This window comes from Coregonus clupeaformis, chromosome 2 (assembly GCF_020615455.1).
Source record: "Coregonus clupeaformis isolate EN_2021a chromosome 2, ASM2061545v1, whole genome shotgun sequence".
Lineage (NCBI taxonomy): Eukaryota > Metazoa > Chordata > Actinopteri > Salmoniformes > Salmonidae > Coregonus > Coregonus clupeaformis.
The window spans coordinates 12529879-12601967 of NC_059193.1; the positions used below are offsets into that span (position 1 = coordinate 12529879).

Here is a 72089-nt window from a genome sequence, read left to right on the forward strand (position 1 = left end):
GTCACGCTTGGCCCTCAGTGGTTTCCTTCCTCTCCTGTAACTGAGTTAGGAAGAACACCTGTATTGATGCAGCATCCAAAATGTAATTCATAACTTCACCATGCTCAAAGGGATATTCAATGTCTGCTTTTTTATTTTTACCCATCTACCAATAGGTGCCCTTCTTTGCAAGGCATTGGAAAATCTCCCTGGTCTTTGTGGTTGAATCTGTGTTTGAAATTCACTGCTCGACTGAGGGACCTTACAGACAATTGTATGTGTGTGGTACAGAGATGAGGTAGTCGTTCAAAAATCGTGTTAAACACTATTATTGCACACAGGGTGAGTTCATGAAACTTATTATGTGAATTGTTAGGCACATTTGTACTCCTGAACATATGTAGGCTTGCCATAACAAAGGGGTTGAATACTTATTGACTCAGCTTTTGATTGAATTTGTAAAAAATTCAAAAAATATAATTCCATGTTGACATTATGGGGTGTTGTGTTTACGCCAGTGACACAAAATCAAAATGTAATCCATTTTAAATTCAGGGTGTAACACAACAAAATGTGGAATAAGTCAAGGGGCGTGAATACTTTCTGAAGGCGCTGTACGTCCCCTGTTTGATGTGTTTGGTAGAGTGGAGTATGTGTTACTGTAGATATCTTGCCCTGTTCATTACTGTACAGGTAGTCTTTGTTGTGGTTCCTCTGAAAGGTGAATATCTCTGATTCAAGAGAACTCATGTCTTTATTGTCTTTGGTCAAATAATCAGATATGATGAAACACTAGAAAACAAAAAGAAAAGCATCGCGTGACTTCAGGTGGAAAAGAAGCCGTTGGGAAACGATTCCAAGACCATCTTTCAGCGTGGAATGTTTGTTCTGATTTGTGTAATATATATATATATATTTTTCTAATTCTTCTGGTGTAAGGATGTGTCTTAAATCGCACCCTATTCCCTATGTAGTGCACTACTTTCGACAGGTAGTCTTTCCCTCTGTGAAAGAAAGGCTGGAGGGATCATTTAGTCCCCAGCTTCTGTCCAAACTCCTTGATGGTGTCGGTTGCCTTGTCTGCTGCCGTTCCGATGACCGCCTCTGTCTGTCGGCTGGCCTCTGTGGCAGCTAGAGAGAGAGAGCGAGCGAGAGAGAGAGAGAGAGAGAGAGAGAGAGAGAGAGAGAGAGAGAGAGAGAGAGAGAGAGAGAGAGAGAGAGAGAGAGAGAGAGAGAGAGAGAGAGAGAGAGAGAGAGAGAGAGAGAGAAAAAACACCTTGGTTAAATAATACAGGATACTAAAAACCTATAATAACATCTTCCTATTGTTAGAGAGGTAAACAGATCTCTCATCAGTGCCTCAACGGGTTTTTCAAACTCAGAAAATGTTAAAATGTTCTGATATCATGATCTTTGTGTCCTCCGTGTGTGTGTGTGTGTGTGTGTGTGTGTGTGTGTGTGTGTGTGTGTGTGTGTGTGTGTGTGTGTATACTGTACCTATGTTAGCTGTTTCCTTGGAGGACTCTGCCACCTGCTGCACAGCCTCCTGAGCTGCCTGGACTGAACACAACACATGAACATGGTAGTAGTCCCTCTCATGACACATACCGGTGTTATGGCAATGTTATGACAGGTTATGACAAGTTCTATCAGCTGTCATGACATGGTTATGACTGTGTTATAAGCAGTTATGACGTTATGCTTCAAATCGTGTTACCCAACATTCTCCTTCAACAAGACTGAAGATTAGCTAGGGGTTCAGTGAAATCTTCTTTGTTCTTTACACTCAGAATAGATTTTCACCGACTGCTGTATCAATTTGGATTTTCACAGACTGCTGTATCAATTTGGATTTTCACCGACTGCTGTATCAATTTGGATTTTCACAGAATGCTGTATCGATTAGGATTTTCTGGCTCAGGAGGAATGATATACAAAATAAATACTCTAATTTAACAGATTAAAAGATAGATGATTTCAAGACTTTATAAGGCAATTATAACTAATGTTTGTATTCACTGACTTGAGACACAGGTAATGAATATTATCCAGACAACCGGTTGAACTTTAGAGTTAGGGTTACGGTGTGAGCATTATTTCCAGGGTGTGGACCATGTGTTTTTGTTTTTCAATTATCCTCCAGTTTTGAAACATCAACTAAAAACATCAAGCAAATACATCAAGTTAACGAGGTGGGTGTGCAATGATAATTATCTAATTGCCTGCACAGCAGAAGGAGATAGTTGACATCCCTTCTACATGGATACTACTAAAGTTATGTTTTCTGACACCATATACCGTAGGTCTAACGAACCCAACAGCTTCAGTTCCACACCATACCTGCATGCTCTGTGACTCCCTTGGCTGCTGATTGCGTGGAGCCCTTCAGCCCTTCAAAAGATTTCTTAAAAGAGGCCATGGTGTTTTTCTATCTCTGTCCCTGCTGGTCCTCTATCCTTCGTCTCTTTGGAGGCTCTGGTGCTCTGGTTCTGGTCCGGACAGCAGCAGTGGTTAGAGTGGGTTAGAGAGGGGCAGTACAGAGAGCAGTGGTGCAGAGAGGGGGAGTTTAATACCCTCTGTTAGTTGCAGACCACCACGCCTGGGGCTACTGGACAGTCCAGCTGGATTAACCAGACAAAACCTCAGCACACAGCCTAGATTCCACAGGCATCCCAGCTATGACAGGGTCCACCTCAGCAGATTCTAAACACTCTGTTGGTCTGTCTGCTCTGTTTGTTATCACAGAGGCACAGACACCCAGGGTGACACCATACAGAGAGAGAGAAAGGGATGGAGAGAGAAAGAGAGAGAGACTGTGTATGAGAGAGGTCTGACTGACACTACAGACAGACAGGGAGACAGACAGACAGACAGGGAGGCAGACAGACAGACAGGGAGACAGGCAGACAGACAGACAGACAGACAGACAGACAGACAGACAGACAGACAGACAGACAGACAGACAGACAGAAGAAGGACCGACAGACAGACAGGGAGACAGACAGGGAGACATACAGACAGACAGACAGACAGACAGACAGACAGACAGACAGACAGACAGACAGACAGACAGACAGACAGACAGACAGACAGACGGGGAGACAGACAGACGGGGAGACAGACAGACAGACGGGAAGACAGACAGACCGACAGGGAGACAGACGGGAAGACAGACAGACCGACAGGGAGACAGACAGACAGACAGGGAGACAGACAGACATACAGACAGGGAGACAGACAGGGAGACAGACAGGGAGACAGACAGGGAGACAGACAGGGAGACAGACAGGGAGACAGACAGACAGACAGACCGACAGACCGACCACCGACCGACGGAGGGTGCGTGTGTTTCAGAGGCCTGTAGTAAACCTCCTGGTTTGAACATTGACATTCTAATAAACAACCAACACTTGGTTTCTTTTTTCTAACTTTTTTATTTACAGAGGGTGTGTTAGTTTGTCTGGTTTGACACATAAACCTTTATATTGACACGTCCTGCATTTGAAAGCACATATTGATCTGACAACCATTATGATTTCAAGACGTAATATACTGACTTTAACTTGTTAAAATCTTCAGTACACACAAACACACACACACAAACATGTAGTTTATCAATTTCTAAACAGATAGTTCCACCGGAATGATTTCACAAGCAACTATAAAGATACAATGTATAAAACTCTTACTTGAAAAACATGAAATAAATAACTTGCTCCAAAAGTAAATTTAAAAGAGAACCCACAAACAGGCATTGTACATACTTATGGAATATTATTGGTAGTAGTCATATCGGTTTGCAACCGGATTTATTATTTTCTTCCGCTCCCAACGCCGTTGTTGGAAGACGCGAATAACACATCTATTATTATCGCACATTTATAAATACAGAAACACACAAAGAGTACAAAGACTCACACACATAGAAATAGAGTTCAGTCTTGAATGGGGAGGCCTGTTCTATGGATTGTATTTCTATGGTCACAAGCCAGGCCTGGTCCGGAGTCTCGTTCCATTGGGAGGGAATCAAGGAAACAAGACTCAAGACTTCTACACCTCAAGAAACAACTGCACGACCCACCACATTACAGAAGTAACATGACATTTATAATATAGCATCGATTATCATACAAGATTTGTCTTTAAAAAGAAGGAAGAACATTTTTCTCAGGTGGAATGTTTGTTTGTGGATTTTGTACTTTTTTGCAACATGATTAGATTTGTATTATTGTGGTAGTTTCAGCATTTGTCCTTTTTATTGTAATAAATATCGTATTGTGCTGCTGGTTGGATGGAGATTTGAAATGATGGTTTTTATGCTTCTGGTTCGTAGTCCTGGCCCTGCTCCTTGGGGAGAAGAGAAAAAGACAGAGCTCAGAGAGAGAGACAGTATTTAAATATAGAGAGAGAGACAGTATTTAAATAGAGAGAGAGACAGTATTTAAATATATATAGAGAGACAGTATTTAAATAGAGAGAGAGAGAGAGAGAGAGAGTATTTAAATAGAGAGAGAGTCAGAGAGAGACAGAGAGAGAGTCAGAGAGAGGGACAGTATTTAAATAGAGAGAGAGAGAGTCAGAGAGAGGTACAGTATTTAAATAGAGAGAGAGAGAGACAGAGAGAGGGGCATTATTTAAATAGAGAGAGAGAGGGACAGAGAGAGAGTCAGAGAGAGAGTCAGAGAGAGAGTCAGAGAGAGAGAGAGAGACAGAGAGAGGGACAGAGAGAGGGACAGTATTTAAATAGAGAGAGAGAGAGACAGAGAGAGGGACAGTATTTAAATAGAGAGAGAGAGAGACAGAGAGAGAGTCAGAGATAGAGTCAGAGAGAGAGAGAGACAGAGAGAGGGACAGTATTTAAATAGAGAGAGAGAGAGACAGAGAGAGGGACAGTATTTAAATAGAGAGAGAGAGAGACAGAGAGAGGGGCATTATTTAAATAGAGAGAGAGAGGGACAGAGAGAGAGTCAGAGAGAGAGTCAGAGAGAGAGTCAGAGAGAGAGAGAGACAGAGAGAGAGAGAGAGACAGAGAGAGGGACAGTATTTAAATAGAGAGAGAGAGAGTCAGAGAGAGGGAGGCAGTGACTGTGTCCTATTCATTTCATAGGGTGCCATTTCGGACGCCCACCACAGGAGGTTGGTGACACCTTAACAGTAATAACTGGAATGGTAAAAAATATATCAAACACATGGTTTCCATGGTTTCCATGGTTTCCATGGTTTCCATGTATTTGATGCCATTCCATTTGCTCCGTTCCGGACATTATTATGAGCCGTCCTCCCCTCAGCAGACAGCTGTGATGTCACAGAGTTCACATAGGCAGAATTATAGAAGGAACAGACGTGGAATTGTTGGATCTCTCATCAGACAAGCTCTCACCCAGAGTGATCTAACCAGACAAATCACATCAAGTCTAAAATGAAGACAACCTGGCAATAAGGACACAATGTTCTCTTTTGACCTGTCAGTATAACGATTACAGCGTTAGCGACCTTAACACAACACCTAGCGACCTCGCCAAGATCTTCAGATCTCTTGACAGTGCGCTGGAGCCAGGTTCGAATCCTGGTCGGGGGCTCCCCCCACCCCCCTCCGAATTTGCTACAATATTATCAGCTTCAAGCCTGTGTCAATACTCAACTCTATCCACCAGAGGGCAGCACTGGCTAACATAAAATGTAACAGCAGCTCCCAGGACACAGTAGAGGAAGCCATAGTAGCATCCTCTGGTTAGTACACTAACCAACTCTTAACATCTTCATGTGAACAGACACTTGTACTCATATAATGATTCCTTGAGGTCATTTATCTACGGAAAATAATGTGTGGTTATTGATGGGACACACATTACATCCACATATGATGACAATGTGGAGGGTCAGACAGAGCAGCTGTAGAGAAAGACTCCATGTTCACAGCAATGCAAGGAATCCTCTGATACTACCCATCATGCATTGCAACTCGTGACATCACCACCACCACCACCACCACACCCCGTTCAGCTAGAGCTCGCATGCTGCTTTTTACGATGGGGGATGGTGGAGGGAAAGAGAGAGAGAGAGAGAGAGAGAGAGATGGAGAGAGAGATGGAGAAAGAGAGAGAGAGAGAGATGGATGGGGAAGGATAGGGAGGAATACAGACGTGTTGCCTCTTCATGATATGAGGTTATACAATTTAATATTACAGGAGTCATTTGCGTTGAAACAGAAGAGAGCTTAAATCTAGGCATTTTTTTTCTATAATTGATTTGTATGATACATTATTTATGTAGGGCAGAAGGACATCTCAGTTAATAAACCACTGAATTGGTTCTGAACCGTTCATTTAAGATTACTCCACTGGGATTCTTTGATTCGTCATTGGTTCCCTGCTGATTCTCAGGTTTCAGATTAACCGATTCGGTACTGTGTTTTTTTGCCCTTGAGAGCTGCCTTCCCAAAAATAACCATCTGTCTCAGATTGGAGGTGTTATGCCCACCTGTTTATCTGGCATTTGACTTGTCAAAAATCTCTCTCACGTCTAAAGCTATAGAGAGAGACAAAGCACCAACTCACACACAGTACAGAGTTCTACTGTTGAGTTTCCCCGGTGCAATAGAACCAAATGGAATAGTCCCAACAGTGCAAAGCCCTAAGATAAACCAAGTGCACCTCAAATACTTCCAAGTATTTCACCTAGTCCTAGTGTTTTGTGTAAGTGTGTGTGTGTGTGTGTGTGTACGTTTGTGTAAATGCGTGTGTGTGTGTGTGTGTGTAGTGTTTGGGCTTTGTTACTTGAAAAAGTAGTTCATTCCATATTACTCGATACATGTAGCAAGATGGTGGCGACAGACATGGCAGATCTGCTTCTAAGCAACTTCGCAGTATTTCGTTTTTTTGTGTGTGTTATTTCTTACATTTTAGTCATTTAGCAGACGCTCTTATCCTGAGTGCATACATTTTATTTCTTTCATTTTTTCATTTAATTTGAATTAATACCGGCCCCCCGTGGGAATCGAACCCACAACCCTGGCGTTGCAAACGCCATGCTCTACCAACTGAGCTACACAGGAGCAAGAATTAGCCCAGAACGTTTTTTTTGTGTTATTACGTAAAGCCGGAAATAACTTTTGGATATCGGAGCGGCAGTAAATCACCAGCATTACGACCAGAAATACGACTTTCCCGAATTGGATCTTTTGTTCGTACCCCCCTGGGCAATTTAACTTATCCCAGAGGCTGCTCCAAGATGCTGCCGGCGGAGAAGAGGTATTCGGAGTGGACTTCCAGTCCGACTCAGGAGGCGCGCACACCATCCATCACTTCAGAGTATATTACTCGCTAATGTTCAGTCTCTGGATAATAAAGTACACGAGCTCAGGGCGAGGATCTCCTTCCAGAGAGACATTAGGGACTGTAACATACTCTGTTTCACGGAATCATGGCTCTCTCGGGATATACTGTCCCCGTCCATACAGCCAGCTAGGTTCTTAGTACAGACAGGACTAAAGAACTCTCTGGGAAGAAGAAAGGCGGTGGTATATGTTTCATGATTAACTACTCATGGTGTGACTGTGATAATGTACAAAAACTCAAGTCCTTTTGTTCACCCGACCTAGAATACCTCATAATCAAATGCCGACCATATTACCTCCCAAGATAATTCTCTTCGGTTATAGTCCCAGCCGTGTATATTCCCCCTCAAGCCGACACCACGACGACCCTCAAGGACCTACACTGGACTTTATGCAAACTGGAAACCACATATCCTGAGGCCGCATTTATTGTAGCTGGGGATTTTATCAAAGCAAATCTGAGGAAAACGCTACCAAAGTTCTATCAACACATTGATTGTAGTACTCGCTCTGGAAAAACACTCGACCACTGTTACACCCCCTTCCGGGATGCCTACAAGGCCCTCCCCAGCCCTCCCTTCGGCAAATCAGATCACGACTCCATTTTGCTCCTCCCTACCCTATAGGCAGAAACTCAAACAGGAAGTACCTGTGCTAAGGTCTATTCAACGCTGGTCTGACCAATCGGAATCCATGCTTCAAGATTGTTTTGATCACGCTGACTGAGATATGTTCCGGGTAGCCTCTGAGAATAACATTGACGTTTACACGGACACGGTGACTGAGTTCATCAGGAAGTGTATAGGAGATGTTGCTCCTAGCAGAGCTCTAGTGTGTGTGTGTGTGTATCCCTCCTACCTGCTGGTTCTCATCATATGTCTCTCCCTCCTGTGGCTCTCCTTCCATGGCCTCCTGTCCATACTCCTCAGGCTGTGGACACACACACACACACACACACACACACACACACACACACACACACACACACACACACACACACACACACAATTGTAAAACAAAACTAACACATGTCCTATTTCACCACAACAACAAAAAAGAAAAAAAAGAAAGAAAAAGTATTTGTGAACCGTTAGGGAGAGATAGTTCAGTACAGTAGACAGAAAACACAATGTAAGTACTTTGTACACTTGATGATAATGGGAGGATAATGCACAGCCCAGGGTTAGGGTCAATTCCATTTCAATTTCAGCCAATTCAGGAAGTACACTGAAATTCCAAATCCACTTGTCTTCCATGCTTTTCAATGAAGACAATTTGGAATTGGAATTTGATTTACAGACAGTGCAGGTCTGGTGTAAACACCTACAGTGGCTTGCGAAAGTATTCACCCCCTCTTGGCATTTTTCCTATTTTGTTGCCTTACAACCTGGAAATAAAATGATTTGGTGGGGGTTTGTATAATTTGATTTACACAACATGCCTACCACTTTGAAGATGCAAAATATGTTTTATTGTGAAACAAACAAGAAATAAGACATAAAAACAGAAAACTTGAGCGTGCATAACTATTCACCCCCCCCCCCCAAAGTCAATACTTTGTAGAGCCACCTTTTGCAGCAATTACAGCTGCAAGTCTCAATGGGGTATGTCTCTATAAGCTTGGCACATCTAGCCACTGCTCCAAGGCAAAACTGCTCCAGCTCCTTCAAGTTGGATGGGTTCCGCTGGTGTACAGCAATCTTTAAGTCATACCACAGATTCTCAATTGGATTGAGGTCTGGGCTTTGACTAGGCCATTCCAAGACATTTAAATGTTTCCCCTTAAACCACTTGAGTGTTGCTTTAGCAGTATGCTTAGGGTCATTGTCCTGCTGGAAGGTGAACCTCCATCCCAGTCTCAAATCTCTGGAAGACTGAAACTGGTTTCCCTCAAGAATTTCCCTGTATTTAGTGCCATCCATCATTCCTTCAATTCTGACCAGTTTCACAGTCCCTGCTGATGAAAAACATCCCCACAGCATGATGCTGTCACCACCATGCTTCACTGTGGGGATGGTGTTCTCAGGGTGATGAGAGGTGTTGGGTTTGCGCCAGACATAGCGTTTTCCTTGATGGCCAAAAAGCTCAATTTTAGTCTCATCTGACCAGAGTACCTTCTTCCATATGTTTGGGGAGTCTCCCACATGCCTGTTTGCTTATTTTTTTCTTCAAGCAATGGCTTTTTTCTGGCCACTCTTCCGTAAAGCCCAGCTCTGTGGAGTGTACAGCTTAAAGTGGTCCTATGGACAGATACTCCAATCTCTGCTGTGGAGCTTTGCAGCTCCTTCAGAGTTATCTTTGGTCTCTTTGTTGCCTCTCTGATTAATGCCCTCCTTGCCTGGTCCGTGAGTTTTGGTGGGCAGCCCTCTCTTGGCAGGTTTGTTGTAGTGCCATATTCTTTCCATTTTTAATAATGGATTTAATAGTGCTCCGTGGGATGTTCAAAGTTTCTGATATTTTTTTATAACCCAACCCTGATCTGTACTTCTCCACAACTTTGTCCCTGACCTGTTTGAAAAGCTCCTTGGTCTTCATGGTGCCGCTTGCTTGGTGGTGCCCCTTGCTTAGTGGTGTTGCAGACTCTGGGGCCTTTCAGGTTTATATATACTGAGATCATGTGACACTTAGATTGCACACAGGTGGACTTTATCTAACTAATTATGTGACTTCTGAAGGTAATCGGTTGCACCAGATCTTATTTAGGGGCTTCATAGCAAAGGGGGTGAATACATATGCACGCACCACTTTTCCGTTATATATTTTTTGAAACAAGTTATTTTTTTCATTTCACTTCACCAATTTGGACTATTTTGTGTATGTCCATTACATGAAATCCAAATAAAAATCAATTTAAATTACAGGTTGTAATGCAACATAATAGGAAAAATGCCAATGGGGGATGAATACTTTTGCAAGGCACTGCATAGTAGCATAGGGGCTAACCCCCAGTATCCTAAACTAAGAAGGAGGAAAGGTAATGACTAACTAACCCCCGGTATCCTAAACTAAGAAGTGTACCCAGAGGAAAGGTAATGACTCCTGCTTAGGGTTGCAAAGATAATTAACAGAACATCTATCATAATATATCATAACTTTGAATAACTTTAAAGAAATGTATTAATATATAGTAGAATTTGTTGTTGTATATATATCTGTGTCCATATTGTCCCTGACTTTCTAGTAGATAGAGTTTCAAGTTTCAAGTTTTATTTTCAAGGTACAGTGAAATGTGTTTCTAGCTTTCTCTTTCCCAACAATGTAGTAATCAGTAGTTATATACAACTAAAACACCAGCAATAGAAATAAGAAGAACATGAGAAATTAAGTAAGCTATATACAGGGACAGTTCCGGGGTCAGTTCCAGGGTCAGTAGCTATATACAGGGACAGTTCCAGGGTCAGTAGCTATATACAGGGACAGTTTCAGGGTCAGTAGCTATATACAGGGTCAGTTCCAGGGTCAGTTCCAGGGTCAGTAGCTATATACAGGGACAGTTCCAGGGTCAGTAGCTATATACAGGGTCAGTTCCAGGGTCAGTAGCTATATACAGGGACAGTAGCTATATACAGGGTCAGTTCCAGGGTCAGTAGCTATATACAGGGACAGTTCCAGGGTCAGTAGCTATATACAGGGTCAGTTCCAGGGTCAGTAGCTATATACAGGGACAGTTCCAGGGTCAGTAGTTATATACAGGGACAGTTCCAGGGTCAGTTCCAGGGTCAGTAGCTATATACAGGGACAGTTCCAGGGTCAGTAGCTATATACAGGGACAGTTCCAGGGTCAGTAGCTATATACAGGGTCAGTTCCAGGGTCAGTAGCTATATACAGGGACAGTTCCAGGGTCAGTAGCTATATACAGGGACAGTTCCAGGGTCAGTAGCTATATACAGGGTCAGTTCCAGGGTCAGTAGCTATATACAGGGTCAGTTCCAGGGTCAGTAGCTATATACAGGGACAGTTCCAGGGTCAGTAGCTATATACAGGATCAGTTCCAGGGTCAGTAGCTATAATCAGGATCAGTTCCAGGGTCAGTAGCTATATACAGGGACAGTTCCAGGGTCAGTAGCTATATACAGGGTCAGTTCCAGGGTCAGTAGCTATATACAGGGTCAGTTCCAGGGTCAGTAGCTATATACAGGGACAGTTCCAGGGTCAGTAGCTATATACAGGGACAGTTCCAGGGTCAGTAGCTATATACAGGGACAGTTCCAGGGTCAGTAGCTATACACAGGGTCAGTTCCAGGGTCAGTAGCTATATACAGGGTCAGTAGCTATATACAGGGTCAGTTCCAGGGTCAGTAGTTATATACAGGGTCAGTTCCAGGGTCAGTAGCTATATACAGGGTCAGTTCCAGGGTCAGTAGCTATATACAGTTCCAGGGTCAGTAGCTATATACAGGGACAGTTCCAGGGTCAGTAGCTATATACAGGGACAGTTCCAGGGTCAGTAGCTATATACAGGGTCAGTTCCAGGGTCAGTAGCTATATACAGGGACAGTTCCAGGGTCAGTAGCTATATACAGGGACAGTTCCAGGGTCAGTAGCTATATACAGGGACAGTTCCAGGGTCAGTAGCTATATACAGGGTCAGTTCCAGGGTCAGTTCCAGGGTCAGTAGCTATATACAGGGACAGTTCCAGGGTCAGTAGCAATATACAGGGACAGTTCCAGGGTCAGTAGCTATATACAGTTCCAGGGTCAGTAGCTATATACAGGGTCAGTTCCAGGGTCAGTAGCTATATACAGGGTCAGTTCCAGGGTCAGTAGCTATATACAGTTCCAGGGTCAGTAGCTATATACAGGGACAGTTCCAGGGTCAGTAGCTATATACAGGGACAGTTCCAGGGTCAGTAGCTATATACAGGGTCAGTTCCAGGGTCAGTAGCTATATACAGGGACAGTTCCAGGGTCAGTAGCTATATACAGGGACAGTTCCAGGGTCAGTAGCTATATACAGGGACAGTTCCAGGGTCAGTAGCTATATACAGGGACAGTTCCAGGGTCAGTAGCTATATACAGGGACTGTTCCAGGGTCAGTAGCTATATACAGGGACAGTTCCAGGGTCAGTAGCTATATACAGGGACAGTTCCAGGGTCAGTAGCTATATACAGGGACAGTTCCAGGGTCAGTAGCTATATACAGAGACAGTTCCAGGGTCAGTAGCTATATACAGGGACAGTTCCAGGGTCAGTAGCTATATACAGGGTCAGTTCCAGGGTCAGAACCAATACCATATTAACAATGTGCAGGGATACTGGAGTGGTAGGGGTAGATATGTGTAGGGGTCCGGTGACTAGGCATCAGGATAATGATCAACAGGGTAGCAGCAGCGTATATGATGATTGTATGGGAGTGTGTATAGAGTCAGTATGAATGTGTGTGCATGTTATGTGTGTGTGAGCAAAAACACAGATTCAATAGGTGTGTCTCAATCACAACAACGGTCTGTGTGTGTGAGGCGTGTTTCAGTGTCAGCATGCAGGCATAAGCGTGCAACATGTGTGTGTGTGTGTGTGTGTGTGTGCGTGTGTGTGTGTGTGTGTGTGTGCGCATAGAGACAGTGTAAAAATACTAATAAAAGAGAAGGTTCCATGCATATAATCCGTGTAGCCATTTTGTTAGCTATTTGGCAGTCTTATGGTATGGGGATAGAAGCTGTTCATGGGCCTGTTGGTATCAGACTTGTTGCTCCGGTACCGCTTGCCGTGCGAGAGCAGAGAGAACAGTCTATGGCTTGGGTGGCTGGAGTTTTTAAAAAATTTCCGGCCCTTCCTTTCACACCGTCTGCTTTACTGTAGAGGTCCTGGACGGCAGGGAGCTCGGCCCCAGTGATGACCCGGGCTGTCCACACCACCCTCTGTAGCGCCGTGCGATCGAGGGCGGTGCTGTTTCCATACCAAGCAGTAACGCAGCCAGTCAAGATGCTCTCGATGGTGCAGCTGTACTTTTTGAGGATTTGAGGGCCCATGACAAATCTTTTCAACCTTCTGAGGGGGAAGAGGCGCTGTCATGCCTTCGCAACTGTTTGCGTGTGTGTGTGTGTGTGTGTGTGTGTGTGTGTGTGTGTGTGTGTGTGTGTGCGTGTGTGTGTGTGTGTGTGTGGACCATTTATGTCCTTAGTGATTTGGATCTCTCGACCCGCTCCACTGGAGCCCCGTCGATGAAGATGGAGTCCACAATCAGCTCCTTGGTCTTACTGACGTTGAGGGAGAGGCTGTTGTCCTGGCACCACACCGCCAGGTCACTGACCTCCTCCCTGTAGGCTGATTTATCGTGATCTACCACCATCGTGTCGTCAGCAAAACTTGATGGTGTTGGGAGTCGTGCGTGATCAGGCAATCGTGAGTGAACAGGGAGTACAGGAAGGGACTAAGCACACACCCCTGAGGGGCCCCCGTGTTGAGGGTCAGCGTGGCGGAGGTGATGTTGCCTACCACTTGGGGTTGGCCCTCCTAGGAAGTCCAGGATCCAGCAGAGGGAGGTATTCAGTCCCAGGGTCCAAAGCTTGGTGACGAGCTTCAAGGGGAGTATGGTGTTGAACACTGAGCTGTAGTCAATGATCAGCATTCTCACATATGTATTCCTCTTGTCTAGGTGGGTGAGGGCAGTGTGGAGTGCAATTGAGATTGCATCGTCTATGGATCTGTTTGGGCGGTATTCAAATTGGAGTGGGTCTAGGGTTTCTGGGATGATGGAGTTTCTGTTTGCCATAACCAGCCTTTCAAAGCACTTCATGATTACAGATGTGTGTGCTACAGTGCGCTAGTCATTGTGTAGAGTAGCCTTAAGAGTTCTTGGGAACAGGGATGATGGTGGTTACATTGAGATGTGGGGATTACAAACTGGGACAAGGAGAGGTTGAAAATGACTGTGAATGTGCCTGTCAGCTGTTCTGCGCATGCTCTGAGAACGCGCCCTAGAATACTGTCCGGCCCTGCGGCTTATGAGTGTTGACCTGATTAAAAACCTTACTCACGTCGGCCTCGGAGACCCAGTCCCCCCGGGTCAGCAGGGGGCCTCGTGCATGGTTCGTGTTGTTTGTGTCAAAGTGTACATAAAATGCATTGAGTTCGTTTTGGTAGAGAGGCATCGTTGGGTAGATCACGGCTGGGTCTTCCTTTGTAATCCGTAATAGACTGTAGCTCCAGCCACCTGCGGCGAGCGTCACAGCCTGTGTAATAGGATTCCACCTTGTTCCTATATTGTCCTTTTGCCTGTTTGATGACTCTGCGGAGGTCGTAGCGGGACTTCCTGTACACGTTCGTGTCCTCAGCCGTACCCTCGGGGTTGGCTGCTATAACCCTGTATGCGGTAGATCCGTCCTTTAGCTTAGCGTGTCCTCAGCCGTACCCTCGGGGTTGGCTGCGATAACCCTGTATGCGGTAGATCCGTCCTTTAGCTTAGCGCAGCCCTGGTGTAACTCCTCAGTGTTAATCCAGGGCTTTTGATTGGGGAAAAGCAGCAAACCTTCATTTGTGGGGAAAAAGTTAGCGATGCATTTCCTAATGAAGCCGGTGACAGAGGTGGTTAGCTCGTCGATGCTATCGGCGGAGTCCTGGAACATCTGCCAGTCAGAGCTAGCAAAAGCAGTCCTGTAGCATAGCCTCTGATTCGGGTGACCATTTCTCAATGGAGCACGTCACGGACACTTCCTGTTTCAGCTTCTACTTGTAGACAGGAAGCAGGAGTATAGAGTCAAGATCTAATTTGCCGAAAGGGGGGACGAGGGAGGGCCTTGTATGCTTGCTGAGTGGTCTAAGACTTTAACGTGTTGATTAAGTGTCTTAAGGACATGGAATTAAAATCACCAGCAACAACGAGAGTAGCCTCTGGGCACATGGTTTTCTGCTTGTTTATAGCCTTGTACAGCTCGTTAACACCAGCTTGGTGTTGTTGTTGTCCTGAGGTGGAATAGTGCCTTCAGAAAGTATTCATACCCCTTGACATATACCACATCTTGTTGTGTCAAAATGGATAAAAACAATTCTCTCTGGATTAAATATAATTTTTTTCTCTCACCCATCTACACACAATACCCCATAATGACAAAGTGAAAACATGTTTTTAGACATTATTGAAAATGTATTGAAAATGAAATACAGAAATATCTCTTTTACATAAGTATTTAAACCCCTTTGCTGTGACACTCCAAATTGAGCTCAGGTGCAACCAATTTCCTTTGATCATCCTTGAGACGTCACTACAACTTGATTGGAGTCCACCTGTGGTCAATTCAATTGTTTGGACATGATTTAGAAAGAAACACACCTGTCTACATGAGGTCCAGTTGACAGGTCATGTCAGAGCAGAAACTATACCATGAAGTCCAAGGAACTGGCCGTAGATCTCTGAGATAGAATTGTGATGAGGCATATATCTGGGGAAGAGTATAAAACAATTTCTAGAGTGTTGAACGTTTCCAAGAGCACAGTGGTCTCCATCATTGGGAAATTGATTAAAATATGGAACTACCCAGACTGCCTAGAGCTGGCCGTCCGACCAAACTGAGCAACCGGCAAGAAGGACCAATGACCACTCTGACAGAACTACAGAGTTCCTTGGCTGAGATGAGAGAACCTGCCAGAAGGACAACAGTCTCTACAGCACTTCAGTAATCTGGGATTTATGGGAGAGTGACCAGACGGAAGCCACTCCTGAGGAAAAGGCACAGCCTGGAGTTTGCAAAAAAAGACACCTGAAAGACAAAAGATTATGTGGTCTGATAAGACAAAAAATGTAACTATTTGGCCTGAATGCAAAGCGTTATGTCTGAAGAAAACCAGGCATAGTTCATCACCTGTCTAACGCCATCCCTACCGTGAAGCATGGTGGTGGCAACATCATGCTATGGGGATGCTTTTCAGCGGCAGGGACTGGGAGACTGGTAAGGATAGAGGGAACAATGAATGGAGTCAAATACAGGCAAATCCTTGATGAGAACCTGCTTCAGAGTGCAAACGACCTTAGACTGGGGGCGAAGATTTACGTTCCAACAGGACATTGACCCCAAGCATACAGCTAAAGCAATGCTGTAATGGCTTCAGAACAAAAATGTGAAAGAATGAGTGGCCCAGCCAAAGCCCAGACTTGAATCCCATTGAAATTCTGTGGAAAGACTTGAAGATTGCTGTTCACCGCTGCTCCCCATCTAAGTTAACAGAGTTTGGGAAAATCTGCAAGGAAGAATGGGAGTAAATACCCAAATCCAGAAGTACAAAGCTGATACAGACATACCCAAGACGACTCAAAGCTGTAATCGCCACCAAAGATGCTTCTACAAAGTATTGACTTAGTGGTGTGAATACTTATGTAAATTAGATATTTCTGTATTTCATTTTCAATAAATTTGCAAAACTTTCTAAAAACATGTTTTGTGTGTAGATGGGTGAGAAAAAAAACCAATTTAATCAATTTTGAATTCAGGCTGTAACAACAAAATATGGAATAAGTCAAGGGGTATGAATACCTTCGGAAGCAGTCCCAGAAAACATCCTTAACATTAATGATTTACTCTTTGGTTCAGAACTGACTCGTTGTTGGTGTTTTATTGGTGTTTTTTTTTCTGTAAATATTTCATTAGCCTATTGTGACAGAGAAGCATGGGTTTGATTTCTGACATCTTTGATATCTGGAAATAAAATGTACACTTGCCGTTGCAGTTACGAGACTCCCATTGATAGCAAATCCTTATTATCAAGAGACTGTACATTGGTCAATAGAATGGAGGGGAAGAGGTGCCTCCCCCATCTCCTACCTCCTTTTTCGCTAGCGTTTCCTCTTGGATAGCCCAAAAATTGGGTCGGAATAACACAATGAGCCCGGGGCAGATGAGTCGAGTTGAATCCGGAATTTAGGTTTTAGTAACTCCTGATCTGATGTTGAAAAGTTTTCTTTTCGTTCAGAAAAAAGTAAAGGCTAAATGCGAGAAAAAAAATCACAAAAATAGCAAAGTTGGGTCGGCGCTTGCAAGACGGCAGCCAACAGTACGGCGCCATAGCTAATAATAAACCATATGGTCAAGAGAAAAAAAATATCTAACCAACAATGAGATTATTCTCAATGATCTCTGCAACAACTCTACCTACTATTGACTTGTTTCACAGCTGTCACCAGTTTGTCGGCCAAAACATTTACAACAAGTACATACTGGGATAGTAAAATAAATACGTGTGTAATAAAACAATATAAAGGATATTTCATGCTGAAACACCAATGGTATTAACTTAGTTGATGGTTTACATTTAGGATAATGTTTTATAGCTTTGTCATATTTAATGATATTGTGATAAGGCCACCCAGAGGACCAGAGATAATTACAGACACCTGAGGTATCCAAAAGGGCCACTAGATGTCTTGTGATAGATTACATAAAATCCTTGAAAGATACATCAATTCTGGTAGTTTACCGGTAAACTTCAAAAGTTTCCAGTAATACACCCTACCATTGCAACCCTACTCCCGCTACCTGCTATGTGGTCTATACTGGGTCCTGAGAATAAAGATACCTGCTATGTGGTCTATACTGGGTCCTGAGAATAAAGATACCTGCTATGTGGTCTATACTGGGTCCTGAGAATAAAGATACCTGCTATGTGGTCTATACTGGGTCCTGAGAATAAAGATACCTGCTATGTGGTCTATACTGGGTCCTGAGAATAAAGATACCTGCTATGTGGTCTATACTGGGTCCTGAGAATAAAGATACCTGCTATGTGGTCTATACTGGGTCCTGAGAATAAAGATACCTGCTATGTGGTCTATACTGGGTCCTGAGAATAAAGATACCTGCTATGTGGTCTATTCTGGGTCCTGAGAATAAAGATACCTGCTATGTGGTCTATTCTGGGTCCTGAGAATAAAGATACCTGCTATGTGGTCTATTCTGGGTCCTGAGAATAAAGATACCTGCTATGTGGTCTATTCTGGGTCCTGAGAATAAAGATACCTGCTATGTGGTCTATTCTGGGTCCTGAGAATAAAGATACCTGCTATGTGGTCTATTCTGGGTCCTGAGAATAAAGATACCTGCTATGTGGTCTATACTGGGTCCTGAGAATAAAGATACCTGCTATGTGGTCTATTCTGGGTCCTGAGAATAAAGATACCTGCTATGTGGTCTATTCTGGGTCCTGAGAATAAAGATACCTGCTATGTGGTCTATTCTGGGTCCTGAGAATAAAGATACCTGCTATGTGGTCTATTCTGGGTCCTGAGAATAAAGATACCTGCTATGTGGTCTATTCTGGGTCCTGAGAATAAAGATACCTGTTGTGTGGTCTATACTGGGTCCTGAGAATAAAGATACCTGCTATGTGGTCTATTCTGGGTCCTGAGAATAAAGATACCTGCTATGTGGTCTATTCTGGGTCCTGAAAATAAAGATACCTGCTATGTGGTCTATTCTGGGTCCTGAGAATAAAGATACCTGCTATGTGGTCTATTCTGGGTCCTGAGAATAAAGATACCTGCTATGTGGTCTATTCTGGGTCCTGAGAATAAAGATACCTGCTATGTGGTCTATTCTGGGTCCTGAGAATAAAGATACCTGCTATGTGGTCTATTCTGGGTCCTGAGAATAAAGATACCTGCTATGTGGTCTATTCTGGGTCCTGAGAATAAAGATACCTGTTATGTGGTCTATTCTGGGTCCTGAGAATAAAGATACCTGCTATGTGGTCTATTCTGGGTCCTGAGAATAAAGATACCTGCTATGTGGTCTATTCTGGGTCCTGAGAATAAAGATACCTGCTATGTGGTCTATTCTGGGTCCTGAGAATAAAGATACCTGCTATGTGGTCTATTCTGGGTCCTGAGAATAAAGATACCTGCTATGTGGTCTATACTGGGTCCTGAGAATAAAGATACCTGCTATGTGGTCTATACTGGGTCCTGAGAATAAAGATACCTGCTATGTGGTCTATACTGGGTCCTGAGAATAAAGATACCTGCTATGTGGTCTATACTGGGTCCTGAGAATAAAGATACCCGCTATGTGGTCTATTCTGGGTCCTGAGAATAAAGATACCTGCTATGTGGTCTATTCTGGGTCCTGAGAATAAAGATACCTGTTATGTGGTCTATACTGGGTCCTGAGAATAAAGATACCTGCTATGTGGTCTATACTGGGTCCTGAGAATAAAGATACCTGCTATGTGGTCTATTCTGGGTCCTGAGAATAAAGATACCTGCTATGTGGTCTATTCTGGGTCCTGAGAATAAAGATACCTGCTATGTGGTCTATACTGGGTCCTGAGAATAAAGATACCTGCTATGTGGTCTATTCTGGGTCCTGAGAATAAAGATACCTGCTATGTGGTCTATTCTGGGTCCTGAGAATAAAGATACCTGCTATGTGGTCTATACTGGGTCCTGAGAATAAAGATACCTGCTATGTGGTCTATTCTGGGTCCTGAGAATAAAGATACCTGCTATGTGGTCTATTCTGGGTCCTGAGAATAAAGATACCTGCTATGTGGTCTATACTGGGTCCTGAGAATAAAGATACCTGCTATGTGGTCTATACTGGGTCCTGAGAATAAAGATACCTGCTATGTGGTCTATTCTGGGTCCTGAGAATAAAGATACCTGCTATGTGGTCTATTCTGGGTCCTGAGAATAAAGATACCTGCTATGTGGTCTATTCTGGGTCCTGAGAATAAAGATACCTGCTATGTGGTCTATACTGGGTCCTGAGAATAAAGATACCTGCTATGTGGTCTATTCTGGGTCCTGAGAATAAAGATACCTGCTATGTGGTCTATTCTGGGTCCTGAGAATAAAGATACCTGCTATGTGGTCTATACTGGGTCCTGAGAATAAAGATACCTGCTATGTGGTCTATTCTGGGTCCTGAGAATAAAGATACCTGCTATGTGGTCTATACTGGGTCCTGAGAATAAAGATACCTGCTATGTGGTCTATACTGGGTCCTGAGAATAAAGATACCTGCTATGTGGTCTATACTGGGTCCTGAGAATAAAGATACCTGCTATGTGGTCTATACTGGGTCCTGAGAATAAAGATACCTGCTATGTGGTCTATACTGGGTCCTGAGAATAAAGATACCTGCTATGTGGTCTATACTGGGTCCTGAGAATAAAGATACCTGCTATGTGGTCTATACTGGGTCCTGAGAATAAAGATACCTGCTATGTGGTCTATTCTGGGTCCTGAGAATAAAGATACCTGCTATGTGGTCTATACTGGGTCCTGAGAATAAAGATACCTGCTATGTGGTCTATACTGGGTCCTGAGAATAAAGATACCTGCTATGTGGTCTATACTGGGTCCTGAGAATAAAGATACCTGCTATGTGGTCTATACTGGGTCCTGAGAATAAAGATACCTGCTATGTGGTCTATACTGGGTCCTGAGAATAAAGATACCTGCTATGTGGTCTATACTGGGTCCTGAGAATAAAGATACCTGCTATGTGGTCTATACTGGGTCCTGAGAATAAAGATACCTGCTATGTGGTCTATACTGGGTCCTGAGAATAAAGATACCTGCTATGTGGTCTATACTGGGTCCTGAGAATAAAGATACCTGCTATGTGGTCTATACTGGGTCCTGAGAATAAAGATACCTGCTATGTGGTCTATACTGGGTCCTGAGAATAAAGATACCTGCTATGTGGTCTATACTGGGTCCTGAGAATAAAGATACCTGCTATGTGGTCTATACTGGGTCCTGAGAATAAAGATACCTGCTATGTGGTCTATACTGGGTCCTGAGAATAAAGATACCTGCTATGTGGTCTATACTGGGTCCTGAGAATAAAGATACCTGCTATGTGGTCTATACTGGGTCCTGAGAATAAAGATACCTGCTATGTGGTCTATACTGGGTCCTGAGAATAAAGATACCTGCTATGTGGTCTATTCTGGGTCCTGAGAATAAAGATACCTGCTATGTGGTCTATACTGGGTCCTGAGAATAAAGATACCTGCTATGTGGTCTATACTGGGTCCTGAGAATAAAGATACCTGCTATGTGGTCTATACTGGGTCCTGAGAATAAAGATACCTGCTATGTGGTCTATACTGGGTCCTGAGAATAAAGATACCTGCTATGTGGTCTATACTGGGTCCTGAGAATAAAGATACCTGCTATGTGGTCTATACTGGGTCCTGAGAATAAAGATACCTGCTATGTGGTCTATTCTGGGTCCTGAGAATAAAGATACCTGCTATGTGGTCTATACTGGGTCCTGAGAATAAAGATACCTGCTATGTGGTCTATACTGGGTCCTGAGAATAAAGATACCTGCTATGTGGTCTATTCTGGGTCCTGAGAATAAAGATACCTGCTATGTGGTCTATACTGGGTCCTGAGAATAAAGATACCTGCTATGTGGTCTATTCTGGGTCCTGAGAATAAAGATACCTGCTATGTGGTCTATACTGGGTCCTGAGAATAAAGATACCTGCTATGTGGTCTATACTGGGTCCTGAGAATAAAGATACCTGCTATGTGGTCTATACTGGGTCCTGAGAATAAAGATACCTGCTATGTGGTCTATACTGGGCCCTGAGAATAAAGATACCTGCTATGTGGTCTATACTGGGTCCTGAGAATAAAGATACCCGCTATGTGGTCTATTCTGGGTCCTGAGAATAAAGATACCTGCTATGTGGTCTATTCTGGGTCCTGAGAATAAAGATACCTGCTATGTGGTCTATTCTGGGTCCTGAGAATAAAGATACCTGCTATGTGGTCTTTTCTGGGTCCTGAGAATAAAGATACCTGCTATGTGGTCTATTCTGGGTCCTGAGAATAAAGATACCTGCTATGTGGTCTATACTGGGTCCTGAGAATAAAGATACCTGTTATGTGGTCTATTCTGGGTCCTGAGAATAAAGATACCTGCTATGTGGTCTATTCTGGGTCCTGAGAATAAAGATACCTGCTATGTGGTCTATTCTGGGTCCTGAGAATAAAGATACCTGCTATGTGGTCTATTCTGGGTCCTGAGAATAAAGATACCTGCTATGTGGTCTATACTGGGTCCTGAGAATAAAGATACCTGCTATGTGGTCTATTCTGGGTCCTGAGAATAAAGATACCTGCTATGTGGTCTATTCTGGGTCCTGAGAATAAAGATACCTGTTATGTGGTCTATACTGGGTCCTGAGAATAAAGATACCTGCTATGTGGTCTATTCTGGGTCCTGAGAATAAAGATACCTGCTATGTGGTCTATACTGGGTCCAGAGAATAAAGATACCTGCTATGTGGTCTATTCTGGGTCCTGAGAATAAAGATACCTGCTGTGTGGTCTATACTGGGTCCTGAGAATAAAGATACCTGTTATGTGGTCTATTCTGGGTCCTGAGAATAAAGATACCTGCTATGTGGTCTATACTGGGTCCTGAGAATAAAGATACCTGCTATGTGGTCTATTCTGGGTCCTGAGAATGAAGCCAGTGGGTCAGAGCCATGTATTTTCAAACCCTCCTAACTGCTATGCTAATCAAGACAATCAGGTGACAGAGAAGAGAGAAGACTACGTCTGCGTTGGGGCTGGTGATAGTCTATAGTGATATAGAGGCTGGTGATAGTCTATAGTGATGTAGGGCTGGTGATAGTCTATAGTGATATAGAGGCTGGTGATAGTCTATAGTGATGTAGGGCTGGTGATAGTCTTTAGTGATATAGAGGCTGGTGATAGTCTATAGTGATATAGAGGCTGGTGATAGTCTATAGTGATATAGGGTCTGGTGATAGTCTATAGTGATGTAGGGGCTGGTGATAGTCTATAGTGATATAGAGGCTGGTGATAGTCTATAGTGATATAGAGGCTGGTGATAGTCTATAGTGATATAGAGGCTGGTGATAGTCTATAGTGATATAGAGGATGGTGATAGTCTATAGTGATATAGAGGCTGGTGATAGTCTATAGTGATATAGAGGCTGGTGATAGTCTATAGTGATATAGGAGCTGGTGATAGTCTATAGTGATATAGAGGCTGGTGATAGTCTATAGTGATATAGAGGCTGGTGATAGTCTATAGTGATATAGGGGCTGGTGATAGTCTATAGTGATATAGGAGCTGGTGATAGTCTATAGTGATATAGGGGCTGGTGATAGTCTATAGTGATATAGGAGCTGGTGATAGTCTATAGTGATATAGGAGCTGGTGATAGTCTATAGTGATATAGGAGCTGGTGATAGTCTATAGTGATGTAGGTGCTGGTGATAGTCTATAGTGATATAGAGGCTGGTGATAGCATATAGTGATATAGGGGCTGGTGATAGTCTATAGTGATGTAGTGGCTGGTGATAGTCTATAGTGATATAGAGGCTGGTGATAGTCTATAGTGATATAGGGGCTGGTGATAGTCTATAGTGATATAGAGGCATGTGATAGCATATAGTGATATAGAGGCTGGTGATAGTCTATAGTGATATAGAGGCTGGTGATAGTCTATAGTGATATAGAGGCTGGTGATAGTCTATAGTGATGTAGTGGCTGGTGATAGTCTATAGTGATATAGAGGCTGGTGATAGTCTATAGTGATATAGGGGCTGGTGATAGTCTATAGTGATATAGAGGCATGTGATAGCATATAGTGATATAGGGGCTGGTGATAATCTATAGTGATGTAGTGGCTGGTGATAGTCTATAGTGATATAGGGTCTGGTGATAGTCTATAGTGATATAGAGGCTGGTGATAGTCTATAGTGATATAGAGGGTGGTGATAGTCTATAGTGATATAGGGGCTGGTGATAGTCTATAGTGATATAGAGGCTGGTGATAGTCTATAGTGATATAGAGGCTGGTGATAGTCTATAGTGATATAGAGGCTGGTGATAGTCTATAGTGATATAGAGGCTGGTGATAGTCTATAGTGATATAGGGGCTGGTGATAGTCTATAGTGATATAGGAGCTGGTGATAGTCTATAGTGATATAGGGGCTGGTGATAGTCTATAGTGATATAGAGGCTGGTGATAGCATATAGTGATATAGGGGCTGGTGATAGTCTATAGTGATATAGAGGCTGGTGATAGTCTATAATGATATAGGAGCTGGTGATAGTCTATAGTGATATAGAGGCTGGTGATAGTCTATAGTGATATAGAGGCTGGTGATAGTCTATAGTGATATAGGGGCTGGTGATAGTCTATAGTGATATAGGAGCTGGTGATAGTCTATAGTGATATAGGGGCTGGTGATAGTCTATAGTGATATAGGAGCTGGTGATAGTCTATAGTGATATAGGAGCTGGTGATAGTCTATAGTGATATAGGAGCTGGTGATAGTCTATAGTGATGTAGGTGCTGGTGATAGTCTATAGTGATATAGAGGCTGGTGATAGCATATAGTGATATAGGGGCTGGTGATAGTCTATAGTGATGTAGTGGCTGGTGATAGTCTATAGTGATATAGAGGCTGGTGATAGTCTATAGTGATATAGGGGCTGGTGATAGTCTATAGTGATATAGAGGCATGTGATAGCATATAGTGATATAGAGGCTGGTGATAGTCTATAGTGATATAGAGGCTGGTGATAGTCTATAGTGATATAGGGGCTGGTGATAGTCTATAGTGATGTAGTGGCTGGTGATAGTCTATAGTGATATAGAGGCTGGTGATAGTCTATAGTGATATAGGGGCTGGTGATAGTCTATAGTGATATAGAGGCATGTGATAGCATATAGTGATATAGGGGCTGGTGATAGTCTATAGTGATGTAGTGGCTGGTGATAGTCTATAGTGATATAGGGTCTGGTGATAGTCTATAGTGATATAGAGGCTGGTGATAGTCTATAGTGATATAGAGGGTGGTGATAGTCTATAGTGATATAGGGGCTGGTGATAGTCTATAGTGATATAGAGGCTGGTGATAGTCTATAGTGATATAGAGGCTGGTGATAGTCTATAGTGATATAGAGGCTGGTGATAGTCTATAGTGATATAGAGGCTGGTGATAGTCTATAGTGATATAGGGGCTGGTGATAGTCTATAGTGATATAGGAGCTGGTGATAGTCTATAGTGATATAGGGGCTGGTGATAGTCTATAGTGATATAGAGGCTGGTGATAGCATATAGTGATATAGGGGCTGGTGATAGTCTATAGTGATGTAGTGGCTGGTGATAGTCTATAGTGATATAGAGGCTGGTGATAGTCTATAGTGATATAGGGTCTGGTGATAGTCTATAGTGATATAGAGGCTGGTGATAGTCTATAGTGATGTAGAGGCTGGTGATAGTCTATAGTGATATAGGGTCTGGTGATAGTCTATAGTGATATAGAGGCTGGTGATAGTCTATAGTGATATAGGGTCTGGTGATAGTCTATAGTGATATAGGGTCTGGTGATAGTCTATAGTGATATAGAGGCTGGTGATAGTCTATAGTGATATAGAGGCTGGTGATAGTCTATAGTGATATAGGGTCTGGTGATAGTCTATAGTGATATAGAGGCTGGTGATAGTCTATAGTGATATAGAGGCTGGTGATAGTCTATAGTGATATAGGGGCTGGTGATAGTCTATAGTGATATAGAGGCTGGTGATAGTCTATAGGGATATAGAGGCTGGTGATAGTCTATAGTGATATAGAGGCTGGTGATAGTCTATAGTGATATAGAGGCTGGTGATAGTCTATAGTGATATAGAGGCTGGTGATAGTCTATAGTGATATAGAGGCTGGTGATAGTCTATAGTGATATAGAGGCTGGTGATAGCATATAGTGATATAGAGGCTGGTGATAGTCTATAGTGATATAGAGGCTGGTGATAGTCTATAGGGATATAGAGGCTGGTGATAGTCTATAGTGATATAGAGGCTGGTGATAGTCTATAGTGATATAGAGGCTGGTGATAGTCTATAGTGATATAGGGGCTGGTGATAGTCTATAGTGATATAGGAGCTGGTGATAGTCTATAGTGATATAGGGGCTGGTGATAGTCTATAGTGATATAGAGGCTGGTGATAGCATATAGTGATATAGAGGCTGGTGATAGTCTATAGTGATGTAGAGGCTGGTGATAGTCTATAGTGATATAGAGGCTGGTGATAGTCTATAGTGATATAGAGGCTGGTGATAGTCTATAGTGATATAGAGGCTGGTGATAGTCTATAGTGATATAGAGGCTGGTGATAGTCTATAGTGATATAGAGGCTGGTGATAGCATATAGTGATATAGAGGCTGGTGATAGTCTATAGTGATATAGAGGCTGGTGATAGTCTATAGTGATATAGAGGCTGGTGATAGCATATAGTGATATAGAGGCTGGTGATAGTCTATAGTGATATAGAGGCTGGTGATAGTCTATAGTGATATAGAGGCTGGTGATAGTCTATAGTGATGTAGAGGCTGGTGATAGTCTATAGTGATATAGAGGCTGGTGATAGTCTATAGTGATATAGAGGCTGGTGATAGTCTATAGTGATATAGAGGCTGGTGATAGTCTATAGTGATATAGGGGCTGGTGATAGTCTATAGTGATATAGAGGCTGGTGATAGTCTATAGTGATGTAGTGGCTGGTGATAGTCTATAGTGATGTAGTGGCTGGTGATAGTCTATAGTGATGTAGAGGCTGGTGATAGTCTATAGTGATTTAGTGGCTGGTGATAGTCTATAGTGATATAGAGGCTGGTGATAGTCTATAGTGATGTAGTGGCTGGTGATAGTCTATAGTGATATAGAGGATTGTGATAGTCTGTATACTAGTGATATAGGGGCTTTCAGATAACAGTATGACATCAATGAGGATTGACTAAGCAGGTTGGTGTTATTGTTCACACAACAGTGCTATAGTGTGTGCTTGGTCAAGATGGAGTGTCCTAGGGAGGGTGATACTGTAGTTCAAATAAAGAGGATTCACAGTGAAAACAAGGTGTCATGTGGATGTTTTCTGGGTTCAGTGAGACAGCTGGTCACAATGTCAAAGAAGGAAAGCAACCAACCCCCATCATCTCTGAAGGAACAGCCACAACCTCCTCCCCCACACACGCACACACCCCGCTGCTCCCTGTGCAGCCCATAGAGAGAAAGGACATTGGGCAAGGTTGCCTGGGAGCAGAGCAGCTGGGGGAGGAGAGGAGAGGAGAGGAGGAGAGGAGAGGAGAGGAGAGGAGAGGAGAGGAGAGGAGAGGAGAGGAGAGGAGAGGAGAGGTTGATAGTCCCAGAGAGGGGTTATTACACTTCAACTGTCCTGGACACTGTAGCTGGCTGACTGGTTAACTGACTGGCTGACTGGCTGGCTGACTGGTTAACTGACTGGCTGACTGGTTAACTGACTGGCTGACTGGCTAACTGACTGGCTGACTGGTTAACTGACTGGCTGACTGGCTAACTGACTGGCTGACTGGTTAACTGACTGGCTGACTGGCTAACTGACTGGCTGACTGGTTAACTGACTGGCTGACTGGCTGACTGGCTGACTGGCTGACTGACTGGCTGGCTGGCTGACTGGCTGACTGGCTGACTGGCTGACTGACTGGCTAACTGACTGACTGGCTAACTGGCTGACTGGCTGACTGGCTGGCTGGCTGACTGGCTGACTGGCTAACTGACTGCCTGACTGACTGGCTAACTGGCTGACTGACTGACTGGCTGACTGGCTGACTGACTGGCTAACTGGCTGACTGACTGACTGACTGGCTGGCTGGCTGACTGGCTGACTGGCTAACTGACTGGCTAACTGACTGGCTGACTGGCTAACTGACTGACTGACTGGCTGACTGGCTAACTGACTGGCTGACTGACTGGCTAACTGGCTGACTGACTGACTGGCTGACTGGCTAACTGACTGGCTGACTGACTGGCTAACTGGCTGACTGACTGACTGGCTGACTGGCTGACTGACTGGCTAACTGGCTGACTGACTGACTGACTGGCTGACTGGCTGACTGGCTGACTGGCTGACTGGCTGACTGGCTGACTGGCTGACTGACTGACTGGCTAACTGGCTGACTGGCTGACTGGCTGACTGGCTGACTGGCTTGACAGACAAATGGTTTTTGGACATGTGTGACATTTGTACATGTACATTTTTAATGTGTTTTTCCCTTGTGAAAAAAAAAAATCCCCAAACGTTTATTTTTCATGTTTATTCTTCCCGTTTATTTACACCACTTCCAGCTACATCCAGTCCAGGGACCGACCAGGACCCACCCTGCTCAGCTTCACAGGCAAACCAGCAGTGGAATGCAGGGTGCTATGTTGCTGGAATTAATGTGCCAAAACTTGCAACTGGAGAAAAGGCAGCGAAAGCAAAGGCCAGGATAACATAACCTAAGACAGGGAAAATTGCAGGAAAGAGGGATGCTTTTTTATCGCATTATCCGGTGAAATTGCCTCCATTACAATTAATTTGTTTTTGCATTTTGAAATGATTTCCTTGCAATGCTTTGTTTCCCTATCAATACTTTTGAGTTTATGTTTTGCTTTCAATAGCATTCTTTTGGTTTGTAATACTAAGAATTTTGTTCTCGACCGCTTGATATTAACGGCACAAAAGTAACTCACTCACTAGAGGTTTGCACCATATAATAACACTATTACTCTATTAAAGGTGTTTAAAGCGGAAATCCTTAATTGAAACATTAACAAAGTGTGCTCCCTGCCACAGTTTCAGTAAAAAGCTGATGGGGATGGAGCAATTCAACCACTCTCAAATTCATAGACTACGCTGTGGTTGCAAGGACTGACCATCCACGATATCAAAATTACAGTTTGAACCCATAAGAGCAAAACAACTACCATAAACGTGTTGGTGAGAGTCTCATCTTTCCATAAAGGGGTCATAATAGTTTGTAGGCCAAACCGTTCGGACGCTACTGATGATTTTGTGAGAAGACCGATTTTCGGGATGTGTCATGGTCTGACAAACACCGCTCTAGCTCTGTCACCTTCACCACAGATGTGGATCGGCAGGTGGATTGAGACGCATCCAGTGCAAAACTCCAGACATATCTAGCTTAAACTGACAGATTTTTATGGGGATTTTTTTTGTATTATGCTAATTAGATTTGCGTAGGTGCGCGGACATCGACTCTAACCATGTTTTGAGGAGCGACGAGTCGCGCGTTCCGAGATGTCATTCTGCACACCATAAAATTAAATAGGTGGGTCTCAATCACAACAACGGTCTGTGTGTGTGAGGCGTGTTTCAGTGTCAGCATGCAGGCATAAGCGTGCAACATGTGTGTGTGTGTGTGTGTGTGTGTGTGTGTGTTTGTTTGTTTGTTTGTTTGTTTGCGGTGTGTGTGTGTTTGAGATGTGTGTGTTTGTGTTTGAGGTGTGTATGTGTGTGTGTGTGTTTGTTTGTTTGCGGTGTGTGTGTGTTTGAGATGTGTGTGTGTGTTTGAGATGTGTGTGTGTGTGTGTTAGTCGTACGTTCATGTCAGAAGGGAACTCGTCCTTCTTCCCCAGGCCGGTGGCAGCAGCGATGTTTCCCATGGCTCCACCAGCAAGGTCCTTCGCTGCAACATCACACACACACACACACATACATTATTAACACACACACATTATTAACACAAACACACACATTATTAACACAAAAAACACACATTATTAACACAAACACACACACACACACACATAATTAACACAAACACATTAACATGCACACACACACACATTATTAAGACAAATACATTAACATACACACACACACACATTATTAACACATACACATTATTAACACACACACCAAACGCACACACACACGTTAACACACACACACATTATTAAGACACACACAGCACATCCCCTGATGTCCTAGTTCTCTAGTACCCTTGTCTTTAAGGCCTTATGTATCTTTACCAGTCTAATCCTGTTTAGTTCGATGTCCTAGTTTGTCTCTAATGCATTATGTATCTTTACCAGTCTAATCCTGTTTGGTTTGATGTCCTAGTTTGTCTCTAAGGCATTATGTATCTTTACCAGTCTAATCCTGTTTGGTTTGATGTCCTAGTTTGTCTCTAAGGCATTATATATCTTTACCAGTCTAATCCTGTTTGGTTCGATGTCCTAGCTTGTCTCTAAGGCCACCCACCGCTTCCAAGTATTCTACTCGCTAATCTTCAATCTTTGGTTAACAAAGTCGACGAACTACGGGCAAGGATTTCTTTCCAGAGACACATCAAGGCCTGTAACATACTCTGTTTAACGGAAACATGGCTCTTTTGGGATATTCTGTCGAAATCGGTCCAGCCAGATGGGTTCTCAGTTCATCACACAGACAGAAATAAATATCTCTCCGGGAAGCAGAAGGGCGGAGGTGTGTGTTTCATGATTAACGACTCATGGTGTAATTGTAGTAACATAGAGGAACTCAAGTCCTTCTGTTCACCCGACCTAGAATATCTCACAATCAAATGCTGACAGTATTATCTCCCAAGATAATTTTCTTTGGTTATAGTCACGGCCGTGTATATCCCCCCTCAAGCCGATACCACGACGGCCCTCAAAGAACTTCACTGGACCTTATGCAAACTGGAAACCACATATCCTGAGGCTGCATTTATTGTAGCCAGGGATTTTAACAAAGCAAATTTGAGGACTAGACAGCTGAAGTTCTATCAACATATCGACTGTTGTACTCGCATTGCTAAAATCCTTGACCATTGCTATTCAAACTTCCGGGATGGTTATAAGGCCCTCCCCCGCCCATCTTTCGGCAAATCTGACCACGACTCCATTTTGCTTCTCCCTTCCTATAGGTAGAAACTCAAACAGGAAGTACCCGTGCTAAGGACTATTCAACGCTAGTCTGACCAATCGGAATCCACGCTTCAAGATTGTTTTGATCACGCGGACTGGGATATGTTCCGGGTAGCTTCCAAAAATAATTTAGACATATACACTGAAACGGTGACTGAGTTTATCAGGAAGTGTATAGGTGATGTTGTGCCCACTGTGACTATTAAAACCTACCCTAACCAGAAACCGTGGATAGATGGCAGCATTCGCGCAAATCTGAAAGCGCAAACCACCGCATTCAACCATGGCAAGGTGACTGGGAATATGGCAGAATACAAACAGTGTAGCTACTCACTCCGCAAGGCAATCCAACTGGCAAAACATCAGTATAGAGACAAAGTGGAGTCGCAATTCAACGGCTCAGACACGAGACGTATGTGGCAGGGTTTACAGACAATCATGGACTACAAAAAGAAAACCAGCCATGTCGCCGACACCGAAGTTTCGCTTCCAGACAAGCTAAACACCTTCTTCGCCCGCTTTGAGGATAACACAGTGCCACTGACGACGCCCACTACCAAGGACTGTGGCCTCTCCTTCTCCGTAGCCGACGTGAGTAAGACATTTAAGCATGTTAACCCCCGCAAGGCTGCCGGCCCAGACGTCATCCCTAGCCGTGTCCTCAGAGCATGTGCAGATCAGTTGGCTGGTGTGTTCATGGACATATTCAATCTCTCCCTTTCCCAGTCTGCTGTTCCCACATGCTTCAAGAGGGCCACCATTGTTCCTGTACCCAAGAAAGCAAAGGTAACTGAACTAAATGACTATCGCCCTGTAGCACTCACCTCTGTCATCATGAAGTGCTTTGAGAGACTAGTCAAGGATCATATCACCTCTACCTTACCTGTCACCCTAGACCCACTTCAATTTGCTTACCGCCCCAATTGATCCACAGACGATGCAATTGCCATCACAATGCACACTGCCTTATCCCATCTGGACAAGAGGAATACCTTCTGTAAGAATGCTGTTCATTTACTATAGCTCAGCATTAAACACCATAGTACCCTCCAAGCTCATCATTAAGCTCGAGGCCCTGGGTCTGAACCCCACCCTGTGCAACTGGGTCCTGGACTTCCTGACGGGCCGCCCCCAGGTGGTGAAGGTAGGAAACAACACCTCCACTTCACTGATCCTCAACACTGGGGCCCCACAAGGGTGTGTGCTCAGACCCCTCCTGTAGTCCCTGTTCACCCATGACAGCGTGGCCAAGCAGGCCTTCAACTCAATCATCAAGTTTGCAGACGACACAACAGTAGTAGGCTTGATAACCAACAATGTCAAGACAGCCTACAGGGAGGAGGTGAGGGCTCTGGGAGTGTGGTGCCAGAAAAATAACCTCTCACTCAACATCAACAAAACAAAGGAGATGATCGTGGACTTCAGGAAGCAGCAGAGGGTGCACCCCCCTATCCACATCGACAGGACCGCAGTGGAGAAGGTGGAAAGTTAAAAGTTCCTTGGCGTACACATCACCGACAAACTGAAATGGTCCACCCACGCATGTGGTGAAGAATGCGCAACAGAGCCTCTTCAACCTCAGGATGCTGAAGAAATTTGGCTTATCACCTAAAACCCTCACAAACTTTTACAGAGCATCCTGTCGGGCTGTATCACCACCTGGTACGGCAACTGCACCGCCCACAACCGCAGGGCTCTCCAGAGGGTGGTGCGGTCTGCCAAACGCATTACCGGGGGAAAACTACCCGCCCTCCAAGACACATACAGCACCCGATGTCACAGGAAGGCCAAAAAGATCATCAAGGACATCAACCACCCGAGCCACTGCCTGTTCACCCCGCTATCATCCAGAAGGCGAGGTCAGTACAGGTGCATCAAAGCTGGGACCGAGAGAATGAAAAACAGCTTCTATCTCAAGGCCATCAGACTGTTAAATAGCCATCACTAGCACATTAGAGGCTGCTGCTGCCTATTGAAATCACTGGCCACTTTAAGAAATGGAACACTAGTCACTTTAATAATGTTTACATATCTTGCACTACTCATCTCATATGTATATACTGCATTCTATTCTATAATATTCTACTGTATCTTAGTCCATGCCACTCTGTCATTGCTTGTCCATATATGTATATTTTCTTAAATCCCATTCATTACGTTTTGTGTGTATTTGGGTATATGTTGTGAAATTGTAAGATATTACTGCACTGTCGGAGCTAGAAGCACAAGCATTTCGCTACACCCGCTATAACATCTGCTAAACACGTGTATGTGACAAATAACATTTGATTTGATTTGATCCTGTTTGGTTTGATGTCCTAGTTTGTCTCTAAGGCATTATATATCTTTACCAGTCTAATCCTGTTTGGTTTGATGTCCTAGTTTGTCTCTAAGGCATTATGTATCTTTACCAGTCTAATCCTGTTTGATTTGTGCACCAGAAGCAGGTCACACCCTTATTTTCTGACCAGGCTAACCAGAAGCAGGTCTCTGACCAGGCTAACCAGAAGCAGGTCTCTGACCAGGCTAATCAGAAGCAGGTCTCTGACCAGGCTAACCAGAAGCAGGTCTCTGACCAGGCTAATCAGAAGCAGGTCTCTGACCAGGCTAACCAGAAGCAGGTCTCTGACCAGGCTAATCAGAAGCAGGTCTCTGACCAGGCTAACCAGAAGCAGGTCTCTGATCCAGGCTAACCAGAAGCAGGTCTCTGACCAGGCTAACCAGAAGCAGGTCTCTGATCCAGGCTAACCAGAAGCAGGTCTCTGATCAGGCTAACCAGAAGCAGGTCTCGGATCAGGCTAACCAGAAGCAGGTCTCTGATCAGGCTAACCAGAAGCAGGTCTCTGATCAGGCTAACCAGAAGCAGGTCTCTGATCCAGGCTAACTTGACTGTGACTTGGAAGAAACAAAGTATCTTCCTGTTGTGATACTGTAGCACTGATGTCAACATCTGAACTAAAGACTTCACAATAAACAGTAAAGAGTAAACCTACCTGAACCAACACCATCTTTGGCCTTGGTGCCTGAAAATGGAGAACAAGACATGTGTTACCAGATTAAAATGCCACATTACCCCACCATTATCATGCATCATGTGTTACCACATTAGAATGCTACTTTACCCCCACCATTATCATACATCATGTGTTACCACATTAGAATGCTACATTACCCCTCCATTATCATGCATCATGTGTTACCACATTCAAATGCTACTTTACCCCCACCATTATCATACATCATGTGTTACCACATTAGAATGCTACATTACCCCTGCATTATCATGCATCATGTGTTACTACCTTCCAATCCTACATTGTCATACATAATGATAATGATCTCAACAGCGTTCCCAGCTGATTCCTCTGTATTACACACACAGTAAATGAGGCATTCGTGTATAAACAACGCTTCAACATAAACAAACAGAAATGAATCATCTTCCAGTACTGTATTAGCAGTTTCTGAGAATGCATTTCTAGAGGACAAACGTTCAACTTCAACCAGACCATTTACAGATGAAATAAGTCCCATGCGAGTGTATAGCCACAGCAAACAGCAGGTTTGATGTACTGCCCTATTAATCCTAGACCTTGGGGACTGCACCCTCCTTATCTTCCTCTGGAGATTTACTGAAGTCTGCCTAGTCTGCCTTCACACACACACACACACACACACACACACACACACGCACACACACACACACACACACACACACACACACACACACACACACACACACACACACACACACACACACACACACACACGCACACACACACACACACACACACACACACACACACACACATATGCATTGACACACTACAACTCTGCCATGCACACACACACACACACACACACACACACACACACACACACACACACACACACACACACACACACACACACACACACACACATATGCATTGACACACTACAACTCTGCCATGCATTACTTCTCATTTTCAGACCAGACAGACAGAGACCAGAAAGACCAGACAGACAGACAGACAGACAGACAGAGACCAGACAGACAGTCAGTCAGAGGACAGACAGACAGACAGACAGACAGACAGACAGACAGACAGACAGACAGAGACCAGACAGACAGACAGACAGACAGAGACCAGACAGACAGACAGACAGACAGACAGACAGACAGACAGCAGACAGTCAGCCAGAGACCAGACAGACAGACAGACAGACAGACAGACAGACAGACAGACAAAGACCAGACAGACAGACAGAGACCAGACAGACAGAGACCAGACAAACATAGACCAGACAGTCAGACAGACAGACAGACAGACAGACAGAGACCAGACAGACAGACAGTCAGAGACCAGACAGACAGACAGACAGACAGACAGACAGACAGACAGACAGACAGACAGACAGACAGACAGACAGACAGATTGTGATATGGACCTACATTCATACAGTTTCCTGACTGTGTCCAGCTCGCTAATAATCACCTAAATGAAAGCTAGACACAGTCAGGAAACTGTTTGAATGTAGGTCCATTATCATTTCTACACAGTTTCGATTAGGTTTTAGTCATTTTTATGTATATTGAGTTCATTACCCCCCACCCCATCCACCTACACTGAGTGTACAAAACATTAAGGACACCTTCTAAGTATTTTAGTTGGATTTAACAAGTGACATCAATAAGGGATCGTAGCTTTCACCTGGTCAGCCTATGTCATGGAAAGACCAGGCGTTCCTAATGTTTTGTATAGTCAGAGTGTATCTCAGCTCATGCTGCTGGTATCCACTATATACACACTGTCCACACGTCGTCTCTACATCTGTAGCATTCTCTATACACGTCTCTGTCTGCAGCTAATCACTCAGCTCTATAGAAGGCAACATAAAGGCCTGTAACTGTCCCTCTGGTCCCCTGGAGACAGCCTCTCACTGTGTCCCTGACTCACAAGCTGTCACCAATACAACACACCCAATACACTGACATACGGCATGATGGCCTGCTGTCCTCACCCCTCCTCCATTCACCATTGGTTAAGTTCCTCACCCCTCCTCCTTTCACCATTGGTTAAGTTCCTTACCCCTCCTCCTTTCACCATTGGTTAAGTTCCTCACCCCTCCTCCTCCTCCTCCTCCTCCTCCTCCTCCATCCTCTCACCCCTCCTCCCTAACCCCTAGCTCTAATACCTCCCCTCTACCTCCACCCCCCTCCTCACCCCTCTACCTCCACCCCTCTCCTCACCCCTCTACCTCCACCCCTCTCCTCACCCCTCTACCTCCACCCCTCTCCTCACCCCTCTACCTCCACCCATCTCCTCACCCCTCTACCTCCAACCCCCTCCTCACCCCTCTACCTCCACCCCTCTCCTCACCCCTCTACCTCCACCCCTTTCCTCACCCCTCTACCTCCACCCTCTCCTCACCCCTCTACCTCCACCCCTCTCCTCACCCCTCTACCTCCACCCCTCTCCTCACCCCTCTACCTCCACCCATCTCCTCACCCCTCTACCTCCAACCCTCTCCTTACCCCCCTCCTCACCCCCTCTACCTCCACCCTCTCTCCTCACCCCTCTACCTCCACCCCTTTCCTCACCCCTCTACCTCCACCCATCTCCTCACCCCTCTACCTCCACCCCTCTCCTCACCCCCTCCTCACCCCTCTCCTCACCCCTCTACCTCCACCCCTCTCCTCACCCCTCTACCTCCACCCCTCTCCTCACCCCCTCTACCTCCACCCATCTCCTCACCCCTCTACCTCCAACCCTCTCCTTACCCCCTCCTCACCCCTCTACCTCCACCCCTCTCTCCTCACCCCCTCTACCTCCACCCCTTTCCTCACCCCTCTACCTCCACCCATCTCCTCACCCCTCTACCTCCACCCCTCTCCTCACCCCTCTCCTCACCCCTCTACCTCCACCCCTCTACCTCCACCCCTCTCCTTACCCCCTCTTCACCCCTCTACCTCCACCCCCTCTCCTTACCCCCTCCTCACCCTCTACCTCCAACCCTCTCCTCACCCCTCTCCTCACCCTCTACCTCCACCCCTCTCCTTACCCCCTCTTCACCCCTCTACCTCCACCCCTCTCCTTACCCCCTCCTCACCTCTCTACCTCCACCCCCTCTCCTCACCCCTCTCCTCACCCCTCTACCTCCACCCCTCTACCTCCACCCCTCTCCTTACCCCCCTCTTCACCCCTCTACCTCCACCCCCTCTCCTTACCCCCTCCTCACCCCTCTACCTCCACCCCTCTCCTCACCCCTCTACCTCCACCCCTTTCCTCACCCCTCTACCTCCACCCATCTCCTCACCCCTCTACCTCCACCCCTCTCCTCACCCCTCTCCTCACCCCTCTACCTCCACCCCTCTACCTCCACCCCTCTCCTTACCCCCTCTTCACCCCTCTACCTCCACCCCTCTCTCCTCACCCCTCTCCTCACCCCTCTACCTCCACCCCTCTCCTCACCCCTCTACCTCCACCCATCTCCTCACCTCTATACCTCCACCCATCTCCTCACCCCTCTACCTCCACCCATCTCCTCACCCCTCCCTCCAGTTCCTCACCCCTTATTTTTCCTCCTCCCTCCCTCCTCCCCCCTCTCCCCTGCCCCATGCAGGTCTGGTTGGAGGACCTCCGGACCACTACAGCCCAGGGTCCTGTTCAGTAGGAAAACATTTTGAAATAGAGTGAAAACGAACACAGATTATTATTTTCCGTTGCAAAACATTTGCTACAATGTTCCCTTATGAACGCGACCCTGAAAGGAAGATACAGTGCCTGTAGAAAGTCTACACCCCATTTTGTTGCGTTACAAAGTGGAACTGAAATAGATTTAATTGTATTTTTTGTCATTGATCTACACAAAATACTCCATAATGTCAAAGTGAAAAGAAAATTCTACAAATTAAATAACTAAAATATAGTCTCTGCATAATATTTACCCCCTTTGTTTAGGCAAGACTAAATGATACAATCTTCCCAGCTCTGCAGATTTTGCTGCGAAGAGACAGAATCATTAGATCATTTGTTTTGGTTCTGTCTATTTGTAGCTTGTTTTTGGACACAGGTCCAGGAATGGCTAAAGGATTGCAATATTTACCTGGAGCTAACCCTGCAGATAGCACTACATTTACATTTACATTTTAGTCATTTAGCAGACGCTCTTATCCAGAGCGACTTACATTTAATACTACTGGGTGATCTGAAAAGTCATAGTCAATCTGTAGTAACAATGAGATTAGAAAGGTTCAGAACTTTTGTAAAACATCACAGTACGGTTGAAAAATATATGGCAAATAGAAATCCAATATGGATGGTGTTAAGAGATAGATGGGAGGTATTGAATAGAGTTGAAGGATGGGACTAATAACAACTAACAACTAATAACAACAAGATAACTAATGTAAAGCATACTGTGTCCATAATAAGTATATAGGTTATAGGTTGAGAGCTTTTGTGAAAGAGCACAGTTAGAAAGATATGGCATATAGAAGCAAACCGGATGGACATCATGAAAATGATCGGAGAGGTTGAGGGTAGAAGAAGTTCAGGAGTAAAAACAAACAAAATAGAATTATTGTAAAATTGACTGTGTCCATAAAATGTATATAGTATGTATAAGCTGGAAGTAGAGGCCTAAGCATTGTTGTTCACTAGTTTACTCCAATTAGGGAAGGGGTTGGAAAGTAATAAAGGGGAAAATATTTTTAAAAAGGATATGTATATGTGTATGTATGTGTATTTATATGTATGTATGTGTATGATTATTTGGAAGGCAATAAAAGTTCTACATAGAACCATAAATAATAATAATAATAAATAATATGCCATTTAGCAGACGCTTTTTTCCAAAGCGACTTACAGTCATGCGTGCATACATTTTTTTATTTTTTATTTTTTATTTATTTTTTGTGTATGGGTGGTCCCGGGGTTCGAACCCACTACCTTGGCGTTACAAGCGCCGTGCTCTACCAGCTGAGCTACAGAGGACCACGTATGATATTTGTAACCATATATAATATTACCCAGCATGCTCTATTGTAGGGACATTTTCAGAATTTTTGGTTTTAACTGTAATATCTGTGTTTTTGCGTGTACATTGATTGGTTGATTAATTTGATGCTACACAAAGATAAATAACATACAGTTTTATAAACTAATCCAATCTGTTAGTAGTTGGATTTATTGCACCCGTTACTGAGATGGCTGTTCCAGGTTAGATGATTGAGGTAGTCTCAGTGTTCAATCTTCCCTACCCTGACAGTCATTCTGGATGCAGGTTGCGGGTGAATACCATTCCACTTGTTGGATATCCTAACTCTGGCTGGATTCCAATAGGAATTACACATCAATTTGCAAGTCAGCATAATGTGACTTGCAGGCCGGATGTGGCCTGTGAACCAGGAGTTTCCTAACACCCACTGTGTTACGGTATAACTAGGCCCTCAAAGAAAGGCCTTATGATATATGTCATGTATTGTCATAAATAATACAATTTTAAAGGCTAACAAGGCTGGTGGAACCATTCTAGGATTCTAGGTTCTAGGAAGAACCCTCCAAAGATAAAATGGTTATTTGAAGAACCCTACATAGAGTGTTTTAGATAGAACCCTCTGCCAAGGGTTCTACCCAGTACCAAAAAGGGTTGCCCTATGGGGACAAACCGAAGAACACTGTATGGTTCTACTTAGCACCTTTTTTTCTAAGAGCGCAGATGGCCAAAGTCACCATGACTTCCTCAACTGGGACAATATTGACCAATTGATTAATACGTTGATTCACTGATGTACCTCATACAATCAGGCATTGTGTACAGAAGAGATCAGACTCAGTCATGTTGTCAGAAAACCATTCGGAATCCCCTTGTCAAATATAATGTCATAATGTCATAATGTCATAATGTCATAATGTTATAATTCCTTCATTGTGGACACCCCTTCAGTGGATTCTGCTATTTCAGCCACACCCGTTGCTGACAGGTGTATATATAATCGAGCACACCGCCATGCAATCTCCATAGAAAAAACATTGGCAGTAGAATGCCTTACTGAAGAACTCAGTGACTTTCAACATGGCACCATCATATGATGCCACCTTTCCGACAAGTCAGTTCATCAATTTTCTGCCCTGCTAGAGCTGCCCCGGTCAACTGTAAGTGCTGTTATTGTGAAGTGGAAACGTCTAGGAGCAACAACGGCTCAGCCGCGAAGTGGTAGGCCACACAAGCTCACAAAACGGGATCGTTGAAGAGCATAGCGCGTACAAATCATCTGTCCTCAGGTTGCAACACTCACTACCGAGTTCCAAACTGCCTCTGGAAGCAACGTCAGCACAAGAACTGTTCGTCGGGAGCTTCATTAAATGGGTTTCCATGTCCAAGCAGCCGCACACAAGCCTAAGATCACCATGCCAAGCGTCGGCTGAAGTGGTGTAAAGCTCGCCGCCATTGGACTCTGGAGCAGTGGAAACGCGTTCTCTGGAGTGACGAATCACGCTTCACCATCTGGCAGTCCAACGGACGAATCTGGGTTTGGCGGATGCCAAGAGAACGCTAAATGCCCGAATGCATAGTGCTAAATGTAAAGTCTGGTGGAGAAGGAATACTGGTCTGGGGCTGTTTTTTATGGTTCGTGCTAGAACCCTTAGTTACAGTGAAGGGAAATCTTAACGCTACAGCATACAATTACATTCTAGACGATTCTGTGCTTCCAACTTTGTGGCAACAGTTTGGGGAAGGCCCTTTCCTGTTTCAGCATGACAATGCCCCCGTGCAAAAAGCGAGGTCCAAACAGAAATGGTTTGTCGAGATCGGTGTGGAAGAACTTGACTGGCCTGCACAGAGCCCTGTCCTCAACCCCATCGAACACTGCGAGCCAGGCCTAATCGCCTAACATCAGTGCCCGACCTCACTAATGCTCTTCTGGCTGAATGAGAGCAAGTCCCCAAGGCAATGTTCCAACATCTAGTGGAAAGCCTTCCCAGAAGAGTGGATGCTGTTATAGCAGCAAAGGGGGGACCAACTTCATATTAATGCCCATGATTTTGGAATGAGATGTTCGACAGGCAGGTGTCCAGATACTTTTGGTAATGTAGTGTATCTATGAACACATCTTGTTCATTTGACAATATGCATATTTTCCCTGTACATTATGTCCATATCATAATGCCCTGCATATAATGTAGACTGCCACTGACAAACTCCTCCTTCCATAATTTTTTTGTGTACAATCCACAGTAGCCTACAGAATGAATCCACAGTAGCCTACAGAATGAATCCACAGTAGCCTACAGAATGAATCCACAGTAGCCTACAGAATGAATCCACAGTAGCCTACAGAATGAATCCACAGTAGCCTACAGAATGAATCCACAGTAGCCTATAGAATGAATCCACAGTAGCCTACAGAATGAATCCACAGTAGCCTACAGAATGAATCCACAGTAGCCTACAGAATGAATCCACAGTAGCCTACAGAATGAATCCACAGTAGCCTATAGAATGAATCCACAGTAGCCTACAGAATGAATCCACAGTAGCCTACAGAATGAATCCACAGTAGCCTACAGAATGAATTCACAGTAGCCTACAGAATGAATCCACAGTAGCCTACAGAATGAATCCACAGTAGCCTACAGAATGAATCCACAGTAGCCTACAGAATGAATCCACAGTAGCCTATAGAATGAATCCATAGTAGCCTACAGAATGAATCCACAGTAGCCTATAGAATGAATCCATAGTAGCCTACAGAATGAATCCACAGTAGCCTACAGAATGAATCCATAGTAGCCTGTAGTAGCCTACAGAATGAACCCACAGTAGCCTACAGAATGAACCCACAGTAGCCTACAGAATGAACCCACAGTAGCTTGGCAGGCGCTCTTGATATGCATGCATTACATTGAAGCCATGGACATCACAGGGACCAGATAATCCAATTCAGATTGATTTCGGTCTTACGTTCTAAAGGTCGGTCTTACGTTCTAAAGGTCGGTCTAACGTTCTAAAGGTCGGTCTTACCGATAAACATGGCGCCTTCCTTAGTCTTTTCAGCCGCCAGCGCGGCTCCCTCCTTAGTCTTCTCTGCGGCCATAGCCATGCCGTCTTTGGCTTTGGACAACCCCTTCATGAAGACATCCATCTCGACCCTGGTACTGGAGATCTAGTGAGATGCAAAGGACCAAGAATCACCTTCCATGTAGTCGATTGTTAGCCTATAGTCCTATACCGTAGTAATGGGGTAGGCCTAGTACTAGTTACATGCTAACGGATAGCTAAATCGACTAAAAATGACAAATAAAACGGTATATGGTCCTGAAACAGAGCATTTTAATTATGTATGATTAATTATTGTATTATTATAGGCCCTGCCGTAGTTATATAGCCTCCATGGTGATGGATAGCCAGCCCTGCCCTAGTTATATAGCCTCCATGGTGATGGATAGCCAGCCCTGCCCTAGTTATATAACCTAAATGGTGATTGATAGCCAGCCCTTCCCTAGTCATATAACCTCCATGGTGATGGATAGCCAGCCCTGCCCTAGTTATATAACCTACATGGTGATGGATAGCCAGCCCTGCCCTAGTTATATAACCTCCATGGTGATGGATAGCCAGCCCTGCCCTAGTTATATAACCTCCATGGTGATGGATAGCCAGCCCTGCCCTAGTTATATAGCCTCCATGGTGATGGATAGCCAGCCCTGCCCTAGTTATATAGCCTAAATGGTGATGGATAGCCAGCCCTGCCCTAGTTATATAGCCTCCATGGTGATGGATAGCCAGCCCTGCCCTAGTTATATAACCTCCATGGTGATGGATAGCCAGCCCTGCCCTAGTTATATAGCCTCCATGGTGATGGATAGCCAGCCCTGCCCTAGTTATATAACCTACATGGTGATGGATAGCCAGCCCTGCCCTAGTTATATAACCTACATGGTGATGGATAGCCAGCCCTGCCCTAGTTATATAACCTACATGGTGATTGATAGCCAGCCCTGCCCTAGTTATATAACCTCCATGGTGATGGATAGCCAGCCCTGCCCTAGTTATATAGCCTACATGGTGATGGATAGCCAGCCCTGCCCTAGTTATATAGCCTCCATGGTGATGGATAGCCAGCCCTGCCCTAGTTATATAACCTCCATGGTGATGGATAGCCAGCCCTGCCCTAGTTATATAACCTACATGGTGATGGATAGCCAGCCCTGCCCTAGTTATATAACCTCCATGGTGATGGATAGCCAGCCCTGCCCTAGTTATATAACCTACATGGTGATGGATAGCCAGCCCTGCCCTAGTTATATAACCTACATGGTGATGGATAGCCAGCCCTGCCCTAGTTATATAACCTCCATGGTGATGGATAGCCAGCCCTGCCCTAGTTATATAGCCTCCATGGTGATGGATAGCCAGCCCTGCCCTAGTTATATAACCTCCATGGTGATGGATAGCCAGCCCTGCCCTAGTTATATAACCTCCATGGTGATGGATAGCCAGCCCTGCCCTAGTTATATAACCTCCATGGTGATGGATAGCCAGCCCTGCCCTAGTTATATAACCTCCATGGTGATGGATAGCCAGCCCTGCCCTAGTTATATAGCCTACATGGTGATGGATAGCCAGCCCTGCCGTAGTTATATAACCTACATGGTGATGGATAGCCAGCCCTGCCCTAGTTATATAGCCTCCATGGTGATTGATAGCCAGCCATGCCCTAGTTATATAGCCTCCATGGTGATTGATAGCCAGCCCTGCCCTAGTTATATAACCTCCATGGTGATTGATAGCCAGCCCTGCCCTAGTTATATAACCTCCATGGTGATTGATAGCCAGCCCTGCCCTAGTTATATAACCTACATGGTGATGGATAGCCAGCCCTGCCCTAGTTATATAGCCTCCATGGTGATGGATAGCCAGCCCTGCCCTAGTTATATAACCTCCATGGTGATTGATAGCCAGCCCTGCCCTAGTTATATAACCTCCATGGTGATGGCTAGCCAGCCCTGCCCTAGTTATATAACCTACATGGTGATGGATAGCCAGCCCTGCCCTAGTTATATAGCCTACATGGTGATGGCTAGCCAGCCCTGCCCTAGTTATATAACCTCCATGGTGATGGATAGCCAGCCCTGCCCTAGTTATATAACCTCCATGGTGATGGATAGCCAGCCCTGCCCTAGTTATATAACCTCCATGGTGATGGATAGCCAGCCCTGCCCTAGTTATATAACCTCCATGGTGATGGATAGCCAGCCCTGCCCTAGTTATATAACCTCCATGGTGATGGATAGCCAGCCCTGCCCTAGTTATATAGCCTCCATGGTGATGGATAGCCAGCCCTGCCCTAGTTATATAGCCTCCATGGTGATGGATAGCCAGCCCTGCCCTAGTTATATAGCCTCCATGGTGATGGCTAGCCAGCCCTGCCGTAGTTATATAACCTCCATGGTGATGGATAGCCAGCCCTGCCCTAGTTATATAGCCTACATGGTGATGGATAGCCAGCCCTGCCCTAGTTATATAACCTACATGGTGATGGATAGCCAGCCATGCCCTAGTTATATAACCTCCATGGTGATGGATAGCCAGCCCTGCCCTAGTTATATAACCTCCATGGTGATGGATAGCCAGCCCTGCCCTAGTTATATAACCTCCATGGTGATGGATAGCCAGCCCTGCCCTAGTTATATAATTGATAGCCAGCCCTGCCCTAGTTATATAACCTCCATGGTGATGGATAGCCAGCCCTGCCCTAGTTATATAGCCTCCATGGTGATGGATAGCCAGCCCTGCCCTAGTTATATAACCTCCATGGTGATGGATAGCCAGCCCTGCCCTAGTTATATAGCCTACATGGTGATGGATAGCCAGCCCTGCCCTAGTTATATAGCCTACATGGTGATGGCTAGCCAGCCCTGCCGTAGTTATATAGCCTCCATGGTGATGGATAGCCAGCCCTGCCCTAGTTATATAACCTCCATGGTGATGGATAGCCAGCCCTGCCCTAGTTATATAGCCTACATGGTGATGGATAGCCAGCCCTGCCCTAGTTATATAGCCTCCATGGTGATGGATAGCCAGCCCTGCCCTAGTTATATAACCTCCATGGTGATGGATAGCCAGCCCTGCCCTAGTTATATAACCTCCATGGTGATGGCTAGCCAGCCCTGCCCTAGTTATATAACCTCCATGGTGATGGATAGCCAGCCCTGCCCTAGTTATATAGCCTCCATGGTGATGGATAGCCAGCCCTGCCCTAGTTATATAACCTCCATGGTGATGGATAGCCAGCCCTGCCCTAGTTATATAACCTCCATGGTGATTGATAGCCAGCCCTGCCCTAGTTATATAACCTCCATGGTGATGGATAGCCAGCCCTGCCCTAGTTATATAGCCTCCATGGTGATGGATAGCCAGCCCTGCCCTAGTTATATAACCTCCATGGTGATGGATAGCCAGCCCTGCCCTAGTTATATAGCCTCCATGGTGATGGATAGCCAGCCCTGCCCTAGTTATATAGCCTCCATGGTGATGGATAGCCAGCCCTGCCCTAGTTATAAAGCCTCCATGGTGATGGATAGCCAGCCCTGCCCTAGTTATATAACCTCCATGGTGATTGATAGCCAGCCCTGCCCTAGTTATATAACCTCCATGGTGATGGATAGCCAGCCCTGCCGTAGTTATATAACCTCCATGGTGATTGATAGCCAGCCCTGCCCTAGTTATATAACCTCCATGGTGATGGATAGCCAGCCCTGCCCTAGTTATATAGCCTACATGGTGATGGATAGCCAGCCCTGCCCTAGTTATATAACCTCCATGGTGATGGATAGCCAGCCCTGCCCTAGTTATATAACCTCCATGGTGATGGATAGCCAGCCCTGCCCTAGTTATATAGCCTCCATGGTGATGGATAGCCAGCCCTGCCGTAGTTATATAACCTCCATGGTGATGGATAGCCAGCCCTGCCCTAGTTATATAACCTCCATGGTGATGGATAGCCAGCCCTGCCCTAGTTATATAACCTCCATGGTGATGGATAGCCAGCCCTGCCCTAGTTATATAATTGATAGCCAGCCCTGCCCTAGTTATATAACCTCCATGGTGATGGCTAGCCAGCCCTGCCCTAGTTATATAACCTCCATGGTGATGGCTAGCCAGCCCTGCCCTAGTTATATAACCTCCATGGTGATGGATAGCCAGCCCTGCCCTAGTTATATAGCCTCCATGGTGATGGATAGCCAGCCCTGCCCTAGTTATATAACCTCCATGGTGATGGATAGCCAGCCCTGCCCTAGTTATATAGCCTACATGGTGATGGATAGCCAGCCCTGCCCTAGTTATATAGCCTACATGGTGATGGCTAGCCAGCCCTGTCGTAGTTATATAGCCTCCATGGTGATGGATAGCCAGCCCTGCCCTAGTTATATAACCTCCATGGTGATGGATAGCCAGCCCTGCCCTAGTTATATAGCCTACATGGTGATGGATAGCCAGCCCTGCCCTAGTTATATAGCCTCCATGGTGATGGATAGCCATACCGAATACAATAAGAACTGTCCATGGTGCTGAAAGCAGCGCTTCTCTATCTGAATTATATTCGGTATGACTCGGTTATGGACTGTAGTTGATTGATTGACAGATTGTTCAGGACAGTCAATTGAAATAAATCATTAGGCCCTAATCTATGGATTTCACATGACTGGGCAGGGGCACAGCCATGGGTGGGCCTGGAAGGGCATAGGTGATGGATAGCCAGCCCTGCCCTAGTTATATAACCTCCATGGTGATGGATAGCCAGCCCTGCCCTAGTTATATAACCTCCATGGTGATGGATAGCCAGCCCTGCCCTAGTTATATAACCTCCATGGTGATGGCTAGCCAGCCCTGCCCTAGTTATATAACCTCCATGGTGATGGATAGCCAGCCCTGCCCTAGTTATATAACCTCCATGGTGATGGATAGCCAGCCCTGCCCTAGTTATATAGCCTCCATGGTGATGGATAGCCAGCCCTGCCCTAGTTATATAGCCTCCATGGTGATGGATAGCCAGCCCTGCCCTAGTTATATAACCTCCATGGTGATGGATAGCCAGCCCTGCCCTAGTTATATAGCCTCCATGGTGATGGATAGCCAGCCCTGCCCTAGTTATAAAGCCTCCATGGTGATGGATAGCCAGCCCTGCCCTAGTTATATAACCTCCATGGTGATGGATAGCCAGCCCTGCCCTAGTTATATAACCTCCATGGTGATGGATAGCCAGCCCTGCCGTAGTTATATAGCCTCCATGGTGATGGATAGCCAGCCCTGCCCTAGTTATATAACCTCCATGGTGATGGATAGCCAGCCCTGCCCTAGTTATATAGCCTACATGGTGATGGATAGCCAGCCCTGCCCTAGTTATATAACCTCCATGGTGATGGATAGCCAGCCCTGCCCTAGTTATATAACCTCCATGGTGATGGATAGCCAGCCCTGCCCTAGTTATATAGCCTCCATGGTGATGGATAGCCAGCCCTGCCGTAGTTATATAACCTCCATGGTGATTGATAGCCAGCCCTGCCCTAGTTATATAACCTCCATGGTGATGGATAGCCAGCCCTGCCCTAGTTATATAACCTCCATGGTGATGGATAGCCAGCCCTGCCCTAGTTATATAATTGATAGCCAGCCCTGCCCTAGTTATATAACCTCCATGGTGATGGATAGCCAGCCCTGCCCTAGTTATATAGCCTCCATGGTGATGGATAGCCAGCCCTGCCCTAGTTATATAGCCTACATGGTGATGGCTAGCCAGCCCTGTCGTAGTTATATAGCCTCCATGGTGATGGATAGCCAGCCCTGCCCTAGTTATATAACCTCCATGGTGATGGATAGCCAGCCCTGCCCTAGTTATATAGCCTACATGGTGATGGATAGCCAGCCCTGCCCTAGTTATATAGCCTACATGGTGATGGCTAGCCAGCCCTGTCGTAGTTATATAGCCTCCATGGTGATGGATAGCCAGCCCTGCCCTAGTTATATAACCTCCATGGTGATGGATAGCCAGCCCTGCCCTAGTTATATGGCCTACATGGTGATGGATAGCCAGCCCTGCCCTAGTTATATAACCTCCATGGTGATGGATAGCCAGCCCTGCCCTAGTTATATAGCCTACATGGTGATGGATAGCCAGCCCTGCCCTAGTTATATAGCCTCCATGGTGATGGATAGCCATACCAAATACAATAAGAACTGTCCATGGTGCTGAAAGAGCGCGTTTTAATTCTCTATTCTGAATTATTTTTATTCGGTATGACTCGGTTATGGACTGTAGTTGATTGATTGACAGATTGTTCATATAAGGAAATCAGTCAATTGAAATAAATTCATTAGGCCCTAATCTATGGATTTCACATGACTGGGCAGGGGCACAGCCATGGGTGGGCCTGGAAGGGCATAGGCCCACCCACATGGGAGCCAGGCCCAGCCAGTCAAAATGAGTTTTCACCCACAAAAGGGCTTTATTACAGACAGAAATACTCCTCAGTTTCATCAGCTGTCTGTGTGACTGGTCTCAGACGATCCCGCAGGTGAAGTAGCCGGATGTGGATGTCCTGGGCTGGCGTGGTTTCATGTGGTCTGCGGTTGTGAGGCCGGCTGGACGCACTGCCAAATTCTCTAGAACGACGTTGAAGGCGGCTTATGGTAGAGAAATTAACATTGAATTCTCTGGCAACAGCTCTGGTGGACGTTCCTGCAGTCAGCCTGTCAATTGCACATCTATGGCATTGTGTTGTGTGACAAAACTGCACATTTTAGAGTGGCCTTTTACTGTCCCCATCACAAGGTGCACCTATGTAATGATCATGTTGTTTAATCAGCTTCTTGATATGCCAACACCTGTCAGGTGGATGGATTATCTTGGCAAAAGAGAACTGCTCACTAACAGGGATGTTAACACATTTGTGCACAACATGTGAGAGAAACATTTCTGGGATATTTTATTTCAGCTCATGAAAGGTGGGACCAACACTTTACATGTTGCGTTTATATTGTTGTTCAGTATATGTAACAAGCTTTCACTGTTTCCTCTTTTCTCTTTCGTTGTTTCCTTGTAATACCATAGCTGTCACTTTGTGTCTAGGCTGTCATTTAAAGCGATGACGGAAGAATGGGGATGGATAGAAGCAACGCCTCCCCGCCCATTTCACCGTAGGCTACGATAGCCGAATCCTCTGCCATAGAGCAGACATTATAGTAAAGGACGTTATTCACTCAACCGCCCAACAACTTCCTTCCCTTTCTCCAGTGGCTTCAAATATTCACAGAGAGAGAGAGAGAGAGAGCGACAAAATATTTCAATGAAATAGTTAAATGGTTAAATGTGCACGCGCTCATTCATTATTACTCACTTTGTAATATTACTGTCAATGGCGGCGGCGAGCCGAGGACAAGACAGGAAGTTTGCATTTGAAACAGCGCCTGTCTGATGCACGTAAAGTCTATTTAAACAAGCGCGTTACATGACCTGGAATCTAGCCGAGCCCTGCTACTATATGTGGGGGAAGGGGAGAGAAGAAAAACGTCATCACAGTCACCAAGGAGAATATGTATTTTGTCAATAAATATGTATGACTACAGGGTAGAATACGACATATAACAAATATTTCGATTTTTTTTAAAAATCAAACACACGATTAAATCAATCATTTCGATGTGTTAATATTATTATAGTTATTAGGCTACTACACCTTATAGAGAACGCTCATTCAAGGAAATTATGTGTCGAGTACAATTTTCTCATCAAATGCAACAATTGCACTTTCGGTCTTTCATTACACTGATTGAATTCAACGTGTTGGTTATCTTTAATTTACACGGATCAGTTAAATACATATTTGTAGCATTCAATAAGTGTAGATATGTTTTCCATACAACCTCCAACCCGTTTCTTCTTTCTCTCCACGCCGCCAGACACAAATATCACAACAAACATCATGAAATCCACATATAAAACAACCTCTTACCTTTTTTACTAAAGTGACTTGTTTCCTTAAGGTTGTATTGCCCAGTTGATTGAAATATCGTCTGAAGGGGATCTGCTATCAGAGACGGATCGCTAGGTAGGTGGGCCTTCCTCTGTCGACCAATAGGGAGCGGCCGACCACGTAGCCCCCTTTTCATTGATCGTTCCAACAGCACTAGACTTTCTGCTGTCTAACGGTTAACTACGTTCGCTGTCAAACGTAAGGAACGAAGATCGTTCTGCTGTCAAACGTAATCGTTCTGCGTACATTCGCTGTAAGAACTTCGTGTTCTGCTGTCTAACGGTTAACTACGTGTTCTGCTGTCAAACGGTTAACTACGTGTTCTGCTGTCAAACGGTTAACTACGTGTTCTGCTGTCAAACGGTTAACTACGTGTTCTGGGTGGTCGGATCGACGGGGATAATGGAAAATAAAGCTTTAATTCAAGAGAGCTCACCGTTTATGACAACCCTCTTTTATTTTCAATGTTAGTCTCTTGTTGACTGCCACATTTGTGGAGCACTTATGAAGCCTGCTGTGGGCTATATCTCTTCCATTTCCCCCTTCCCAGTCCGTTGCCATAGGCTACACCATGTACACTATGTAATGAAGCGGATAGAATAAAATGTATAGAACAGCTGAATCATTTCAATAATAATTAACTCTGATAAGTTTTTATTTATTATTATTTTTTTACCAAATGAAGGGCCTAGTAGTAACAACGCAGAACCTGTGATGTGACGTCCTGTATATTTCCTACACACGAAATCACCATCATCATCATCATCATCGTGACCGTCACATAGTCTTTACCCCTTTAAAATAGAATAAACATGACATCATTTGTTCTTATTTTCATTCGCAGAGCACGTGTCAGACAGACACTTAGTAGTAGTAGTATTAGCAGGCCTGCCTATGACAAGATTATTATCAATGTTTTGAAAATGTGCTCTGACTGAATATGGGGGAATAACGGATTATACTACTCTGTAGTTATGGGGAGATTCTGAGATTTGATTCGGATTTCTAGGTCCAAGCAAGAGGAGGCCAATACTGTCTATTTTCCTGAATTAAATGATATATGTGCGCTTGTTGAATTTGTTCAGCACGCACACCAAGTGAGGATGGGCAATTCTATTCTGTGACTGCGCGAAACAGAGAGAGCCGACAGAGAGAAAGAGAGAGAACGAGGGCGAGAGAGAGAGAGGAATCTCCCTGATTCCCACATCAATTCCCCCGTGGTCCCCTCTCCTCTGCTCTCTCTTTATGTTCCCCTTCTGGGGGCCTTATTGATTACTGTGACATTAGGAAACATAGAAAAGCTTTCAGGCAGTGCCCCAGGTGTGACTTTCAAACCATTGGACCAGTGAAGTATTGTCACGTGGCCATCCTTGGACACGCTGTTGATCACACGGATGGACAAGAAAACAAAATCTCTTTTTCTATCTGCTAGCTTAACTTCCGTGTCCAGAACTGCGCTGTCCATGGTTCTGCAAGATATAAACTACTTACTCTATTGCTCGCAGGTTGCTTCTTAGAAAGGTATATTACTGATTCGCAGTTTGTGCAGAACCGATTATGCTTTTCACGCTGTCCATGGTTCTGAAAGTTAGTAAAGGGATCCCGGGTAGCGCTGTTCACCGTGTTGTAAAGTAGAACGTAGGCCCTATGGTCTCAGGTGGTGCTGAACAGATCACAGGTGGTGCTGAACAGACAACAAGTCCAGGCGGCCCTGTCAAGGGTCCTGGACGTTATATAATACAATCGCAGGTGTTTCTAAACGGACAATGAGGACAGGCGCTATCTATGGTGCGGATATTTTTTCTACAAGTGTCTGGAACTCTATTGGAGGGATGCGACACCATTCTTCCACGATAAATGTTTTGTTGATGGTGATAGACAACGCTCCAGAATCTCCCTGAAGTGTTCCATTGGGTTGAGATCTGGTGACTGAGACGGCCATGGCATATGGTTTACATCGTTTTCATGCTCATCAAACCATTCAGTGACCACTCACGCCCTGTGGATGGGGCATTGTCATCCTATGGGGGCATATCCATGGTAGCCAAAATAATGGCCTGCCCAGCATAATTTTTTACCCTAAGCATGATGGGATGTTAATTGGTTAATTAACTCAGGAACCACACCTGTGTGGAAGCACCTGCTTTCAATATACTTTGTGTCCCTCATTTACTCAATTGTTTCCATTATTTGGGAAGTACCTGTATATGGATTACTATTTGTATTTGCTAAATGACTAAAATGTAAATGTATTTATTGGGCAGGGAGATGTAATGTGAACTGCTGCTGAAGAGGTTAAAGCTATGGGAGTCAATGTGTAACTCAAGCCAATTAAGCTACACTCATTACAAGCGTTTTATGTGCAGTAGTTAGTGAATGTAGTTAGTGAATGTATATACTGCATTCTATTCTATAATATTCTTCTGTATCTTAGTACATGCCGCTCTGTCATTGCTTGTCCATATATGTATATATTCTTAAATCCCATTCCTTACTAGTTTTGTGTGTATTGGGTATATGTTGTGAAATTGTTAGATATTACTGCACTGTCGGAGCTAGAAGCACAAGCATTTCGCTACACCCGCTATAACATCTGCTAAACACGTGTATGTGACAAATAAAAATGTATTTTATTTTATTTGATTATGGGTAAATTACTTCCTTTGTCACAGCTGCCCTCTGGTGGTACCACTTCAACATTACACATAAAATTGCTACCCCCCAAAGCAAACAAACTATATGATATGAAAGAATAGATGGAGAAATTGTGACACGTTTCTCATGAAGGACACATAGAACATATGAACTACACACTCTGAGTAGATTACTACACACTCTGAGTAGATTACTACACACTCTGAGTAGATTACTACACACTCTGAGTAGATTACTACACACTCTGAGTAGATTACTCCAGACTCTGAATAGATTACTACACACTCTGAGTAGATTACTACACACTCTGAGTAGATTGTTACAGAGAGAATCACACGACTATGCTGTTAGTATTTATCACAATTATCCTTTTTGATATTTTGGTGAACACCAGGGTTGAGGTCAATTCCATTTAAATTCCAGTCAATTCAGAAAATAAACCAAACTCCAATTCCAATTGCAAATTGTCCCCATTAAAAAACAATGAAGAGAATTGGAATTTCAGTGTACTTCCTGAATTGAAATGGAAGTGACCCCAACACTGGTGAACACCACCACTCTTCTGACTGTGTAATTCCTCTCACACGTCAACACCACTACAAGTATTACTGTACTCATGGTCTGAGGCCCAATTGGCACTCTATTCCCTATACAGTTTACTGTAAGGCTGTTGGTAGGCACCCCCTGGGGCCCAAGGCTGCTGACCCTTCTGAGGCCCAAGGCTGCTGACCCTCCTGAGGCCCCAAGGCCCCTGACCCTCACAAAACCAATCACTGTCGGTTCATCTATTTCATTTTACCGAGATTGAGCTTTCAGAAGTTGTTAAGGCACTCAAATCTATTGATATTAAGAAAGCGTCTGGCCCGGATGAATTGAACCCTTATTTTCAAAACATTGGTGCAGAGATCATTGCTGCCCCTCTCACTCATATATTAAATCTTTCATTGGTGAGTAATACCATTCCAAAAGTCTGGAAAGCAGCCTGTCACCCCTTTACATAAGGGTGGAGATCCGTCCCAGTTGGAGAACCATCGTCCCATATCTGAACTGCCTGCACTGGCAAAAGTTTTGGAAAACCTGGTGAACTCACAGTTGAAAGACTTTCTTTATAATAACTCAGTTTTATCTCAATTCCAGTCAGGTTTTAGAGCCAAGCATAGTACAATTACTGCAGTAAGGTTGTAGGTGATATTCTAGATGCTCAGGACAAGACACATCACAGTGTTTCACTTTTTATTGACTTATCGAAGGCCTTGGCTCCAAAACTACCTTTCTGACAGAACACAGTGTGTAGCACAGGAGGGTATGAAATCTGAGTTTCGAAGGCTTACAGAAGGAGTTCCCCAAGGCTCAATTTTAGGTCTGATCCTTTTTACACTGTATATAAATGATGTAGGGAAGACTGTTGACTCTGCAAATCTCCATCTGTATGCTGACGATGACACAATTATTTATTCTAGCGCATCTAATATTGAGAAGGCTTTTCAGGACTTACAGTTGGCTTTTGATGCTATTCAAAGGCAACTTTTCGAATTGAAACTTGTGCTTGAAGCAAGGAAAACTAAATGTATGGGTTTCTCTTCTCTGAAAGTAGACAGATGGAGTCACTTGCAGATTTTAACTCTAGAAGGCCAGCAAATTGATAGGGTCACCTCCTATAAGTATCTTGGGATTTGGTTAGATGAAAAGCTGAATTTTAAACAGCACATTGTGTCACGATCGTTGACGAACGAGAAGGACCAAGGCGCAGCGTGATGTGCATTCATGTTTATTTATATTGAATAAACACCACGACAACACAACAAATGAAACGAAACGTGAAGTCCAAGGTAGACAAACAACATACCTCACACAGAACAAGTTCCCACAACTAACTAGTGCCAAAAAGGCTGCCTAAGTATGGTCCCCAATCAGAGACAACGAGCGACAGCTGCCTCTGATTGGGAACCACACCGGCCAACATAGAAATAGACATACTAGAATATCAACATAGATATACACCAACATAGAACATACACACCCTGACTCAACATATACAAGTCCCTTGAGTCAGGGCGTGACACATTGATAACTTGACCAAGAAACTGAAGTTGAAATTGGGCTATTAACAAATCTTGTTTTTCAATGTCAGTCAGAAAGGATCTTGTTCAAATAACTGTTTTCTTGTCGGCGCTGTATTATGGTGATATTGTCTATATGCTGACCTCATCAAGTACCTTAACAACTCTGGGAACAGTGTATCATGGTGCTTTGAGATGTATTACAAACGCTAGATCACTCACCCATCACTGTGATTTGAATGCTATGGTGCAATGGAGCACTGGTACACTTGTGTGTCCAAAGCATTGATAGGACAACTCCCTTTGTATCTCTGTTCCTTACTGACCAAATCAGTCACTCAACACAGTCTTCTTTCACAATTGCCTCAACTAACCTGTGCCCCCGTACATTGACTCTGTACCGGTCCCCCCTGTATCAAATCAAATCAAATCAAATTTTATTGGTCACATGCGCCGAATACAACAGGTGCAGACATTGCAGTGAAATGCTTACTTACAGCCCTTAACCAACAGTGCATTTATTTTAAACAAAAAAAGTAAGAATAAAACAACAACAACAAAAAAGTGTTGAGTCTGTATATAGCCTGTATATTGACTCTGTACCGGTACCCCCTGTATATAGCCTCGCTACTGTTATTTTACTGCTGCTCTTTAATTATTTTTTACTCATCTAGTTTTTTACTTAACACTTATTTTTCTTAAAACTGCATTGTTGGTTAAGGGCTTGTAAGTAAGCATTTCACTGTAAGGTCTACACCTGTTGTATTCGGTGCATGTGACAAATACAATTTTATTTTATTTTATTTTATTTTATTGATGAACATTATGTTTGGGATTCTGTGTTTGTATTATATATTGTGAGAGAGAGAGAGAGAGAGAGAGAGAGAGAGAGAGAGAGAGAGAGAGAGAGAGAGAGAGAGAGAGGAGGGGTGACGGAGAGAGAGAGAGAGAGAGAGAGAGAGGAGGGGGTGACGGAGAGAGAGAGAGAGAGAGAGAGAGAGATGAGAGAGAGAGAGAGAGAGAGAGAGAGAGAGAGAGAGAGAGAGAGAGGTCATGCTCAACATGAGCTCCTGATTTATTTCAGTTTTTTTGTTTTTATAATGAGATAAACACTCAAATCTAAAAAGAATTCAAGACAAGAAGTGATGAACAACAACTCTATTAAATCAGAATAGAAAAAAAAGTAACTTTGCGCCTCAAATTAAGAAGTTTTGACTCTCGCTAGCTAGCTACACAACAAAAACCTAGCCAGCAGGCTAACAAGCCAGCCATAAAATGTATCTAGAACAAACCTAGCAAGGGGAGTTAATACAACTACATCAAACGACCAAACTGAGTAAATCAAAAAGGAGCACGGACTCCAACTTTAAACATATCTTCTGTTTTTGTGTGTGAAGATTTTTCACTATTTTTTTGCTGGTTTTTGAGCTAAACAGGAGCTAGCTAGCAACAGCAGCAGACAAACACAACTGGTTGCCATGGCAACGGTGCAGCAGAACAGAGCAGCAGCAGCAGTAGTAGCAGAGCCCACAGGCACCATGTCCCCACTCCCCCTCAGCGCTGAGTCCATTCTCTACCCTCCAGAGGCCAAAAATGACACAACGAGGAAAGCTTTTAAACAGAATCTACTAAAGGGGAGGCCAGAAACCCTTTTCACAGACCTCTACAAAAACGGTGATGTGAGTAATCTCATCTTTCTCACTGACCAGCCAAATGCATGGCGCTCAGCAGTCTGCTCTCACTACCCATCCGTAAAGAAAGAGGGAATCTGTAATGGGTGGAAGCTGAAGGTCAAAGAGACAGACGACCCTGACAGCACCATGATAACAATCAACCTCTACAAGACTGGGACTGTCATGGTGCAAGGTAACCTTAGGCTGTTTGAAACAGACTTTCAGACCATTAAGGAGAGAGCAGAGAGAGAGAAGGACACCACCAGTGACATGCCCTCCCACAAGACAAACTCCACCAGCACCACCCTCACCCCCACTATCCCCACCCAAAAAGGCACATCCAGCACCTCTCTTCCCACCATAGTGGAGGACACGCCCCAGGAGGAGAGCGACCCCCTCAGTGCAGAGCAGGCTCAGGCCCTCCTCACCACCATGGCTGCCATGAGGGATCAGTTCACCACACTGGAGGGAGAGGTGGTCCTGCTCAGGGAGAGTGTGAGCAAACAGCAACCAGACATCCACACCTTAGAGGAGCTCCTAACCAAGGTGCGGACAGAGCAGGACAGCAGCCTTGCAACACAGCTGAAAGAAGTTCAGCAAGAGAGAGACGGACTCAAGAGAGAGCTGGCTGATCTAACAAAGGAGGTGAGAGAGCTCCAAAAAGACAGGCAGAGCAGTAATAACGAGCTGACCACACTAAGAGAGGAGCTGCAGGAGAGAAAGAGAACAGAGGACAGGCTGCAGGAGCAGCAAGATCACCACTCTATGACCTGCCCTCACACAGCAGAGGAGCCCACCTCAACCAGCCAGGCCTCCCCAGCCCTGCCGGCTGCATGCCTCCCCCAGCCCACAGAACAGCCTCCCACTGACAGCGGCACCGGCACAGACCAGCCACACCCCAGCTCCAACACCCACCAACTCTACCCCCTCCAGTCCAGAAGAAACACTGGCTGAGATTGTGCTGTTGATGGACTCAAATGGGAAGTTTGTTCAGGAGAATAAACGTTTCCCTAGACAAAAAACAAGAAAGGTGTGGTGCCCAACAACGCAGAGTGCCATGGCGCTGCTTGATAAGGCCCAGCTCGGGTCGCCAAGCCACATAATCATACACACCGGAAGCAACGACCTGCGTGCTCAGCAGGAGAGGGTGGCGACTTCACTACGGGGAGTGATTGAGAAGGCCTCCGCAATCTTCCCCAACTCAAGGATCATGGTGTCAACCCTTCTACAGAGGAAGGACTTCCACCCTGCCACAATCCAAAGAATAAACGCCAGCCTCTCCCGGGACTGTGCCCTGCGACCCAATGTTCACCTGGCCCACCATCCCACCCTCGATCTGGACTGTCTCTATGACCATGTTCACCTGTACAGGGAGACAGTCCCCATCCTTGCTAAGACTCTCAAGGACGTCGCTTTAAACCGCATCCCGACCTCTCCACCCAGGAACAGCGGAGCAATCTCCACCCCCCGAGATCACCGAGACAACACCCCGGACCAGCACCCTGGACCCCCCAGCCACGGCCACAGCACCACCAACCTCAATGCCCACCACATCCAGCGCAGCACAGACCACCCCAGCCCAGCTTCAGACCCACCCAGACGAGGCCTAACACCCCCTCACCCCCACCGCAGACCCACACCTGGAGGAGCCACAGCCCGGCAGGCAGAGCTATGCACAAGCTGTGAGAGGAGCAACTGGCCCAGCTCCCACCAACGAAATGAGTGACATCAAACAAATGCTGAGTCTACTATGCTCACATGTGATAGGCCGAGGGTCATGGTAAGATGAGCACAAGAACTCCACCATCCTCACACTACATCCACCCAAGTGGCATGACACAAATACTATCTTAAATGATAAACAAATCACATTTGCATAATAAGAGTTTACATTCATTGAAAAATCATATTTTAATAGTTCTTGTTGGATTGTGAGTGTTTATCTCATTTTGAATGTAAAGAAAAAACAGTTATGAAGTCTTTTTACGTTTCATGTTGGAATTTACAAGGCTTGAAGTCCTCTGCTTTTGGGCTAAAGAGCAGAAACCCAGACTTCCTTAAAGAAATTGATGATGTTGATATTGTAGTACTACAGGAAACATGGTCCAGAGGTGATGTTTCCACTGGCTGTCCACTAGGTTATAGCGAGATAATCGTACCATCCACCAAATTAAAAGGAATCACACAGGGCAGAGACTCAGGGGGAATGCTAATATGGTATAAATCTGAACTAACTAATTCAATTGAATTGATCAAAACAGGAGAATCTTTTATCTGGCTATCTTAACAGATAAAAACGTCTTCCTCTGTGCCACATACATTCCCCCCTCAGAGTCACCCTACTTCAATGAAGAGAGTTTTTCCATTCTAGAGGGGGAGATTAGTCCCTTTCAGGCCCAAGGCAATGTGCTGGTCTGTGGAGACCTGAACGCTAGAACAGCAGAAGAACTTGACACTATTAACAGTCATGGGGACAAACACCTACCAGGAAGCAACAACCTTCCCCTCCCCACATATCCCCCCAGAAACAACTATGACAAAGTGAAAAACAAAAATGGAGTCCAGCTCCTGAAGCTCTGTCAAACACTGGGTCTGTACATAGTCAATGGTAGGCTAAGAGGGGACTCTTTTGGTAGGTCCACCTACAGCTCATCCCTTGGCAGCAGTACTGTAGACTACTTCATCACCGACCTCAACCCAGAGTCTCTCAGAGCCTTCACAGTCAGCCCACTAACACCTCTCTCAGACCATAGTAAAATCACAGTGTATCTGAGAAGAGCAGAACCCAACCATGAAGCATCACGGCCCAATAAATTACATGGTACTGGAGTGCAAACAGTACAGAAATCTACCAAAAAGCAATTAGTAGCCAAAAAATACAATCTCTCCTGGACAACTTTTTAGCATTAACATTCTCCTACACCAATGAAGGTATACATTTGGCCGTTCGGAACGTAAACTTTATATTTGACAAATTAGCCTCCTTGGCTAATCTTAAGAAACATAAGAGCAAACCAAAAATAATAGATAATGAAAAATGGTTTGATAATGATTGCAAAAATCTAAGAAAGTCATTGAGAAATATATCTAATCAAAAACACAGAGACCCAGACAACAAAATATACGCCTTCAATATGGGGAAACACTGAAGCAATACAAACACACCCTAAGAACAAAAAAGGAACAGCACATTAGAAATCAGCTGGATGTGATTGAGGAATCCATAGAATCAAACCACTTCTGGGAGAATTGGAATAAATTAAACAAACCTCATAATGAGGAATTGGCTTCCAAAATGGGGATATGTGGAGAAATCACTTTGCAAACCTCTACAGCAATATAACAAAGAGCCCAGAACAACAAGATATACAAGAAAAATTACAAATCCTTGAATCAGCAATCAAAGACTATCAAAATCCTGTGGATACCCCAATTACAGAACAATAATTATTGCAAAAACTTTGCACTCTCCAACCCAAAAAGGCCTGTGGTGCTGATGGTATTTTAAATGAAATGATCAAATATACGGACCACAAATTCAAATTGGCTATACTCAAACTCTTCAACATTATCCTAACTGCATGTATTTTCCCCGATATTTGGAACCAAGGATTGATCACACCAATTTATAAAAATGGAGACAAATTTGACCCAAATAATTACAGAGGAATTTGCGTTAACTATCATAAACAGCAGACTACATAATTTCCTTGATGAACACAACGTCCTGAGCAGAAGCCAGATTGGATTTGTACAAAACTTTCGTACAACAGACCACATTTACACCCTCCACACTCTAATTGACAAACAAGTAAACCAAAACAAAGGCAAAATCTACTCGTGTTTTGTAGACTTCAAGAAAGCATTTGATTCTGTAGTGTATTAAGATTATGACTTTGTTAAGGGTTTTAAGTGGAACCTGAGAGGATGTTTATTTAGTGTCAGAGGGAATTGTTTTAGTGTGACGCCACATAGGACAGAGAAGTCTGTGTGTTGTAGACAGGGGATTGGACAGTAGAGGGAGCCACCCATATTTTGGGGAAGATTATATATACTGGGTAAAAACGAAGAAGAGCAAAGCAGACGTTGCAATTTGGGAACCACTGCTCTCCGGATGCTATATACATCTGTACACTTATGCTGAAATCTTGTGATATGAATAAAACTTATGATCAAAGTTCAGTATAAGCGGACTCCTTTGTTTAACAGCAATAATTAGCAACATTGACTCGACACTACAAAATGGCGCCCGAACAGGGACCGGTCTGCGTCTCTCCTTTGTTCCATTCATGGGCGCCGAGCTGACTCTCGTTTCGAAGTCAGGGCCAGAAAAGGGTGAGTTTCTCACCACTTTGGGCATTTGTTAGTTCGAAGGCTATTTGAGTGTGCGCTGGGGAGATGTACCGTGTGAAGTGCTTGTGTGTGCTGTTGTTGCTGTGGACTAAGGGTCTGTCATAACTATTCTAAATTTGTTTGCACTGGTGAACGGAATTCAAGAACAATCGATGGAAGTGAATAAGGCCAAGGTATATGTATACAAATTAGGGCATTGCGGATCTGGAAAGACCTGATAGACAGGCGACCTCTATGGTGGGCCGAAAATCCTTTAACGCGTTAGATGTGTTTTAGGTGAGTCCTGGGGACTGGAGACGGTGGTATATACATTCTATTGCAAGTTACTGCTCATCTTATATCTGACGTGGTATATGTTTGATGTAACCGCTCATAGAATATCCATAACTCACAGCAGCATAAAGTTAGGGACAAAGGAAAAGGAATTTAGGCGCAATGTAGGTTACATTGCTACATGTTACATGCCACATGTTACATACATGCTAATGCTAAATGCTAATGCTAAATGCTAATTATGCTGCATGCTACATGCTAACATGTGACCTTAGCATGTAGCATGCAGCATAATTAGCATTTAGCATTAGCATTTAGCATTAGCATGGAATAAAGCCTCTTAAATTATGTTTGTGTGTGTAGAAATTAAGTTCTATGCTTTGTGAGCTCTGTTAAATGTTATTGTTTGGCTATGAGGAGAAAACTGAGTTACAGCGGGACTGTTAACTGTCTGTTTGGGTTGGGGAGAGAGCTGAGAGGGCTCCCTTCCATGGTGAAATCGTAGTGATGAATGTACTGCGCATGCGTGTGATTTTACGACACTAGATTACGAACACGTGTGATTTTACGACACTAGAGTGACGTAGGGGTAAATAGGTCACTCCTCTGCTACACTGTGCAAGGGGGGAGACACAGACACAGACAAAGAGAGATTTGAACACGAATGGAATGTTCTAGTTGTTACATAGGCTGTTGCTTAATGATGAAGCTATTTGTTGAGATCTATTGAATTGAGAAATGAGAGAGATATGTTGACGAATTAAATAAATAAAATAAAATATTATTGAGGTACTTATGGTATTCCTGAGGTAAGTTTTTGCTTATTTCTTAGAGCGAATGTGACTGGAGGAATATTGAATGGTTGAAGTGGCTCAGTGACTGCATAAACTGCTAAATTCTTGTCTGTTTCTTTGTTATTCTGTCATATGGGAGATGAGAAGGAGGAGAGAGAGAGACAGGAAGTGCTGACGTGTACATCACGCGACAGGTGTGACGCGACAGAGGATCGAGTCAAAATCATGCCAGTGCTGTTTTGTTTACAAACCTTACCTTCCCATACAGGATATTTTGTGTGCCTTGCATATTTCATGTTATGACAATTTGACAAAGACTTGGCAAAAGACTGATTAAAATAAAAATTGCGTATTGGAGTTTTTGTGCGTGAGTGGGTTTGATTAGAGTTGTGTTGGGAATCGAGTACTGACATTATTCTGTAAAATTAAGATAATTGGATGCTTATTAAGCAATGGGGTTTATGAGTACTGTAGTGTTGCTGGATTATAGGTATTATACATACTTTTCCTGATTGAAGGTGGTAAGATAGCCACTAATTGATAAATTAGTAAAATAGGAAATAGAAATAAAAATTATTTTTGATTATTCATGAATGTATTGATTAATTGTTTAATTAATAAATAAATAAATGATTAATTATTTTTGAATATTCATATTTTTATTGATTAATTTTTGTTGTTTGGATTTAAAAAATATATATAATTAAAGGGAGGACACTATAGGCTATATATTCTAAAATAATATAAATAATTCACATTAAAGGAATATAAAAGAGTTCTTACAATGGGGAAAAAAGGATATCAGGACTATGAAGGTAATTACACCTGTTGATATAGTACAAAATAGCAATACCATTAACTAAAGTATTGCGAGGTTATCCGGCAAATGGAACAAACGTTGGCCTGACATTGAACAACCATGGCCAGTGGAAGGGACTCTTAACCCTGACGTCATCAACATCATGAAAGTGCTTCTGTCAATTCATAAAGCAGTTCAAAAGAAAGGGAAAAAAGGGAACAACGTAAAGAAAAGACACAAAGAGAGCTGGGTGTTCTTAAGTTGCCCTTCATTCTCAAACAAAAACTGATGAAAGATACCAACGATAAGATAAACAAAGGTATAGAGAAAATTGTGAAACAACAAGGAAAGGCGACAGAAAAACTAATGGCAGAAGTCAGTATACCTTTCTCACATACGGATTTAGCAAAAAGACCCCCACCTTATGAGAAGGAAGTAGAGCTTAAGGACGTTTATCCTCAGCTTCCGGTGATCATCCAGGAGGGTGATTATTGCATCAGAGATGAAGATGAACGAATAATAGAGAGAGGACAAGCAGAAACGACCATAAAAATGAATCCAAACTCCAGAAGTAAGAAAAAACCGAGATGTCTGGAAACTAAGAGAAGAATGAGGTTTGGAAAGATGAAGACAAAGGTGAAGACTTGGAGATTAAAGGTGCTTCATATTCAAGAGTATTTTATCCAACAATGATTAGCAAAGAAGAAATAGAAAGAGATATAGACCGATGCGTATCATGCCTGGATAAAGCGAATGATTTAGGAGAAGTAACACAACTGGAGGAACAACTCAAGAAGCTGAAGATACAGAAGAGAAGAAGAAACTGCTGAGAAAAGGATCTCAAGAATTGGAGGAGAAGAATACATTGAGGCCAAGGAAAGAGAGAAAAGTAAGAAGATGATGGAAGATGATATTTCGAGGGCAAAACTTAGAATATAAGCTGTTGAAGAATACTGATATTTCAACAACAAGAAAGAACAGGACCAAGAAACTCTCAGAAAACTCAATCAAATACAACTGGTGGAGAAGAAGAAGGAGAAGAAAAGCTTTGGTTATGAAGAATCAGGGTGAACCAAATCAACAATCACTGCCATAGCTTCAACTGAACAAGGTCAAATGCAATTGTACCAGCCACAACAAGTGGTACAAGGTGTTTCATATCCATATATAGTTTCTGGAAAGAGGGAATTTCTGAGGAAGATAAAGGAGCAAGTGAAGATCACCTGTCCTCCAGGTGAACCCTTAAAGGAGCAAGGATTCTAGAGTGCCTAGAAGATCCGAAGGGGGGTGTCAGCTGATAGCACCGATTAGGGAGAAAAAATATCTAACAATTGAAGTGAAAATAAAAAGGATTAGGAGAAGGAATAGAGGAAAAGCTTTTATCTGTGTTGAGCCTAAAGAGGTTAAACATCTCACTATGTAAAATTAACTAATTAGGATAGGGATTTGAGGGAGTAAAACAGCTGATTACTCTTAAGGAACCAATTGAGCTCTGCTATAAAAATCAAAGAGAAATTAAAATACACATACTGGTATTAGAACATATACCTATTGCATTGTTGGGAAGAGATGCATTGTGTAAATTGAACTGTATAATAAGATGTACACTAGACGGCTGTCTGGTAGAAGATTTTAAAAGAGTAGGGTTTTTGGGAATCATATTTGCTTGAAAATATAATGTCCTCCTTCCTGTGACAATCTATTAGACTGCCTATTAGACAATCTGTCTGAAAAATAAAGTTAAAAGGGGTGACTTATTCTTGGTTACATTCCTACACCAGGAGATTGCAAACTAGGCTAAAAGATGTTCGATCGTTTGCCAAGTCTGTGTGTTAAGAAGTCAGAAGCAGGTGGGGACTTCCCGATCACATATTCTAAAAATTGGGGGTAAAGGGATTTGTGAATAAATCAGTGGAAAAGGTTTTTTAAAAGTTAGGAGAAAAGATTAGATTAAAAAAGTTAGGAAAACTAGGGTTGAAGGAACTCTAGGACAGTAAGCTAAGTTTCAATGTTAGTAGGAAGAGAGAGTGAATGTAGTGACACTAGTGGTGATAGATGGAAATACAAGTAAGGAGTTCAAAGTCTTAGGGAGAATTGATGAAGTAACAACAAGGACATCAACACTTCAGCCTATTATAACAACAGTGAGGAGCAATTTAACTCTTTCAACATTGATAGTTATTAAAGCCATAAATATATCGCATTTGATTACAAGGGAGCAGATAGCTCCAGCATCAATTTTAGAGGAATTTCATGGTCTGGGAAGCCTATCATTGGAGGATAAGTAAGTGGGGATTTTTCCATGGTATGGTGTAAAATTTGGGAAGATCATATTGATAATATTACCTATATTTTGATTCCAGATAGTTCAGATAATATCACTAGTGTTATAGATGCATTGAAGAATATAAGGGATGCATTTGGTAGATCTGAAGGAGCTGGATGGTCAGTGAAGTCTTGGTTGCAAGATCAGTTAGGCCCAGTGGGAGCAGTGATGGTTCAGATTTTAGTAGCAGCTTTGATAGCACTGTGTGTGATGTTTTGCTTTTGTAATTTGTTACTACCTTTGCGAAAGCTATGATATTGAGAGGGGTTGGAGTTGTAATGCTTGGAGACAACACTCAGATGCCGTTGTTGACTGTTCCTGATCTGGATGAAGAGGGACAAGTGGGACTGGATGGAGTATTGATGGATAAATATCCTTTTTTTTTTATTATTTGATCATTTTTCAAATGTTTTTCAATATTAGTGTGATTTTAGTATTTTGTTATGAATCAAAGGGGGGAAATAGGATATATTGATTCATATATCATTTATATATCATTTTTATATTCTTAGTTGATATTGATGTTTTAATTTGAAAGTGTTGTTTTGCAAAATATACTGTTTGGTCTTTTCTTTTCTTCCAGAAGCATTTGGGGGAATATGTAGAGATTGAAATACTCAAACAAGGACAATATGAAGGGACAATATGAAAGGAGAATATGAAGGGACTGGAGGAGATGGAACAAGGAAGGTGGGGAAATGTTCCAATTCCATCATCGAAGATGCATTGGAAGTCGACACTGCGGAGGAGATGAAGTGTAGTGGACTACATTCCAGTGTCTGCAATGAAATATAGACATATTTGCATGTGTAATACATAATTTGTGTCATATTCTTTCTGTATTAATTTTTGTAGAATGATATTTGATGTTATTGAATACATGTGGGGATCTTAGATGTTTTTGTTTATTTCGTGAATGCTTAGGGACATGGAGTCTAGGCAGGGATAGAGATCCACTGTAGGGTCCGATGGGTCGACCAGCCTGGGAGTGGACATTTTTGGATAGTATTTTGTTTGCTGGGGCTTTCATGTGTATTTAATTGCATCATAGTTTCAAATGCATTGATAAAGATTTATGAATTGATCTGGAGTACCTAGGTGGTTGCCTGGGGCAGAGGGGCCGTGAGAGAATTTTACTGTCTTGATTGATGGATGGATATTTGGAAAGAAGGCTGCCAGACAGGTTTTTCGCTCTCACACTCCATAAAGATTTGTTCAGATTTCATAGTAATGTATTCACACTTCATAAAGATTTGTTCATATTTCATAGAAAGGTATTTACACTCCAGAGAAAAGTGTTTTGGTTTATTGTTAAAGATACGCAATAAGATAAATTGTTACTTGTCATAATCCTATTCTGTTTGTTTTCGAGACTTTTAGTTAGTCTCGAAGGGGGGAATGTAGTGTATTAAGATTATGACTTTGTTAAGGGTTTTAAGTGGAACCTGAGAGGATGTTTATTTAGTGTCAGAGGGAATTGTTTTAGTGTGACGCCACATAGGACAGAGAAGTCTGTGTGTTGTAGACAGGGGATTGGACAGTAGAGGGAGCCACCCATATTTTGGGGAAGATTATATATACTGGGTAAAAACGAAGAAGAGCAGAGCAGACATTGCAATTTGGGAACCACTGCTCTCCGGATGCTATATACATCTGTACATTTATGCTGAAATCTTGTGATATGAATAAAACTTATGATCAAAGTTCAGTATAAGCGGACTCCTTTGTTTAACAGCAATAATTAGCAACATTGACTCGACACTACAATTCAATTTGGCACCAAGGTCTTTTTTACAAACTAATAGAAAGTGGTATTGGAGGGAAAACATATGATCAATGTACACTAAAAACAAATGTGCAGCAACAAGCTAACAGACTTCTTCTCTCAGGGACGTGGAGTGAAACAGGGCTGCTCAATAGGTCCAACACTATTTAACATCTACATTAACGAATTGGCAAAAACATTAGAAGAATCGTCAGCACCTGGTCTCACCCTACACAACACTGAAATCAAGTGTCTGCTGTACGCAGATTACCTGGTGCTACTGTCTCCCACTAAGGAGGGGTTACAGCAGCATCTAGATCATCTGCACAGGTTCTGTCAGACCTGGGCTCTGACCGTTAATCTAAAAAAAACGAATATAATGATATTCCAAAAAAGGTCCGGAAATCAGGATGACAAATATAAATTCTATTTGGACACAGTTCTATTAGAACACACCAAAAATTACACGTATCTAGGACTAAATATCAGCAACACCGGTATCTTTCACATGGCTGTGAATGAGCTGAGAGACAAAGCAAGAATAGCATTCTATGCCATTAAAAGGAATATTAAAATCGAAATTCCAATTAGAATCTGGCAAAAAAAAATTCCAATCAGTTATAGAACCAATTGCTCTATATGGCAGCGAAGTCTCTGATACTGAATTTACCAAATGGGACAAACATCCAATCGAAATACTGCATGCAGAGTTTTGCAAGACTTTATTGCAAGTGCAAAGAAAAACTGCCATATTGGAAGACACAAGCTCTGACGCTTCTGATGTGAAACCTTCCTCTCTTCCTCTCTTCCTTAAAGTGATCACTGATCTCCATTGATCGGACACAACTGGATGGGTGAAAGCAAGGTGATAGAACGTTTTCCTCACCCCTATTCCTTTGGTGTTAGATCAGTGCTGACTCCCAGGCAGGGAGGAAGGGAGACAGGAAGGGAGGATGTGTGTTAAAGCTATTCAAACAGCAGCCCAGGACAGACCTGCTGCAGGATGGGGAGGAGAGAGGAGGGTGTTACAGGCATACTAATAGCCCTGCGCTGGTTTGTACTACCACCAGCCACCACTAGGGGGAGGCAAAGACTGGTCCTTCGCCTGAAGGCCTGTGATTTGTCATTGACAGAGACCAGCAGCGACCAGACCAGTACGGTCTAAACCAACCGGTAACAGGGTAACAGAACTGACTTCGATTGGATACAGTCCATAACCCTATTTCTTTTAGATATAGAGTCCATATCCCTATACCATTGAGTCCATATACAAGATGCTACTCTGTCAAGTGACTGTATTGATCTGAGCAGCACAGTGACTGTATTGATCTGAGCAGCACAGTGACTGTATTGATCTGAGCAGCACGGTGACTGTATTGATCTGAGCAGCACGGTGACTGTATTGATCTGAGCAGCACGGTGACTGTATTGATCTGAGCAGCACGGTGACTGTATTGATCTGAGCAGACTGGAAAGGAGAGGAGTAGTAAAGTGGTAGACCATTGACCAGAGCTGCGTCCCAAATGGATCCCTATTCCCTTTATAGTGCACTACGTTTGACCCAAAAGTTCTGAACTATATAGGGAATAGGGTGCCATTTGGGACACATCGTAATGGTTAATTGACCTTTTAGTCCTTAAACCCCTGATTGCCTCTCCACCACATCCATGTCTGACCTTTGTATGGGCCAGTTTCCCGGACACAGATTAGACCAAAAAAGCATGATGGGCAATGGAGAATCTCCCAAAGTGCTTTTTTTTAGTGCAGAATATATTTTTAGTGCAGAATATATTTTCAGTGCAGAATATATTTTTAGTGCAGAATATTTTTTTGGTGCAGAATATTTTTTTAGTGCAGAATATATTTTTAGTGCAGAATATATTTTTAGTGCAGAATATATTTTTAGTGCTGTGATGTCACGAGAGGCTACACAGCTTTCAGCGGGATTGCTCAAGTAGTGCAAGGAGACCAGGTTCAATCAAAACAATGATTTTATTAAAGGTCTTGGGAAACTAACGAAAGTATAACACAATGCTGTTCTCTTGTGGCTCTTTAAGGGTTAACAGTTCAGGGATGTCTCTTCCACATCCAAAATCATAACTCTCACTCGCTCAAATAACTTTTCCCCAGTCTTACTGTATTCCACGTTGCAGCTAGTGGCCAACCCAGCAAAACGTCCTTCCAAATGTCCCACACGTATTTCCACAGGTGCATATATCCAAAGGTGAGTATTTCCCAAAGGTAAGTATCTCCAAATCCTTAGATTCCTCATGGAAGTGGACGTGCAGCACTCTTGTCCTCCAGAGAGCCCAGGTTGGAGACTGTGTCTCTTCCCTTCCCAAACCTTCAGCTCATCAGCTCCTCATTTGTTTCAGCTGCGTGGGAAGATTGGCCATAGAGGGGTGGAGTTCCCGACCATACCAGCAGATGGAGCCATAGCTGTCTGGGTTTGCAGCCACCTCAGGGGGATGTAACGTCCCTCCAGGACACAGCCTCTCGTGACATCACACATCCCCCTCCTCGGGACCGACGTCCTCGTCGGGGTAAAGGCAGCGAAGAAGGCATCACGCCGGGAGAGGGCGTCCGCATTGCCGTGGTGCTTGCCAGACTGCTCTCTCTTCAACTCCTCCAACTCTAGGACCAGGGACTCAGCCTCCTGTTGTCTCTCCTTGAGTTTCTTACTGAACGCATCAGCCTTGGTTTTAGCAGAGTTTAGCTTCTGTTGAGCAGCTTTCAGTTCCTTCTCTCTCTCTGCCTCCGCATTCTTCATCTTGTTCTCCAACACCTTGTACTTCTCCTCTGCCTTCTTCTGGACCTCCTTACTACTGCGCAGGGTCTCCTCACACTCCTCGATGGTCCTGCGCAGCCTCTCCAGCTCCTCCTGTTGCTTAGGGATGGAGCTCTGTTGGAGTTTAGCCTGGAGGATATCTAACTCTTCTGTCTTCATGTCTAACTGTTGCTTTAACAAACGATACCTCTCAGCGGTCCCCTTCAGACCAGACAGTTCTTTGTCCAGATTATGTAGCTCCGTCTCTGTGTCGGTCTGGGCACCTGCCATCCCTATCCGAGCCCGGGCGGGAGTGAGTAACTCGGAGGATTGCACCGGAGCCTTCCCAGGATGAGTCTTGCCTCTCCGTTTCCGAGGTACTCGGGTTATCCTCTCCTGAGACTCTCTCCAGAGTGGGTAAAAGGCTGGGCAGTCTCGTCCAATTAGGACAGGGACGGGGAGGGAATCAACCACCCCCGCCGTCGTGTGTATGGTTCCCCGTGTGCTGGTCATTGTAAGTTCAGTAATGGGGTATTCTCTGGTGTCCCCATGGACACAGGAAACTGGGAGGACTTTCCCCGGGGTCAGACACGTTGGGCCCACCAAATCCTTACGCACCAGGGTGGCCCGGCTACCAGAATCCAGTAAGGCCTCCACATCATGGTGATTCACAGTTACCGGGCAGGTGGGGGGGTCGATCTGGGCCGCCATCTACGACTCCCAAGAGCGAGGCAAAACGGTGTGTGGGTGCTGAGCTGGAGGACTCCGCAGTGGGCATAGGTTCATCGGCTGGTTTCCCACACTGCCAGGAGATATGTCCCATCTCCCCACACCGGTAACACTGTCGAGTTTCCCCCTCCTGGTGTACTCTTCTTGGACCCGCCTGGTTTCTGGCTCCCCCTGGAGCCGGGATAAGTCCTGACGTGGCTGGGTTCGAGACCTTGGGGTCCTTTGGACGGGTTCTTCCCATTTGTGGTGGGGCCGCCCTCCTGGGGTCTTTTCGGGAAGCATTCAGCATCTCCGCTGTGGCCTGGTACTTTTCCACAGCTTCCACGGTCAGATCAGCCGTGGTCAAGGCCTGTTGACTGATGAACCGTTTTGCCTCATAAGGCAGGGCGCGTAGGTAACGATCCACCACAACGGCCTCCACCACCGCCGCTGCTGTATTCCTCTGCGGATCCAGCCATTTCCTTGCGATTCGGACAAGTTCATGCATCTGCGCCCGAGGAGGTTGGTCTGGTTGGAAGGTCCAGCTGTGAAAGCGCTGGGCCATACCAAACTTTGTGAGTCCATATCTGCTGAGGATCTCAGACTTCAGGGCATCATAGTCAGTAACCTGGTCAGGGCCCAGGTCCCGGACAGCATTCAGCGATTCCCCGGTTAGAAAGGGGGCTAACAGACCAACCCACTGTTGCTTGGGCCAGGCTTCCCTAGTGGCCGTGGCCTCAAATGCATGCAGGTATGCCTCAATGTCATCGGTAGCTCCCATCTTAGATATAAAGTCACTTGCCTTTATTGGGCGGGTATTTTGGACCACCCTCTGTCTCTGCAACTGCAATTCCTCTGCCTTCAGAAGGTTGGCTTTCTTTTGCTCCTCCAAGAGAGCCACGTTTGCTTGCATCTGGGCTTGCTGGCCAGCAACAAGGGCTTTCAATATGTCCTCCATTTCAGTCGGCGGGGAGCCTACGGCCAACTTGGAAAACTGGGTGATCAAACCTTCGGTATCCTCCTCTGACATGCACTATTAACGCTTGAGCGTGCCTGTATTCTCCACCATCTGTGATGTCACGAGAGGCTACACAGCTTTCAGCGGGATTGCTCAAGTAGTGCAAGGAGACCAGGTTCAATCAAAACAATGATTTTATTAAAGGTCTTGGGAAACTAACGAAAGTATAACACAATTCTGTTCTCTTGTGGCTCTTTAAGGGTTAACAGTTCAGGGATGTCTCTTCCACATCCAAAATCATAACTCTCACTCGCTCAAATAACTTTTCCCCAGTCTTACTGTATTCCACGTTGCAGCTAGTGGCCAACCCAGCAAAACGTCCTTCCAAATGTCCCACACGTATTTCCACAGGTGCATATATCCAAAGGTGAGTATTTCCCAAAGGTAAGTATCTCCAAATCCTTAGATTCCTCATGGAAGTGGACGTGCAGCACTCTTGTCCTCCAGAGAGCCCAGGTTGGAGACTGTGTCTCTTCCCTTCCCAAACCTTCAGCTCATCAGCTCCTCATTTGTTTCAGCTGCGTGGGAAGATTGGCCATAGAGGGGTGGAGTTCCCGACCATACCAGCAGATGGAGCCATAGCTGTCTGGGTTTGCAGCCACCTCAGGGGGATGTAACGTCCCTCCAGGACACAGCCTCTCGTGACATCACAGTGCAGAATATATTTTTAGTGCCGAATATTCTTAATCTGGTTGTGGGAAACCAACCCTAACAGTCCTTAAAATGTAAATCAGGTCAAACTGATCTGAGATGCAATGACTACTTTCAGAGTGCAGAGAGAGAGCTAGGCCTAGCTCCTCAGACTAAATAAATACATGCAAGCTTTCCTTTATTCCAACTGTATTACCTTTTCTTTTATTCCAACTTTATCG

The 72089-nt window shown here is 44.2% G+C and overlaps 1 protein-coding gene across 3 annotated transcripts; it reads right to left on the bottom strand.

The window, feature by feature from the left end:
- Positions 1 to 3393: 3393 nt before the first annotated feature.
- LOC121587455 (beta-synuclein) lies at positions 3394 to 50131 on the bottom strand. 3 transcript variants are annotated; one of them, XM_041904384.2, is made up of 6 exons: positions 50006 to 50131; positions 42015 to 42156; positions 33998 to 34027; positions 29673 to 29758; positions 8174 to 8245; positions 3394 to 4323 (listed from the first exon to the last, which is right to left on the bottom strand). In XM_041904384.2, the coding sequence occupies exons 2-6, from the start codon at positions 42133 to 42135 to the stop codon at positions 4294 to 4296; spliced, it is 339 nt and encodes a 112-aa protein (XP_041760318.1). In that variant the 5' UTR covers positions 42136 to 42156; positions 50006 to 50131; the 3' UTR covers positions 3394 to 4293. The 3 variants fall into 3 exon arrangements, with proteins under 3 accessions (XP_041760318.1, XP_041760307.1, XP_041760329.1); XM_041904373.2 differs by having other exon boundaries at positions 3394 to 4326; XM_041904395.2 differs by having other exon boundaries at positions 3394 to 4320; positions 50006 to 50129.
- Between the last annotated feature and the right edge of the window lie 21958 nt (positions 50132 to 72089).

Excerpts from the sequence above, each read along its gene's own strand:
- LOC121587455 (XM_041904373.2), bottom strand. The coding sequence starts at position 42,135 with ATGGATGTCTTCATGAAGGGGTTGTCCAAAGCCAAAGACGGCATGGCT. Across the intron at positions 34,028-42,014 it reads GGAAGGCGCCATGTTTATCG|GCACCAAGGCCAAAGATGGT; the intron begins GTAAGACCGACC and ends CTCCATTTTCAG. Across the intron at positions 8,246-29,672 it reads AGTTCCCTTCTGACATGAAC|CCTGAGGAGTATGGACAGGA; the intron begins GTACGACTAACA and ends GTGTGTCCACAG.